At 45.3% G+C, this 70,642-nt stretch overlaps 8 protein-coding genes across 8 annotated transcripts in view; 5 read left to right on the forward strand and 3 right to left on the reverse strand.

The window, feature by feature from the left end:
- Positions 1–11,507: 11,507 nt before the first annotated feature.
- LOC311193093 (histone H2A-like) lies at positions 11,508–12,014 on the forward strand (the record flags this gene model as incomplete). Its single annotated transcript, XM_084265820.1, has 1 exon — positions 11,508–12,014. The coding sequence occupies one exon, from the start codon at positions 11,508–11,510 to the stop codon at positions 12,012–12,014; it is 507 nt and encodes a 168-aa protein (XP_084121946.1).
- Positions 12,015–14,598: 2,584 nt separating this feature from the next.
- Positions 14,599–15,105, forward strand: LOC311193197 (uncharacterized protein; the record flags this gene model as incomplete). The annotated part of the gene is made up of 1 exon (XM_084265932.1): positions 14,599–15,105. One exon carries the CDS (start codon positions 14,599–14,601, stop codon positions 15,103–15,105), a length of 507 nt encoding a protein of 168 aa, XP_084122058.1.
- A 4,620-nt stretch (positions 15,106–19,725) lies between these two features.
- LOC311193284 (olfactory receptor 10R2-like) lies at positions 19,726–20,655 on the reverse strand (the record flags this gene model as incomplete). The annotated part of the gene is made up of 1 exon (XM_084266057.1): positions 19,726–20,655. One exon carries the CDS (start codon positions 20,653–20,655, stop codon positions 19,726–19,728), a length of 930 nt encoding a protein of 309 aa, XP_084122183.1.
- A 5,222-nt stretch (positions 20,656–25,877) lies between these two features.
- Positions 25,878–26,807, forward strand: LOC311193370 (olfactory receptor 10R2-like; the record flags this gene model as incomplete). Its single annotated transcript, XM_084266174.1, has 1 exon — positions 25,878–26,807. The coding sequence occupies one exon, from the start codon at positions 25,878–25,880 to the stop codon at positions 26,805–26,807; it is 930 nt and encodes a 309-aa protein (XP_084122300.1).
- Positions 26,808–31,447: 4,640 nt separating this feature from the next.
- On the reverse strand, positions 31,448–31,954 carry LOC311193461 (histone H2A-like; the record flags this gene model as incomplete). Its single annotated transcript, XM_084266291.1, has 1 exon — positions 31,448–31,954. The coding sequence occupies one exon, from the start codon at positions 31,952–31,954 to the stop codon at positions 31,448–31,450; it is 507 nt and encodes a 168-aa protein (XP_084122417.1).
- Positions 31,955–35,895: 3,941 nt separating this feature from the next.
- LOC311204551 (C-type lectin domain family 12 member B-like) lies at positions 35,896–44,119 on the forward strand (the record flags this gene model as incomplete). Its single annotated transcript, XM_084279077.1, has 7 exons — positions 35,896–35,986; positions 38,960–39,058; positions 39,728–39,871; positions 41,006–41,160; positions 42,627–42,742; positions 43,525–43,719; positions 43,830–44,119. 6 exons carry the CDS (start codon positions 35,896–35,898, stop codon positions 43,688–43,690), a joined length of 771 nt encoding a protein of 256 aa, XP_084135203.1. The 3' UTR covers positions 43,691–43,719; positions 43,830–44,119.
- Positions 44,120–47,688: 3,569 nt separating this feature from the next.
- On the forward strand, positions 47,689–55,755 carry LOC311193555 (natural killer cells antigen CD94-like; the record flags this gene model as incomplete). The annotated part of the gene is made up of 6 exons (XM_084266411.1): positions 47,689–47,815; positions 50,179–50,277; positions 51,593–51,679; positions 53,003–53,157; positions 55,169–55,281; positions 55,635–55,755. 6 exons carry the CDS (start codon positions 47,689–47,691, stop codon positions 55,753–55,755), a joined length of 702 nt encoding a protein of 233 aa, XP_084122537.1.
- A 13,257-nt stretch (positions 55,756–69,012) lies between these two features.
- LOC311191684 (C-type lectin domain family 7 member A-like) overlaps positions 69,013–70,642 on the reverse strand; it is a gene marked incomplete at both ends in the record, with an annotated part of 5,163 nt that continues 3,533 nt past the window's right edge. Inside the window, 3 exons of the mRNA XM_084263927.1 lie at positions 69,013–69,175; positions 69,442–69,560; positions 70,458–70,609. Coding sequence (XP_084120053.1) covers positions 69,013–69,175; positions 69,442–69,560; positions 70,458–70,609 — 434 coding nt within the window. The remainder of the gene's footprint in view (positions 69,176–69,441; positions 69,561–70,457; positions 70,610–70,642) is intronic.

A 70,642-nucleotide genomic window follows, 5' to 3' on the forward strand; every position in this document is an offset into this window, starting at 1 on the left:
ATCTTTCTTTTTCCCTAGAGCTACTCTCTACTATACAAGATTAATTAGAAGACCAGGGTTTTTTTACAAAATTTCAGTGTAAGACATTTCACATGTCCGCTTAGCCAATAGCACAAATTGCCATCAGTTTCTCACACAATGGCAAAACAGAATTGTAGAGTCATTTTGGTTGGAAAAGACCTTTAAGATCAAGTCCAACTGTTAACCTATCTCTGTCAAGTGCAACCACTAAACCATGCCCCTGAGTGTAACATCTACATATCTTTTAAATACCTCCAGGGGTGGTGAGTCATTCACTTATCTGGGCAGCCTGTTCCAATGATTGATATTCCTTTCAGTGAATAATTCTTTCCTAATACCCAATCTAAAAGTCCCCTTGTTACCTGGGACAAGGGAGAATAGACTGACATCGACCTGTCTACAACCTCCTTTCAGGTGGTTGTAGACAGTGATAAGGTCTCCTTTCAGCCTCTAAATCTAACTGGACAAGGAAGAACATAACAAGGTTGGAGAGGTGAGGGACTATTTGTCTGTTACAACTAGAAACATCAGCTAAACCCCATCTTTTTCTTGTGCTCAACCTTCAGGATGATCTGCCTCTTCCTATTCCAGAGCCAAGTCCCTGTCAGAACAATAAGGGGAATTGCAGAAGCAGCATGTGCCACGTACGTTTTGAGATCAGACTACTGGAGCTGTGGTTTTGATACTAAGTAAATAAAGAAGTTCATTAATACTGGTGGGGTTTCTTTTGTCTATTATTACTGATCTTCTCCCTTCCTCCACTACCCCAAAGACAGAAGGAAATTATTTTCCAACTTTTCCAAGCTCTGGGTATTCTGATTGAAAATCAGACCATTAATTTAAAGAGAAAAATAAGCATATATGTGGAAATAATCTAGCAAAAAAACAAGCATCTCTTCCAGTTTTTAGATTCTGGCAGACTTTTAACAACAAAATTTGTGAGTGATATGGATTTCTTTGTAATTGAAGTCAGTCTCAGTCATTTCAGCCCAGCTTTCTGAATGTAACTGTGAAAGTTGTGGCATGTACTTCCCCTATCTGAAGCAACTGTTCTCAGGAAATATTAAGGCAGAGCTGTACTTGTCCTGCCCTAGATTCTTCCAAGGCCTTTATTGGCAGACAAACCCTGAGCGCTGCCAATGATGTAGGTTGGGTTTCAGTCTGGGCTGAACTGGAAGGAGTACAGGTATCAGGGACACTTGAGTGCTGAAGACAAGTCAAACAGACCTATCTTAGCCCTAATATTACCGGGGGCTGAGGACCAAGTTATCTTGCTCCTGAATTTTGGAGGCTGATTCTGGGCTTTAATGTTGCTCTCTTTATTTTGCTGAGACACACACATTTTTGCCAGCTAGTTCAGCTGAAAAAAGCCAAATCTTTGCTAGTAGGTGTGGTGGGTTGACCCAGGTTGGAGGCCAGGTGCCCACCAAAAGCCACTCTATCACTACCTCTCCTCAACTGGACAGGGCAGAGAAAGTGTAACAAAAGGTTTTTGGGTTGAGATAAGGACAAGGAGAGATCATTCATCAATTACCATCACAGGAAAAACAGATTCAACATTAAAAAAAAAACCCACCCTAATTTATTACCAAGAAAAACAGAGTAATGAGGAATAAACCCAAATCTTAAGACATCTTCTCCCCACCCCTCCTCTCTTCCCAGTAGTAACTTCATTCCCAAATTCTCTACTTCCTCCCCACCAGGTGTGCAGGGGGATGGGAAATTGGGGTTGTGGCCAGTTCATCACACATTGTCTCTGCCACTTCTTCCTCCTCAGGGGAACTCCTCACACTCTTCCACAGCTCCAACGTTGGTCCCTCCCACAGGAGACAGTCGTCCACAAAATTCTTCAGCATGAGTTCTTCCCATGGGGGCTTCAGTTCTTCACAGATTGCTCCAGTGCGGGTCCCTTCCATGGGGTACAGACCTTCAGGAACAGACTGCTCCAGTGTGGGTCCTCCACAGGGCCACAGCTCCTGCCAGCAGCCTGCTCCAGCACAGGTTGCCTGTGGGTCACAGCCTCCTTTGGGCACCTACCTACTCTGGAACAAGGTCCTCTTCAGGCTGCAGGTGGATGTCTGCTCCACCATCATTGTCCATGGGCTGCATGGGGACACAGCCTGTCTCATCATGGGCTTCAACATGGGCTGCAGGGGGATCTCTGCTCTGGTGCCTGGAGCACCTCCTCTCTCTCCTGCTTCACTTCTGGGTGTCTCACATCTTCTCATTCCTCTCTCTGGTTGCAAAATCTACTTTTCTTAAGTGTGTTATGACAGATGTGGTACCACCCTCACTGATGGGCTTGGCCTTCGCAAGTGGTGGATCTATCATGATATTGGCTCTATCAGACACGGGAGAAGATTAGAAGATTCTCACATAAGCCACCCCTGTAGGGTCCCTGGACATCTAAAACTTGCCACACAAACCTGATACAGCATGAATGTGCATACATGTGTGTGAGAGTACCTGTTTTGTACCAACAAGGATTTGCTGGGATCATGGTTTTTAAAAAAAGCAGTAAAGGTTAAATGCTAACAGTTTTTAACCTTTTTTTTTCAGAGGTGGAAAACGTTCATTTGAACTTGATGCAAAAATCCCTTTCTATTGCAAGTATTCAACTCTCACTGTGCCTGTGCAAGAACATAGGCATGTGCTCTCTAATGGTCTTTTTGGCCTTAACGGAGACACTGAAAAACCAAAAGATTAATGAACTTTCTTACTTCAGTGCCCAAATCCATGTGCTTTCTGGGATCAGCAATAGCGTTGTGCCATCTGCAATTCAGAATTTTCTGTAAGAGCATTCCACATACACACAACACTCAGTACTGAAGCAGAAGGCAAACACAGACAGCAGGTAGATCTGGAAGGGAAGGAAAAGATGTCAGCCCAACGGGAATAATGCTTTCTTATTTATTGAGTATTCTTACTGGTTTTTTTGAAAACCTGAATAAACACTTCCAAGTGTGCATCCATGTGTGCTCAGCGGTTTCTTTTCTAATGCCACGTTGTTCTTCTACGGATACTTGTTCCATCTATGTTTGGACAGCTAAATATTTGTTGTGCCCCGGGCTTACATTTCTCTTCTATCACACTATTGTAGCCTTCAAGAATCAAAGTGTTTCCAGTGAAGTGAAGCCAAGGGTAGCAAGTTACACGGAGTTCCTGTGAGCACTGTGGCCGGAACTGTCCCCATGTGCCAGCATGTGTGTTTGCATATGCCCTGCCGTTAGCCAAACAGACCCACCTGGGGTAGAATGAAGTCTTGTTCTACTTCTGGGCTGGGTCAGTTCACCTGGACAGCACCCAGTTTGTTTTGTAGCTTTGTAAATGTTTGTGGTGGCACACAAAGGGCAGCGGCGACTGCTTCCAGTGGCTTAAACTGGTCATGGAATGGCAGCCTTCAGGGGTGAGTCCCCAGTGGAAATTTGGTTGTTGAGATTAAGCACATTTTTATATGTGTGTCCACTTTCCAACTCTTGACTCCTGGGTTATGCAGTGGGAAGATTTTTCCAGAACAGATGACTTAATAGGTCTTGTTTTGAAGAAGTCTGTTGAACGTAACACCCAGATCCAGGTGACTTGATATTTTGGTCCACAGAACTACAAGATGGACATCAACCTGTTGGAGCATGTCCAGAGGAGGGCCATAAAAATGATCAGAGGGCTGGATCACCTCTCCTATGAAGAAAGGCTGAAAGAGTTGGGCTTGTTCATCTTGGAGAAGAGAAGGCTCTGGGGGGACCTTCTAGTGGACTTCCAGTACCTGAAAGGTGCCTATGAGGAAGCTGGGAAAGAATATAAGGGCATGTAGCAATAGCACGAGGGGTAGTGGGTTTAAACTTGAAAAAGGGAGATTTTGGTTTGATATTGGGAAAAAGTTCTTCAATATGAGGGTGGTACATCACTGGAACAGGTTGTGCAGAGAGGCAGTGAAGGCCCCATCCCTGGAGATATTCAAGGTCAGGCTTGATGGGGCTAGTTGATATCTAGTGAAGATATCCCTGCTTTTTGCAGGGGGGTAGGACTAGATGACCTTTTAAGGTCCCTTCCAACCCTACACATTCTATGATGCTATGATTAGACACATCAGCTGCACAACTCTATGTAGGATGAAGGCAACACACAGTCTGAAGTCATGTTTTCTCTCAGACAAAAGAAATTATAGAAAGTGACAATGAAATACAGAGTATTATCTTGTGACCTTCCCTTTCTTCCCCCATAGCTGCAATAGACATGGGAATTTATTTTCTTACAGTTTTCAATACTTTGCTGCGCTTTTAAGGGTGGGTCTTACACTGTTGTCACATAGAAGACAATCGGATAGTCAAGCAAACCTGCTTTCTGTTATTTACATTTGTGTTTCCATGACTTTGTATCTTTCTGATCCTTTCTGGTATATGGAGTTTTGGGCACTGAGGCACAGTGTCATGAGGAGAAAGTAGGTAAAAAGAAGGAAGCCAAGACGGAAGGAATAAGCTATTGTCAGTTCTCTTCCAGAAAATAATCAATTTTATTTCATAAACATTCATAATGAGGAATAGCTTTTTAAAAATTAAAATCTTTGTAGTGATGTAGGATAAAGTGGAAAAAGAAAACAGGAGAAAATGATGGGATAGGAGTTGTGCTTCAAATTTTTATGCTAGTTTTCTAGACACGGGAAAAAAATACTAAGTTCCCTATACCGGTTTTTGTAGAAAAGTTCAATGTGAAGCCTTCTGGAAAGGGAAGGTGATTTTTATTTTGAACAAAACTGCTTTTATTCATGCTCCTTCTGCCATGGATTTGACTTACTCATTCTGTCATATTCACAAATGCCAAGACATGTGTGTCCAAATAATATGTGAAAGAATAGCAGTAACACAGGGCAGAGGTGTCAGTGGCTGCTGAGTCCTCATCATGTCTCTAGAGGTTCTTCTTGATTAGCATAATTATGTATAATTATTAACTGAACTTTTTTTCTGCCTTTTGTATCTTACAAGAGTAGACATTTACTTAGGTCTTTTCCCTGACTTTCTCTTGCCCTTTCCTAAAATTGCTATTCTACTTGTTCTTTCTTTTTTTACTTGAGTGTTTTATGGCTTCAAGATTGCTTTTTCTGCTCTTTGTCACCTTATCTTTATGGCTTCAAATTGCTGCTGTTCCTGTTCTCTGGTTATTTGAATGACAAAGTTCTGCACTAATTAAAGCATCCTGTGTCTTTATCTCCTGTTCTGCTCTATTTTCAGATGACTCTTCATACATGTTTCCCTTCAAAGGTCTATTCCAACCCAAATGGATTCTGTGATTCCCCGATTCCATGACCAGAAGGTGGCAGCAGATCGCTCCATTTCCTTTACGAGACTGCCAAGCTTTACCAATGCCTGTGCTACAGGCAGTTATAGGCAGGACGCAGGGATAAATGAAATGTTAATCTTAAAGATTCAATTCCCATTTCATCTTTCATTCACTCTTTGTCTTATCTAAGCAAGGATTTTTCCCTGATTATGGAGTAATGTACATTGTTTTAAATGGTCAGCACATGAGATTTCATGCTGCAGTCAGTTTATGATTGGTAACATTCCAGTAAAAACTTCAGTATCCTAAACTTACTATATTATTATACTATACTGTAACCTAGTTTTAAAATAAAGATGAATTACTAAGCATAGGATGCCCTTTTAAATACAAAACCCTTCTGGTTTAATTGCTATGCCACAGAAAGTGCAGCAAACACTGTATTACAAGTGTGCTGCACATTTCCTGGTTGAACATCTACATATGAGCTTTCTCTAGTTGGCATCCACAGGAATGAAAAGCTGTCCCTGTGTGCCTTATGTATTTTTCTGTGGCAAATACTGCATTAAACTGCAGGGCATTGTAACAGAAGCCTTGAGTTTGGAAACATGAAGGGAAACATGTATGAAGGGAAACGAAATCAAATGGAACTGATTCACTTTAAAAATTAGCTCAAGTTAACTCTTTTGATGCCGAGAGAGTAAAGGATTATTTGTGGAGCTGAGTACAATTCTTGGTTATACGCATTCCTATGAAATAAGATCACTGTTATAGGTATGCCTCTTAAACTCTAACAAGTTCAGGCAGAAATGCAAGCAAGAAAAAACAGGACACATTTAAAACTAGTGTAACTTTTCTGATGGCAAAAAAGCTAACAAAGGCCCCTTGGGCACACAAAAAAAGCATCTCCTGTTCTATCTAATTATCAAGAACAAATCATAAACGTTTTATAGATGCTATACTACCTTTGTCCTTGGTATCTTCGGGCTCTGTGATATTACCCAGCTCATAGCCGTTTTCAAATTTCAGGTTGGCATATGTTACTTCTTCTGTCATCACAGCTGGTAAAAAGAAAGGCGTCAGAAGAGAAAGGGAAAGAAAGACCTAGCGCTTGCAGCTAGCAAGCCGGGAAGGAAATCTGCCCCTTTGCAGGGTTTCCTTATACTGGCAGACAGAATGAAGCAGCAGACATCAAGATACGTCTGGGCTTCCTCAATCACAGTGGTGCAACGACCACGTTCCCCTCTCAAACGCTGCTATATTATTCTCTTTCTTCCTCTTTACCTCACTTCTACCCTCCTTGACTAGCAGATATTATTACAGAGGAAGACACAGCCACTTCTGCAGAACTCTTATCTCTTCATTAGAGCTTTTCTTCTTCTGGAAACACAACCTTGTACTCCCGATTTCATCATGTTCAGGCTGGACACACAAAATCAAAACTAGCCTGTTTTACAGCCTTGACGCTGTCCTTTAGTTTGGGCAGCTGGGAGAGAGCAAATTAGAAGGACCAAAGTCACAAAACTTAGGGGTGGGCATGTTGACAAAGGACATATCTCAGAAGACACTTTCTTCCACTCAGTGTTCCGGCGTTAATGTTTTATTTCGGGTTCCGGAGTCACTTCTGTTATCCTTCATCTCTTCTCCAGGTCTCGCGGTGTGAGGAAAAGCACAGACCAACACCCAGGTACTGACACTGCCCTGCCACTGTTTTCCCCCCTTCTCCCGTGAGTCTATCTGCATTCCTCAGGAGAACGACAATTCTTTGTTATCCTGGTATCCCATAACTGAGACCATGACACAGCATCTTCTGGAACAAGAGGGAAATATTCAGCTGATGCCAAAAGCTCAGAGATTCTACCTGGAGTACAAAGGCAAGTGGACACACCCCTTAATCTAAATGGGAGCAGAAGAAGAGATTATTGGAGGAGTGTGAAGTGCATTGTCATGATGTTTTTTAGTACTTCCCACAGTTGCAAAACCTTACATGTGTATGACAAAAGCAGAATGTCTGGAGTTTCTGGTACCATTTTTGCAATTTAGCAGAAATGATGAATGGAACAGAAATAGATTGCCACCTGAGTGATTAGCCTGAGGCTTACATACACTATCCTACCCTGTGCTAGGAGTGGCAAGTCTTCTAAAAATGAGCAGCAGTACACACTGATCTTCCCTTGTACTCCTGGATCTGCACAACCAAGACTTAGGCTTTCATTTCCTGCATTAATGAGAAAAATTACCACACAATATTCCTTCTATCAATGCTAAAATCAAAATGACTAAACTATCAAAAGAAATTTAGATCATTAGGATACTGGATCCACTATCTAGATGTCGAGACAAGGAAAAATTAAGAAAATCCATACATAAAATCAAGAAAGAGAAGGGTCTAACAGAAAACCTGCAGAATCATCTTGCTGTAGCATGACTACTTGTCAGCTGAGAAAGTCTGTCTCTTCTCCATTTCTTAACTGACCCTTATGCAGGGAGAGAAAACTTCTGGCTGGTTGAAGCTGCTGTGGTTTACGAGTTTGCCAGTTTGCAGCACTGAAGGAAACTGGAGAAAGATTTCATGACTAAATCCACGACATAGACTGTTTCTGCTTTGCTATAAGCAAACGCAGCTATGGTGTTTCCTCCTGAGAACCTTAAGGATTGGAAAAATTAAAATGGGGTGAAATTCAGTTATGCAAATGGAAAGACCACATAGATGGGAATCAGCAGACAGAGATTTATGAATTAGAAAGGATGGAAACAGAGAAGGACCCAAGTACAGTAATATTTCCTGTCAGTTTGCGTAGGAACTAGGAATATGCTGTGTTGTTGATACCTCATCCCAGTTGCGTGAGAAGCAGCATCTAGTGCAGAGGCAGGGAAATATAAGTGCTGGTACATAAAGCAGTAGTGACACTGCATCCAGAATACTCTCTGACATTGTTCTGATTGCCAAACATTAAGAAGGATGCGGTCTCTTTGGAAGAGGTGAAGAGAAGGGCTGTGTGTCACAACATTCAGATAGAGTTTCTGTCAGAGCTCAGGAAACTCAATGATCTTGTATTGCTTACCCTTGCTAGTTAAAGACAATAAGATTATTGTGGGAGAGTGTTGAAGAATGTCTTGCCAAGAGTAAAGGATTATAGCCTTGTTTATGAATACTTAAAAGCTGTAGATTAGAAGAAAAATGCCTTATACAGGTTAAGTGAACTTCTGTAATTGCTTTCAGATGGGAGTATCCATTAGAATTCAACCTTCCATGTAAGCTAATCCTACACTTTTATCTTCTCATTTGGAAAAATAGGCCTTCCCTAAAACACATGCAGGTTGATGATAGTCATACATAAGGTTCATGAATTGCTATTGTACTCGTAAATACTGACCCCAAGTCAGAGAGCATGAGAAGGATCCATTCAAGTGTAAGGAACTTAAACCCCTAAGCCACAAAATTACTATTACAAAAGTAAAAACAAGTCAACAAGGGAATCAAACAAATCCTCAAACCTAAAAATGCTGTAACAGAATGTGCTGTACCCCCAAATTTCAGAGTCACGTGTCTAGGCATGCAATAGCCCACAGAACTGAGGCAACGTGTGCCATCTTAAGGGCTAGGGAAGTGGACTAAATGTACCAGACCTGCTGGAATATGTGCAGGCCAGCAAGCTACAGTGAAGATGATGAGGTAGCTGACAGTGAATAAGCAGTTCTCCTAAAACTCAATGGAACAGAGAAATTCATTGGCATGAAATAGGCAGCCACAGTCTCAGAAGACAAATAGATACAATGACTGCTTGGATCAGCAAATTCATCTGCTGGAAATGACTGTGTAAGCTGGTCACAGGATGTATATGGTCTGTTTGCATCCTGTGAGCATGATAAACTTTGGGAAATGTGTTTTTCACAGACAAGCTGGTGCTCAGGCTATGCTTCATCTGGAATCGCATTGTGGTTAAAGCATTTCTGGCCAGAGAAGACAAACAGAGAACTTGAGGGCAGAAAGGGCTGTGCCGGTGATGGGAATGTGACGTCTGTCTCGCAGGAGAAAGGCTGAAAATCTTGTCTCATTTAGTTTGGCAGGATGCCATCTAGAAAGGGAAAAGGCCTCTTAGAGGTAAAGAGGAGATAGGCATTGTGAGTTAAGAGTCTTTCAGAGCTGTGGCCTGACATCTGCAAAGGCAGGGACTGCCGATGGAGATGATGCCCTTGGCTCTTCTGCTTCCCACTGTCCATAGGGCACCACAGTGCAGCATGGACAGATTATTAGAGTAAATAGAAGAGCCATTATTCCTGGCTTATTCTATTCCATGGTAAAGAACCTGTAGTAGAAAGGGCATTTCAGTGCTTCCAGCTAAGGCTGGCCCTGTATTTCTGAACAATGCTGAAGAGCAAGAAATGCTTCCTGCTGCTCTTCAGGTCAAGCAGACAGTTCAGCTAGCGTCCAGCACTGGTGTAGTCTAAAATAAACCTGTCGCAAATTACCAAAGAACATTATGACTTTCCAAGGTTCTAAAAGCTTGGAGCCACAGCTCTAATGAGGCCTCAGCCTGAGAAACCAACACTTATAATCAAAGCTGGCTCAATGGTTAGAAAGAGTGTGGACTTCCCACTCTAATGCAGTTGGTGAACTAGTTGAGTGGACATTTCCTCTTGTACATCTTCTCCATTAGATGCTGCTGGCCGATTGCTTAGTTCTTTTTTCCTCCTTCCCCCAGCTTTTTTTGGGGGTATTAATGGGTTTGCCTCTTTGTAGTCTGGAATTCTGCTTCCCTTTGACATCTCAAGACTTGTTATTACGCCAAACAAGTTACCACACCTCCCAGTGCACAGGTAATTACAGTGTGTCATGTGTTGTTGGAAACTTATGATATTCAGTTCAAGGAACAAAATAACAACGGGAGAGGTTTTGATGGATGTTCAGAGCAACAGGATAGGACAAATTTCTGGTTCTCTGAGCACTGAGTTGCTTAAGTGAAGAAATTGGTTGAGGATGTTAGACTTCTCAGAGGAACAATGAGTTCCTGCAGGACCCAGCAGTTCTTTGCAAATTCATTTCCTCTGCTGTAAGGTCCTTTCCCTCACATTTGAAATGAAAAACATTTTAAAGTTTTACAGCCAAAGGTCACAGCCAGCATGATTTAGAACACCTTCTGTTAATAAACAGTTACTACTGGAAGAGCCAAGTGGTTATTACTAGAAGCAGATGGCTATTCACAGGACACATCCTCTTGCTCCCCTCATGCAGTTCGCACGCTCTCTCACAGCTACCCAGTTGGAGTGGCAGCAGCAGTGAGGCAAAGTGCAGCATGGTTTCCCAATGCAAGTGATGCAATAAAAAGATGAGCTGCCTCCTGTGCTTGGGTAATGACAGCTGTGGCTTCCCATTGATTCCAATGCACCCCCGTCAGAAGGGACATCCAGTTCCGTATCTAAAGACAGACTCAATCACAAAAGAAGCCTCCATGGTGCACGAGCTGCTTACATCTCTTTTACGAGGCTGGGGCAGAAGTAAGCAATTCATAAGTAGGTATGAGAGAGGCGACTGAGCTTGCCTCTAGAAAGAAAAATGAGAAAATCAATCACACCAGAAACAAAAGTCAGGAAAGAGAAAAACCAGAAAGAACTGCCAGTGCAAGCTAAAGGAGGAATGATTACAGACCACTGTCTTGAAAAATGCCTGAGCAGGAGACAGCACATGAAACCACATTTGCAGGCCATTTGGGAGGGAAGGAAGTGAAGGCCAAAATGGGCTGTTCCTCCCGAACCAGGCTGGCCATCTGAGCGAGCCATTCATTCAGGCTCCAGACTGATTATAGCATCTCTGGTAGGACACTTCTGTGGATATAGGCCCTAAACGGCAGGACCCAAGAGCCAAGACACAAGAGAGGAGAGGCGATGCGGAAGGGACAGCTGGTACAGGGCTGGGGAGGAGAGTGCGGAGGAGAGTGCTTGGCCTCCTAGCAAATTCCCCCATGCCAAGCGCTGGGAAAGCTGCTGCCGTGGAAGACAGGAGCAGAGCTGGGGAGCAGAGCAGCGTCCTGAGCTCAGCCACAATTGGCCGGCAAGGATGATGTCACAAGCGGGGAGGTGAGGTGACAGAGGAAGCCCATTACCATTGGTCCCCCCAGCCTAGGAGAGCCATTGCTGCTGCTGCCCAGGCACACACGGCACAAGAAGGCTCAGTGCGGAGACACCTGCCGGAGCAAGCGGCCGCGAGCAGCATGTCTGGAGACGAGGAGGTCTGCGTGGTGCCGGAGCAGGAGCGGGAGCCCGAAGCCACAGGTTCTGGGCAACCCTCCGAAGTCAGCAAAGCAAAGGCCAAAAAGAGCCGCACCTCCCGCACCTCCCGGGCCGGGCTGCTCTTCTCCATCAGCCGTGTGGACAGGCAGCTGCGCAGGGGACACTTCGCCGAGCGCGTTGGAGCCAAGGCCCCCATCTTCCTGGCCGCGGTGCTGCAGTGGGTGACCCAAGAGACCCTGGACGCGGCCGGCAAGATTGCCAAGAAGAGCAAGCGGCACTGCATTTCCCCAGCGCACCTGCAGTCGGCCATGCAAAGGAGCTCGGTGCTCAGGCACCTCCTGGGAGGCCACGTGCCGAGGTGCGTCAGCAACGATGGCACCCAACGCCAGCGCGCGGCCTCACGCTCCAAAAAGAAGATGACCAAGAGTAAGAAGAGATGCCCCACGCAAAGACGTCCACCTGCCCGCTCGGCTGCTGCTACCTACTGAGCCAAAAGAAGCAGCTCTTGCCCCACACCGGCAAGGCACGGCAAGGGTTGTCTGGGCTGCGTGGCTCTTGACAATCCCAGCTCCACGGTGGGAGTTGACATTAAAAGTTGTGGCCGTGCCATGTGGGACTGTTGTGCTGTGTGTTGGGGAGAAATTCAGTTATGCAAATGGAAAAGCCACATAGATGGGAATCAGCTGACAGATATTTATGAATTAGAAAAAGAGAAGGACCTGAGTACAATAATATTTCCTGTCAGTTTGTGTAGGAACTAGGAATATGCTGTGCTGATGATACCTCATCCCAGTTGCATGAGAAGAAGCATCTAGTGCGGCTTCCCATTGGTTCCAATGCGCCCCCATCAAAAGGGACATTTCGTCCCTTATTTAAAGACAGACTCAATCAGAAAAGAAGCCTCCATGGTGCACGAGCTGCTTACATCTCTTTTACAAGGCTGGGGCAGATGTAAGAAATTCACAAGCAGGTACGAGCACCAGCTAGAGGGGGGACTGAGCTTGCCTCTAGAAAGAAAAATGTTTGATCAAATCAATCACACCAGAAACAAAAGTCAGGAAAGAGAAAAACCAGAAAGAACTGCCAGGGCAAGCTAAAGGAGGAATGATTAGAGACCACCGTCTTGAAAAATGCCTGAGCAGGAGACAGCACATGAAACCACATTTGCAGGCCATTTGGGAGGGAAGGAAGCGAGGGTCAAAATAGGCTGTTCCTCCAGGACCAGGCTGGCCATCTGTGTGAGCAACAAAGGCAGGCAGCTGTGCGAAGGGAAACAGGCAGCGTGCGTGGGGCTGGAGCCCCTGTACGCCCGGTTCCTGTGCGCCAGAGCTTGACAGACGACTGTAGGCAAGGCCGAGGATATTGCCGAGCACAGGGAAACAGCCACTTCTCCATGGCGTGTTCTCCAGACCGCTGACAGATACTCTGAACGTAGGGACCTCCTGGGGCACAACCCCATCTGCAAGGCAGAGGCACACTGAAGAAAGAAGTCCATTGCCTCACCTCTCAAGAAGAGGACTATTAAAGAAGCCCAGCTACAGCCCATGAAAAGCAGCTTCCATGGGCCTCCTTGGTCAGGCAGGAGGAGGGAAGGCAGGATGGGACATGTGGATGGGAAAGATCCTCCTATACCAAAGATCAGTGTCCTCCTCTTGAGGCAGTCAAGCTTGGAAGCACCCCCTGGGCCCTGGCTAGAATGTGCTGTACGGAATCAATGACATCTTATTGCTGTGGCCGGGACAGGAGTTCTTTGGCGCTGCGTGTTGGACTTTCATGTCTGGGCAAGGACAGAGAGCTGGACATGGGGATAAAGCTCTGCAGAGGGAGGCTGTAGGGCTGCCCACGATGAGAAGGAGGGCAGGAACCTGCCAGGAGGGCAACTGGCCCTGACAGGCAGCACGTGGTTTGTACATGGTCTGGAAGCAGCTGAGAGGGGAGGAGGGGATCTGACCCAGAGAGGGCAGGTGCAGGTTGGGAGGGGTGGTGGGGGCAATGGTTTCTGGAAGAGCAAAGGGCTCTTCGTGTCCTTCTTTCACAGTCCCAAAGGGGCACGTGACACCATAACTGAAAGAAAATTACTTTTGCTAATGTTACATGGAAGCTGGCTGGCCCTGGTAGCCATTACCATACAGGTACTGGAATAAGGGCAAGGCAAGTGGGAGCAACTTCGAAAGAGTTAGCTCAAAGCAGGCTCTCAAGAAACTTTTGAGGCTCCTTGAACAAAGGAGAAGTAGTAAGAAGTAGTTCTGGGATACCTGAAGAACACAGAGAGCACCATGGGAGGCACTGTTTCAGAGCTGTGAGGAGAAGCCAACTTCAGGCCCAGGGAAGTACAGGGAGAAAGGGAGAGAAGAATTGTCCTGTCTCTACTATACAGACATTTGTGGAGAGAGCAGACAGGAAAATACCAAAGCCAGCAGAATTTGCCAATGGCCTGATGAAACATGACTCCCAGCGGACTCCCTGCTCTCCTCTCTCACATGCCTAAAGCAAACACTGGGTATTTTTTCCAGCTAAAGGGCAAGGCTGGTATGGAGGAGGGAACAATGGATGCTGTCAAGGAAACATTCAGGCTCCGGACTGATTGTAACATCTCTGGTAGGATACTTCTGGGCTGATAGGCCCTGAATGGCAGGACCCAAGGAGCCCCTTGTCTGGGCAGCCTGTGTCTCGTGGCATGGGGAAGGCAAGGAGAAGGAGGTCTTCTCCCAGGAGTGCAGTGTGGGTTTGCACAGAGAGGCGAGGCGATGCGGAAGGAAGATCTGGTACAGGGCTGGGGAGTAGAATGCAGAGGAGAGTGCTTGGCCTTCTAGCAAGTCCCCCATGCCAAGTGCTGGGACAGCTGCTGCCATGGAAGACAGGAGCAGAGCTGGGGAGCAGAGCAGCGTCCTGAGCTCAGCCACAATTGGCCGGCAAGGATGATGTCACAAGCGGGGAGGTGAGGTGACAGAGGAAGCCCATTACCATTGGTCCCCCCAGCCTAGGAGAGTCATTGCTGCTGCTGCCCAGGCACACACGGCACAAGAAGGCTCAGTGCGGAGACACCTGCCGGAGCAAGCGGCCGCGAGCAGCATGTCTGGAGACGAGGAGGTCTGCGTGGTGCTGGAGCAGGAGCGGGAGCCCGAAGCCACAGGTTCTGGGCAACTCTCCGAAGCCAGCGAAGCAAAGGCCAAAAAGAGCCGCACCTCCCGCACCTCCCGGGCCGGGCTGCTCTTCTCCATCAGCCGTGTGGACAGGCAGCTGCGCAGGGGACACTTCACCGAGCGCGTTGGAGCCAAGGCCCCCATCTTCCTGGCCGCGGTGCTGCAGTGGGTGACCCAAGAGACCCTGGACGCGGCCGGCAAGATTGCCAAGAAGAGCAAGCGGCACTGCATTTCCCCAGCGCACCTGCAGTCGGCCATGCAAAAGAGCTCGGTGCTCAGGCACCTCCTGGGAGGCAATGTGCCGAGGTGCGTCAGCAGCGACGGCACCCAACGCCAGCGTGCGGCCTCACGCTCCAAAAAGAAGATGACCAAGAGTAAGAAGAGATGCCCCACGCAAAGACGTCCACCTGCCCGCTCGGCTGCTGCTACCTACTGAGCAAAAAGGAGCAGCTCTTGCCCCACACCGGCAAGGCACGGCAAGGGTTGTCTGGGCTGCGTGGCTCTTGACAATCCCAGCTCCACGGTGGGAGTTGACATTAAAAGTTGTGGCCGTGCCATGTGGGACTGTTGTGCTGTGTGTTGGACAAGCGTCTCCTGTCTGGACAAGGGCAGGCAGCTGCCCGTGGGGATAAAGCTCTGCAGAGGGAGGGTATAGGGCTCCTTCTCCTGCTGATATGGTCCTGACAGGCAGCACTTGCTTCCAGGCCAGGTTTGTACTTGGTCTGAAAGCAGCTAAGAGGGGAAGAGGGGATCTACACCTCAGAGTGTGAGCACAGGTTGCAAGGTATGGTGAGGACAAAGGTTTCTGGAAGAGCACGGGTTCCTGGATGTTCCCCTTGTGCCATCACACAGGGGAATTGTGGGAGAACCGACAAGTGCCTCATAGTCCAGATGGGCTTACCCTCCTTGGTCAGTGAGGGCAGAAAGGCACTTGGGCTCACTGCAGTCACTGCCCAGAGTCCCACAGCTGCTTGCCATGCAGAGCCTGAGGGCCAGTCTCTTCCACACCTGTCTCCCCATGGCTCTCAGAGAGACCCCAGCTTCTGGATCCAGGCTGAGCTCACCCGCCTTTCTTCCAGGTAGAGCATGAAGCATGAAGCGCTTTAGCTCAAGGGATGGTTGAAACACCCTTCTTTCCCTCTTGTCTATTAACACACAGCAGAAGTGGTTTCCAGTGGAGACAAGGGGAGAGATACATCCATCTCTTGTTGTCTTTAAGCCTCAGAGGCAATATGTAACACATAAACACACCTCTAAGACACCTGGGAAATTACCTTCGTCGCACCACAAACTTCTTGTTACTGATGTAAATGATCCTGATACAAATACTGATACCATGGGGAATTTATACAAGAAAACAGGTATTGCTGACTAACAGCCAGGGCTCCAATGGCCGTGGCCACCTGCAGCTGTTACAGGAGATTTCAAACTCCCTGCTTGGTGTTGAGGAGTTTGGCACAAAATAACCTGCCATGAGAAAGAGGGGCTGGAGTGCATGTTCCTGAGTTTGACCTACCCTGAGGCGTGTGAACTATCTGCACCTGAATGTCAGCCTGTAAAAGGAGCCATATTCTGCATTCATGCCATCGCCCCGTGTTTTATCTGGCTACGGGGCAGGACTGGAGTGGAGGAGGGGTGAACAGATGCCGTTCCTGAATCTTTCCAAGGTCACTGCTGACAAGGTTGCAGCTGATGGCCCCGATCGCTCAGTGGCTTCCAGTCCCCTCCACAAGTTTGTCCCCGTTCCACGTGACAGGGAAAGAAGAGCAGTGTCTCTCAGTCACGGGGGTGAGGGGAGCGGGCAGGCATCGCCAAGCCAGTGGGGCTTTTTCCACTGCCTGGGGCACTGCTGGGGAGCCCACAACAGTGGGGCTGAGAAGTGAATGGGGCACCTGGGCAGGGCCAAGCTTTGGCAGAGCAGAGGGACTCAGAGGGAACACATGCAGACCTGCTGTAAATGGCAGCAGGCATTTTCACAGCCTTCAAGGCATGTGACAGGTGAGCAAATAGATGCAAAAAGAAGAAAGGAAAGGGAGTGCAGAGGGGAACAGGGCTCTACACACAGCTGCAGAGTCAGTGTTTTGGATGAAGGGGGAATCCTGGAACTGATGCCTTGAAAAGCCAATATCAAAACTCAATAACCTTGGTGACTGTTAAGCAGGTATTCTTTATTGCAGCACTGGGCACACATGGGATCGCTTCTCCAAATGTCTGCGCCGATTAAAGCCAAATTCCTCATGTTTATACAGATTAACTCTACATATTCATTATAATTCCTACAAAAAGACAGGGTTGTGCAAAATATTTCCAGGAAGTCATGTACATTAACTCCTCCCAGATAGAGCATGTTCAGTGACACTCAGGGGGTCTTCCGGTGGTCTTCAGGGATGAAGGCTGAACATCTTCCTCTCTCAGCACATGCTCTTTACGCTTTTCTCCATAGATACCAAAACACATTCCTGAGCTCAAAAACACATTCCTGCACAAACTAGTTAGGAACCCCTTTTAGCTGAAAACAAGATAGACGCTGTCTCTTAACTGGTCATTGGTCTCATTATTTATGTCTCCCCTATCTTCAGTTTCTTTATCATCAAGGCTGTTCCACTGTCATGGCTAAATTTTGTACCCGCTTTCAGAGACTGCTTACAGGGGTGCAGCCATATTCTACTAAAATCTAAAACAAATAGATTCTTAAAACATGAAAATTCTTATATTAAAGTGATATTGTTTCTTAAGCTACATCTGCATCAATCTATTCAGCATTATTACGTTTCACTGAATCAGAACTGTAGCGAGAATGACCATGGGCAGTGATCATGGGAAAGCGGGAGAGGACAAAGTCCCAGAGTTGCTGGGGCACAAGGTAACAAGAGCTAGAGGTAGTGCCCAGGAAGGGCCCTCTGCCTTAAACAGTTCATGCATAAAGAAATGAAATGAGGCACATTTGGCCTTTCCAAGAAGGTGACCCTTGTTTCTTGATCCTGATCACAGGTTAGCATTCCCAAGTTACCACCTGTCCGATGGAGCACAACACCAGCAGGAGCTGAGCTTTTACTCCTGACCAGCTGCCCCTGAAAGAAACGAGAAGCCACATTTGTGTCTTCTGTATTTTTATGGACATGAGGGTGGACAAGGCAAGAGATAAGGTGTGTTCCCCCTGTGCACGGGCAGTATGAGACTGAGGAGGGTCCCAGGGTAGGTGGGCAAGTGGGAGTCACTGCAAGAGCTGGGAGCATTCTTCCCCACTGCATCTGCCGAGCCTGTGTTCCCTGCACCAGTGCCTGCAGTGGCTGTGCCAAGAGTCCCGGGGCTGTGGCAGAAGGGGAGAGCTGCAGACCCGGTGGTGCTGGTTGCCATGGCCAAGGAAGCAGAGGTCATCATCTGCCCTTGTTTTGGCAGAGGAACTGTCCCTTGAAGCATTGACTTTGCTCACAACCCCAGGGGCTTCACCAGGAGTTGTCTGGTGTCCCTGTGCAGCCAGCCCAGAGCATCATTGCCAACAGAAGATATGTAAATGCTTTCAGAGCAAGAAGACTTAACTTCTAACAGCCCCCACTGTGGCCATAGTTAGAGCACATCAAGAGCACTGGGAATCACCCATGCTGCTTGCAGAAGTCCCCCCAGACCTGCTATCAAAACACTGACTCCTTAATGAAGACTCCTGCGCTTCTCCTCCGGGTGCCATGGGACTCTCCCTGTGCCATTTGGGTAAGCAGAGCCTCAGCCCCCTGGCTCCGTGGAGGGGTAGGGGTAGTGACCCGGGCTGAACACTCTATGCCTCCAGCTGCTGTTGCACAGCAGCTATTACCATCTCTTAACTATGTTATCTCAGAGGTGCTACCGCTGATGCCGAGGGGCTCAGCCTTGGCCAGCAGTGGGTCTGTCTTGGAGCCATCTGCATTGGCTCTACAGGACACGGGGGAAGCTTCCAGCAGCTTCTCACATGTCACCCCTGTAGTCATCCCACAATGCCAAAACCTTGCTATTCAAACCCACTACACACCTGCATGCTTGGCTCTTGAGCCACTGTCATCTGCTCCTCCCTTCCCTGCAGTGCTCTTCAGCTCTGCTTCCCTTGCCATCTTAGGGATGAAGTGACTGTTGTCAGGATACCCACTGTGAAATCCACCCCAAAACCCAACCCCCTGAGGCTGTCCCTCAAGGGTAAAAGAAGCAGGGATGGTGCTGAGAACTGCTCCTGCAGTCCTGGCCTGTGATGGCAATCCTGCCCTGGGATTTGAAGGAAGGTTTGGAAAGAAAGGCACCCACCTCTTGTGCCCTTGGTGGTCAGCCACAGGCAGTCCAGTGGAACATAACAGCAAGATGGAGCATAGGCTCACATTTTGTGGCCAAAGGGAGACATCCTGTCAAGGGCATCAGCTCAGGAGGGCTTAAGCTGACACATCATTTCAAAAGCAAGACATGGTAAAGAAGGAATGGGCAGAATCTTGCAGGATGCTTGGAGTTGGCAAGGTTCAGTGCTCTGAGCAAGTTGTTCTAAAGCATTGTGTGGTGTGTTTGGAAAGAAGGAGATTTTAGCAGGCCATAGATTGGGTGTGTGCAGGAAGGGAGAACCTGAGATGCAAACCACACCACTCTCAGATGGGAAAGAGGTACTCACATGGGCACCGAGAGACCTGCTCTTTGCTTCCAGCCTTGCTGAATCTGACCTGGGTGGAAGAACCTGAGGGAGATAACTGGAAATAAGGCTGAAGAATGAGCAGAAAAAGCCCACGCCCCTGAGGAGCAAGGTGTTGGATCCCTGGTTTGGAGATATATAGTGCTCCCTCAAACTCTACTAGGGCTGTGCACAGGCTGCCCAGCCATGAGGTAGGGCGAGGTTTGGCTCTGTGGCATAACTAGGGCAGACGTCTTCTGATAGAGGAGAATCAGATCAGCTCCCTGGACAGACTTTCTGCTGTTATGCATTATCAGAGGATTATCTGGGTGGACATTGCAAATTGGATTGTGCCCTCCCCATTTTCCGTGCCAAAGTACAAAACAAGGCTATGGGCAGAGCCCATTCACACCAGACATTCAAGGAGCTCCCTTCACCTCATCCAGTGCACAACTTTCTTCTCAGGCCTTTGCGCAGGGCCAAGTGCACATCCTTGTTCCTCAGGCTATAAACCACAGGGTTCAGCAAGGGAGTCACCACAGTGTAAGTGACAGAAATCAGAGTGTCCTCCTCCAGGGAATAGGTGGATTTGGGCCTTAAATAGATGATGGAGGCACACCCAAAGTGCACCACAACCACAATGAGATGGGAGGCACAGGTGGAAAAGGCTTTACGTTTCCCCTCAGTAGAGGGGATCTTGAGGATGGTGCTAAAGATCAAAACATATGAGAGAAGAATCAAGAAGAATGAGCCAAGCACTACCACCACACAAAAAATAAAGATTACTACCTCAATTCCATTATTTTCCGTGCAAGCTGCCCGAATGACAGGACCCATGTCACAGAAGTAGTGATTAATTTCCTTCTCTCCACAGAAGGGCAATGTGAATATAAGGTAGATCTCTATCAGGGATATGGCAAAGCAAATCACCGTTACAAAGGCCACTATCTGGCCACACACCCTGTCGTTCATGAGGACTCTGTAATGCAAAGGTTTACATATAGCCACACATCGGTCATACCCCATTGCTGTTAGAAGCATACAGTTAATGCCTCCAAAGCCAATGAAGACAAACATCTGCAGAGCACATCCAGTGAAAGAAATGGACTTCTTTTCTGTTATTAGGTTTGCCAGCATCTTGGGGATGACAGCAAGTGTATAGGTAATTTCTGAAAAAGAGAGAACGGAAAGGAAGAAATACATGGGGATGTGAAGGTGACGATGAAGCCTGATGATTGTCATGAGCAGGATGTTTCCAGTGAGGGTGACCAGGTATGTCAGGAAGAAAAAGACAAATAAGGGGATCCGCAGCTCTGGAAAGCGTGAAAATCCAATCAAGACAAACCCCATCACGTTGGTTTCATTCATCGTGAAGTTTCCGACCTAGAAAGAGGCAGTTGGCAAAACGAAATCTGACGTGAATGGTGAGGAAATTAACAAAACCACTTCCCCTGAATGATCCCCAAAGCAGAATGCAACTGCAGGGAACAGTCCTCCAAGACAAACGGACAGTATTTCTGTGCTGAAGCCATCGTAGTGGTGAGCAAGAGCACTTTGTTTCCTTTTACGTTCCCCGCTCCTTTCCAAACTCTCCTTTCGGTCTAGGAATGTGATTAAACGTAGTAGTGTAAAACCCTTCATCACTGGCACTGGTCGCACTGCCCTACAAATCACTGGGAACTCTGCAGTTTTCAGGACCCCTCAGCCCAGCTCACCTACACAAGCAATGCCAGAAACCCAGCGTGGACTTGCCAAAGCCGCTGGCACCTCTCACCCAAAGAAACATACCTCTGATGACCACGCTAAAATCACAGATTGATGCAAACTTTGCTCAGTCTTGCCAATCATTTCATTCCTGAGATGTCAGTAGCAGTCTTTCCTCTCCTCTGGCATGAACTGGGAAGGAAAGGGGATAGACATCATAACTACCATTTGATTAGGAGAAAAAACAGCTGTTAGAAATGCAGGGCACAGAGCAAGTCTTCTGAACGCCCGCAATTCATACAAGTCACATTTTATACATCCTGTGAGACCTCTGGGGCATAGTCTTTGTGGTTAATCAAAACCCTGGACTAATTGGCAGCAGTATCATCAGTGGGGCATAATAAAATACTGCTAATGTCACAGTGTGAATTCATAAATGGAAAAAGAAGGGCAATGAAAGAAAGCATCATTGCAATTAGAATTAAAAGCTGTTCTCTCAAAAAAGGGAAAAGTTGTGTTCAAAACGATCAGAAGTGGTTTTTTTTAATATTATGGCTGGAAAACGGTTTTGCTTTCAAGTGGGGGCTGGGGAAGATTCCTTCCACACAGTCTAACGCTTTGGAATTGTTTGTAAATAACAAGGTACATTAAGATGGGAAATTCTTGTTAGCGCAATTGGAGTAACGAGTCACAAGACCAACTTTTGGGCCAGGAAATCAATGAGTCAACCAAATGCAATATGTCATTACGACATAAACCGGAAACCTGGGAGTTAACTCTGTCGGAATTGTCCCTGAAGAGTTCAGAATAGAAAGAAACACCATCTCTCAGACCGTGTTACTTAGTTTTGATGGCAATTATTTTTTCCTTTGCAAGCTTTTCTGTCCAGCTGTGAGCTCAAGAAACTATAATACAGCTAAGGTTGTTAGGAAATCCAGTTTTGCCATAGGCTTAGTAAGTTTAGGCTTTAAGAGAACCACGAGTATCAGATGACTTTCAAGAGAAAACCAGCACTCACACCAATGGTATCACCACAGGAGTTATGGTACTGAGGTCTGAGGCACTATTAATCCCCACCTGTCTCAGGGCTTCTTCTGAATTATCCAAGTTAGGGCTAGAAACCAGTCAAAGAGAAAGATATACACCTTTTCCAGCTTAGTCTCCAGCCTTGGCTCCAGGCACTTGGAAACCCTTCCAAGGAAGACCAGTCTGTTTCACCATACAAGCTCTTGAGGCTGCACTAAATATCAAGGAACCTTGGACAATCTTTGACCATAACAGGATGCATTCTAGATACAGCCATTGAATATGCCAGCAGTTCATACTGTAACTTAGACAGCCTCATCTCCAGTTGTAGTTGTTCAGCCCCAGACAGCAGCTGAGCACCACAGGCCACTCACTGACTCCCATAGGAGAGACAGAGACTCCCTGGGCCAGGATAAGGACAGCTCACTGACAAAAATCACTGTGAATGTAGAACAGTAACAGCCAGTTACACTCACTCCCAGTGCTAACACAGAGTACCTTACTGACCCAACAACTACAGAGTTCTGCCTGATGGCAAGGACAGACAGACCAACACTCTAACCACACTCAGACTACCCTAGAGACAACCAACCCCTACTCTTTCCCAACCAGCTGCTTTTATGGGGAAGCTATATCAGGTAGTGTGGAAAATAGCCCGGGCTGACTCAGCTCACCTGTGTTGGCTGCTTGGGGAGGTTAACTCTGGCCTGGACAGAAACAGGACACCATCACAGCTACTGTTCCAGCACTGAATTAGTGCCTGTGTAACAGCAAGAAATATGGATTTCCAGATCTTATCCCAAGGTTGGCTTTCAGTTTCTGGTTTTTATTGAGCAACCAACAATATTAGCCCCCACTTGACTACTTCTCTCACTCTCTCTTACACACACACACACGCACGAACTGATGAGGTTCAGCACATTCACAGTTCTACAACCCAGAGATTGCAACATCCCTTCCAATCAGGGAGGTTACTGCAGGTCCAGGAAGGTCAGTTAGAAATTCATATCTGTTTGTGTTGTGCAGCTTTCACTGATACCAGTTTCAGAGGCTGCTGGTAAAGGTCCCTGCACACCCCCTGACATTGATATCCACCCAGCTCTGTGGTCTCCAAGATTTTCATCCACTTCCAGGATATTTCTTCCAGCCAGGATCTCCACCTTTTTTTTTTTTTTTTTCTTTCTGCTGGAGAATTCTGATCTCTAGAGCAGAATGCTGATACTAGCTCACTGCAACGAGTATGGGCTTACTGCATTTTGCGATGCTCTCTGCAGGGTAGTGGAGAGAAGGTTGGATTTCAAAACTCAGGCCAGCTCGCACAGTTATTATGGTGATGCCACAAGCAGGAGAGAGATATTCCAGAGAGTCATGTTGGAGACAACAAGACATCACCAGTTCATCATGCAGAGGTGAAGATCAAGGTTAGACTGATGGAAATCTATCTTTCTTGCTGTTACACGGGCACTAATTCAGTGCTGGAAAAGTACCTGTGATGGAGATGATGCTGTCTAAGTTACAGTATGAATTGCTGGTATATTTAGTCCCATTCTGTCCTACTTCAGACTGCTACAGCGTTCCCTTAAGACAATTGAACTAAGTTTTTGAAGTATCCTGGCCTTACCCCACCCTGCAATCAGATAGTGACCCTACAAACAAAGACTCACATGCAAAGCTTTACCTCTCCTCTACCCCCATGCATGCAATGTCACCTGAGACTTCTGCTGACTCTCACTTACGACACAGACTCCCACTGAACTGCTTAACTCTCCCTGAACCATACCATGGGTGCAACCTATTCAGTGTAACTCAGAGTAGAAGGGTTTCCAAGTGCCTGGAGCCAAGGCTGGAGACTGGTTTCTAGTCCTAACTTGGATAATTCAGAAGAAGCCCTGAGACAGGTGGGGATTAATAGTGCCTCAGACCTCAGTACCGTAACTCCTGTGGTGATACCATTGGTGTGAGTGCTGGTTTTCTCTTGAAAGTCATCTGATACTCGTGGTTCTCTTAAAGCCTAAACTTACTAAGCCTATGGCAAAACTGGATTTCCTAACAACCTTAGCTGTATTATAGTTTCTTGAGCTCACAGCTGGACAGAAAAGCTTGCAAAGGAAAAAATAATTGCCATCAAAACTAAGTAACACGGTCTGAGAGATGGTGTTTCTTTCTATTCTGAACTCTTCAGGGACAATTCCGACAGAGTTAACTCCCAGGTTTCCGGTTTATGTCATAATGACATATTGCATTTGGTTGACTCATTGATTTCCTGGCCCAAAAGTTGGTCTTGTGACTCGTTACTCCAATTGCGCTAACAAGAATTTCCCATCTTAATGTACCTTGTTATTTACAAACAATTCCAAAGCGTTAGACTGTGTGGAAGGAATCTTCCCCAGCCCCACTTGAAAGCAAAACCGTTTTCCAGCCATAATATTAAAAAACCCACTTCTGATCGTTTTGAACACAACTTTTCCCTTTTTTGAGAGAACAGCTTTTAATTCTAATTGCAATGATGCTTTCTTTCATTGCCCTTCTTTTTCCATTTATGAATTCACACTGTGACATTAGCAGTATTTTATTATGCCCCACTGATGATACTGCTGCCAATTAGTCCAGGGTTTTGATTAACCACAAAGACTATGCCCCAGAGGTCTCACAGGATGTATAAAATGTGACTTGTATGAATTGCGGGCGTTCAGAAGACTTGCTCTGTGCCCTGCATTTCTAACAGCTGGTTTTTCTCCTAATCGAATGGTAGTTATGATGTCTATCCCCTTTCCTTCCCAGTTCATGCCAGGGGAAAGACTGCTACTGACATCTCAGGAATGAAATGATTGGTGAGACTGAGCAAAGTTTGCATCAATCTGTGATTTTAGCGTGGTCATCAGAGGTATGTTTCTTTGGGTGAGAGGTGCCAGCGGCTTTGGCAAGTCCACGCTGGGTTTCTGGCATTGCTTGTGTAGGTGAGCTGGGTAGAGGGGTCCTGAAAACTGCAGAGTTCCCAGTGATTTCTAGGGCAGTGCGACCAGTGCCAGCATTGAAGGTTTTTACCCCATTTCTTTGAGTTTTTGCAGCGCTGCTGGTGTGAGGCAAGCTCTTCCCTAGTTTTGCCTTTCCTCTCTCACTTCACGCTGCATTGTGATGAAGCTGTTAGTTATGGTGCTTGATTTTAGGTAAGACTTTGACATGTATTTAAGCAGCACTCATACAGAAACTGCACGAACCAGCAGTCTGGTTTGTCTGACAAGACTGGCTTCTGAGGATTGAACAGTAGAAAGAAATGGCTTGTCTTGATTGGATTTAGCAACACCAGAAGAACTGTGATGGTTCTGTTGAAGCATAATCCCATCTTCCCCTTCCCCTGTGTTCCACCGGTCTGGGTTTGGATACAGTTGCAGTCGAAGACAACCTGGTCCCAGAATACCAGATTTTATTGTGCAGTGAGATAAAAGCCAGTGGGGTCCAGGCTGCAAAAAGCCTCGAGCGATTTCTACCCTGCATGTTCAGTGCTGTTGGACTTAACAGCTCCTCTGACCTTGGAGCCAGGTAGCGCACCTGGCTTTCTTACCATTTTACTTCATACTGAAGCAACAGCACAGCAATGTTTTACACTACTAGGTTTAGTCACATTCCTAGACCGAAAGGAGAGTTTGGAAAGGAGTGGAGAACGTAAAAGGAAACAAAGTTCTCTTGCTCACCACTACGATGGCTTCAGCACAGAAATACTGTCCGTTTGTCTTGGAGGACTGTTCCCTGTTCCCTGCAGTTGCATTCTGCTTTGGGGATCATTCAGGGGAAGTGGTTTTGTTACTTTCATGTAAGATTTCTTTTTGCCAACTGCCTCTTTCTAGGTCGGAAACTTCACGATGAATGAAACCAACGTGATGGGGTTTGTCTTGATTGGATTTTCACGCTTTCCAGAGCTGCGGATCCCCTTATTTGTCCTTTTCTTCCTGACATACCTGGTCACCCTCACTGGAAACATCCTGCTCATGACAATCATCAGGCTTCATCGTCACCTTCACATCCCCATGTATTTCTTCCTTTCCGTTCTCTCTTTTTCAGAAACCTGCTATACCTTTGCTGTCATCCCCAAGATGTTGGCAAACCTAATAACAGAAGAGAAGTCCATTTCATTCACTGGATGTGCTCTGCAGATGTTTGTCTTCATTGGCTTTGGAGGCACTAACTGTATGCTTCTAACAGCAATGGGGTATGACCGATGTGTGGCTATATGTAAACCTTTGCATTACAGAGTCCTCATGAACGGCAGGGTATGTGGCCAGATAGTGGCCTTTGTAACGATGACTGGCTTTACGTTGTCACTGATAGACACTTACTTTATATTCACATTGCCGTTCTGTGGAGAGAAGGAAATTAATCACTTCTTCTGTGACATGGGTCCTGTCATTCAGGCAGCTTGCACAAAAAATAATGGAATTGAGGTAGTAATCTTTATTTTTTGTGTGGTGGTAGTGCTTGGCTCATTCTTGTTGATTCTTCTCTCGTACGTTTTGATCTTTAGCACCATCCTCAAGATCCCCTCTACTGAGGGGAAACGTAAAGCCTTTTCCACCTGTGCCTCCCATCTCATTGTGGTTGTGGTGCACTTTGGGTGTGCCTCCATCATCTACTTAAGGCCCAAATCCACCTATTCCCTGGAGGAGGACACTCTCATTTCTGTCACTTACACTGTGGTGACTCCCTTGCTGAACCCTGTGGTTTATAGCCTGAGGAACAAGGATGTGCACTTGGCCCTGTGCAAAAGCCTGAGAAGAAAGTTGTGCACTGGATGAGGTGAAGGGAGCTCCTTGAATGTCTGGTGTGAATGGGCTCTGCCCATAGCCTTGTTTTCTACATTGCCACTGATAATGGGGAGGGTACAATCCAATTTGGAATGTCCACCCAGATAATCCTCTGATAATGCATAACAGCAGAAGGTCTGTCCAGGGAGCTGATCTGATTCTCCTCTATCAGAAGATGTCTGCCCTAGTTATGCCACAGAGCCAAACCTCGCCCTACCTCATGGCTGGGCAGCCTGTGCACAGCCCTAGTAGAGTTTGAGGGAGCACTATATATCTCCAAACCAGGGATCCAACACCTTGCTCCTCAGGGTCGTGGGCTTTTTCTGCTTATTCTTCAGCCTTATTTCCAGTTATCTCCCTCAAGTTCTTCCACCCAGGTCAGATTCAGCAAGGCTGGAAGCAAAGAGCAGGTCTCTCGGTGCCCATGTGAGTACCTCTTTCCCATCTGAGAACTGTGTGGTTTGCATCTCAGGTTCTCCCTTCCTGCACACACCCAATCTATGGCCTGCTAAAATCTCCTTCTTTCCAAAGACACCACACAATGCTTTAGAACAACTTGCTCAGAGCACTGAACCTGGCTAACTCCAAGCATCCTGCAAGATTCTGCCCATTCCTTCTTTACCATGTCTTGCTTTTGAAATGATGTGTCAGCTTAAGCCCTCCTGAGCTGATGCCCTTGACAGGATGTCTCCCTTTGGCCACAAAATGTGAGCCTATGCTCCATCTCGCTGTTATGTTCCACTGGACTGCCTGTAGCTGACCACCAAGGGCACAAGAGGTGGGTGCCTTTCTTTCCAAACCTTCCTTCAAATCCCAGGGCAGGATTGCCATCACAGGCCAGGACTGCAGGAGCAGTTCTCAGCACCATCCCTGCTTCTTTTACCCTTGAGGGACAGCCTCAGGGGGTTGGGTTTTGGGGTGGATTTCACAGTGGGTATCCTGACAACAGTCACTTCATCCCTAAGATGGCAAGGGAAGCAGAGCTGAAGAGCACTGCAGGGAAGGGAGGAGCAGATGACAGTGGCTCAAGAGCCAAGCATGCAGGTGTGTAGTGGGTTTGAATAGCAAGGTTTTGGCAGTGGGGGATGACTACAGGGGTGACATGTGAGAAGCTGCTGGAAGCTTCCCCCGTGTCCTGTGGAGCCAATGCAGATGGCTCCAAGACAGACCCACCGCTGGCCAAGGCTGAGCCCCTCGGCATCAGCGGTAGCACCTCTGAGATAACATAGTTAAGAGATGGTAATAGCTGCTGTGCAACAGCAGCTGGAGGCATAGAGTGTCCAGCCCGGGTCATTACCCCTACCCCCCCCCCCGGAGCCAGGGGGCTGAGGCTCTGCTTACCCAAATGGCACAGGGAGAGTCCCATGGCACCTGGAGGAGAAGCTCCGGAGTCTTCATTAAGGAGTCAGTGTTTTCATAGCAAGTCTGAGGGGACTTCTGCAAGCAGCATGGGTGATTCCCAGTGCTCTTGATGTGCTCTAACTGGGGCCACAGTGGGGGCTGTTAGAAGTTAAGTCTTCTTGCTCTGAAAGTATTTACATATCTGCTGCTGGCAATGATGCTCCGGGCTGGCTGCACAGGGACACCAGACAACTCCTCATGAAGCCCCTGGGGTTGTGAGCAGAGGCAATGCTACATGGGACAGTTCATCTGCCAAAACAAGGGCAGATGATGACCTCTGCTTCTCCACCTTCCTTGGCCATGGCAACCAGCACCACCAGGTCTGCAGCTCTCCCCTTCTGCCACAGCCCCGGGACTCTTGGCACAGCCACTGCAGGCACTGGTGCAGGGAACTCTGGCTCAGCAGATGCAGTGGGGAAGAATGCTCCCAGCTCTTGCAGTGACTCCCACTTGCCCACCTACCCTGGGACCCTCCTCAGTCTCGTACTGCCCGTGCACAGGGGGCACACACCTTATCTCTTACTTTGTCCACCCCCATGTCCATAAAAATACAGAAGATACAAATGTGGCTTCTCGTTTCTTTCAGTGGCAGCTGGTCAGGAGTAAAAGCTCAGCTCCTGCTGGTGTTGTGCTCCATCGGACAGGTGGTAACTTGGGAATGTTAACCTGTGATCAGGATCAAGAAACAAGGGTCGCCCTCTTGGAAAGGCCAAATGTGCCTCATTTCATTTCTTTATGCATGAACTGTTTAAGGCAGAGGGCTCTTCCTGGGCACTACCTATAGCTCTTGTTACCTTGTGCCCCAGCAGCTCTGGGACTTTGTCCTCTCCCATTTTCCCATGATCACTGCCCATGATCGTTCTCGCTATAGTTCTGATTGTGTGGAATGTAATAATGCTGAATAGATTGATGAAGATGTAGCTTAAGAGACAATATCACTTTAATATAAGAATTTTCATGTTTTAAGAACCTATTTGTTTTAGATTTTAGTAGAATATGGCTGCACCCCTGTAAGCAGTCTCTGAAAGCGGGTACAAAATTTAGCCATGACAGTGGAACAGCCTTGATGATGAAGAAACTGAAGATAGGGGAGACATAAATAATGAGACCAATGACCAGTTAAGAGACAGGGTCTATCTTGTTTTCAGCTAAAAGGGGTTCCTAGCTAGTTTGTGCAGGAATGCGTTTTTGAGCTCAGGAATGTGTTTTGGTAACTATGGAGAAAAACGTAAAGAGCATGTGCTGAGAGAGGAAGATGTTCAGCCTTCATCCCTGAAGACCACCAGAAGACCCCCTGAGTGTCACTGAACATACTCTATCTGGGAGGAGTTAATGTACATGACTTCCTGGAAATATTTTGCATAACCCTGTCTTTTTGTAGGAATTATAATGAATATGTAGAGTTAATCTGTATAAACATGAAGAATTTGGCTTTAATCGGCGCAGACATTTGGAGACGCGATCCCATGTGTGCCCAGTGCTGCAATAAAGAATACCTGCTTAACAGTCACCAAGATTATTGAGTTTTGATATTGGCTTTTCAAGGCATCAGTTCCAGGATCCCCCCTTCATCCAAAACACTGACTCTGCAGCTGTGTGTAGAGCCCTGTTCCCCTCTGCACTCCTTTCCTTTCTTCTTTTTGCATCTATTTGCTCACCTGTCACATGCCTTGAAGGCTGTGAAAATGCCTGCTGCCATTTACAGCAGGTCTGCATGTGTTCCCTCTGAGTCCCTCTGCTCTGCCAAAGCTTGGCCCTGCCCAGGTGCCCCATTCACTTCTCAGCCCCACTGTTGTGGGCTCCCCAGCAGTGCCCCAGGCAGTGGAAAAAGCCCCACTGGCTTGGCGATGCCTGCCCGCTCCCCTCACCCCCGTGACTGAGAGACACTGCTCTTCTTTCCCTGTCACGTGGAGCGGGGACAAACTTGTGGAGGGGACTGGAAGCCACTGAGCGATCGGGGCCATCAGCTGCAACCTTGTCAGCAGTGACAAGGCCAGGCCTTGGAAAGATTCAGGAACGGCATCTGTTCACCCCTCCTCCACTCCAGTCCTGCCCCGTAGCCAGAAAAAACACGGGGCAATGGCATGAATACAGAATATGGCTCCTTTTACAGGCTGACATTCAGGTGCAGATACTTAACATGCCTCAGGGTAGGTCAAACTCAGGAACATGCACTCCAGCACCTCTTTCTCATGGCAGGTTATTTTGTGCCAAACCCCTCAACACCAAGCAGGGTGTTTGAAACCACCTGCAAGAGCTGCAGGTGGCCACGGCCATTGGAGCCCTGGCTGTTAGTCAGCAATACCTGTTTTCTTGTATAAATTCCCCATGGTATCAGTATTTGTATCAGGATCATTTACATCAGTAACAAGAAGTTTGTGGTGTGACGAAGGTAATTTCCCAGGTGTCTTAGAGGTGTGTTTATGTGTTACATATTGCCTCTGAGGCTTAAAGACAACAAGAGATGGATGTATCTCTCCCCTTGTCTCCACTGGAAACCACTTCTGCTGTGTGTTAATAGACAAGAGGGAAAGAAGAGTGTTTCAACCATCCCTTGAGCTAAAGCGCTTCATGCTTCATGCTCTACCTGGAAGAAAGGCGGGTGAGCTCAGCCTGGATCCAGAAGCTGGGGTCTCTCTGAGAGCCATGGGGAGACAGGTGTGGAAGAGACTGGCCCTCAGGCTCTGCATGGCAAGCAGCTGTGGGACTCTGGGCAGTGACTGCATTGAGCCCAAGTGCCTTTCTGCCCTCACTGACCAAGGAGGGTAAGCCCATCTGGACTATGCGGCACTTGCTGGTTCTACCAGAATTCCCCCGTGTGATGGCACAAGGGGAACATCCAGGAACCTGTGCTCTTCCAGAAACCTTTGTCCTCACCATACCTTGCAACCTGTGCTCACACTCTGAGGTGTAGATCCCCTCTTCCCCTCTTAGCTGCTTTCAGACCAAGTACAAACCTGGCCTGGAAGCAAGTGCTGCCTGTCAGGGCCATTTCAGCAGGAGAAGGAGCCCTACACCCTCCCTCTGCAGAGCTTTTTACCCACGGGCAGCTGCCTGCCCTTGTCCAGACAGGAGACGCTTGTCCAACACACAGCACAACAGTCCCACATGGCACGGCCACAACTTTTAATGTCAACTCCCACCGTGGAGCTGGGATTGTCAAGAGCCACGCAGCCCAGACAACCCTTGCCATGCCTTGCCGGTGTGGGGCAAGAGCTGCTCCTTTTTGCTCAGTAGGTAGCAGCAGCCGAGCGGGCAGGTGGACGTCTTTGCGTGGGGCATCTCTTCTTACTCTTGGTCATCTTCTTTTTGGAGCGTGAGGCCGCGCGCTGGCGTTGGGTGCTGTCGTTGCTGACGCACCTCGGCACGTGGCCTCCCAGGAGGTGCCTGAGCACCGAGCTCTTTTGCATGGCCGACTGCAGGTGCGCTGGGGAAATGCAGTGCCGCTTGCTCTTCTTGGCAATCTTGCCGGCCGCGTCCAGGGTCTCTTGGGTCACCCACTGCAGCACCGCGGCCAGGAAGATGGGGGCCTTGGCTCCAACGCGCTCGGCGAAGTGTCCCCTGCGCAGCTGCCTGTCCACACGGCTGATGGAGAAGAGCAGCCCAGCCCGGGAGGTGCGGGAGGTGCGGCTCTTTTTGGCCTTTGCTTTGCTGACTTCGGAGGGTTGCCCAGAACCTGTGGCTTCGGGCTCCCGCTCCTGCTCCGGCACCACGCAGACCTCCTCGTCTCCAGACATGCTGCTCGCGGCCGCTTGCTCCGGCAGGTGTCTCCGCACTGAGCCTTCTTGTGCCGTGTGTGCCTGGGCAGCAGCAGCAATGGCTCTCCTAGGCTGGGGGGACCAATGGTAATGGGCTTCCTCTGACACCTCACCTCTCCGCTTGTGACATCATCCTTGCCGGCCAATTGTGGCTGAGCTCAGGACGCTGCTCTGCTCCCCAGCTCTGCTCCTGTCTTCCATGGCAGCAGCTGTCCCAGCGCTTGGCATGGGGGAACTTGCTAGAAGGCCAAGCACTCTCCTCCCCACTCTCGTCCCCAGCCCTGCACCAGCTCTTCCTTCCGTATCGCCTCTCCTCTCTGTGCAAACCCACACTGCACTCCTAGGAGAAGACCTCCTTCTCCTTGCCTTCCCCATGCCATGAGACACAGGCTGCCCAGACAAGGGGCTCCTTGGGTCCTGCCATTTAGGGCTTATCAGCCCAGAAGTATCCTACCAGAGATGTTACTATCAGCCTGGAGCCTGAATGTTTCCTTGACAGCATCCATTGTTCCCTCCTCCATACCAGCCTTGCCCTTTTGCTGGAAAAAATACCCAGTGTTTGCTTTAGTCATGTGAGAGAGGATTGCAGGGAGTCCCCTGGGAGTCATGTTTCATCAGGCCATTGGCAAATTCTGCTGGCTTTGGTGTTTTCCTGTCTGCTCTCTCCACAAATGTCTGTACAGTAGAGACAGGACAATTCTTCTCTCCCTTTCTCCCTGTACTTCCCTGGGCCTGAAGTTGGCTTCTCCTCACAGCTCTGAAACAATGCCTCCCATGGTGCTCTCTGTGTTCTTCAGGTATCCCAGAACTACTTCTTATTACTTCAGCTTTGTTCAAGGAGCCTTAAAAGTTTCTTGAGAGCCTGCTTTGAGCTAACTCTTTCGAAGTTGCTCCCACTTGCCTTGCCCTTATTCCAGTACCTGTATGGTAATGGCTACCAGGGCCAGCCAGCTTCCATGTAACATTAGGAAAAGTAATTTTCTTTCAGTTATGGTGTCACGTGTCCCTTTGACACTGTGAAAGAAGGACACGAAGAGCCCTTTGCTCCTCCAGAAACCATTGCCCCCACCACCCCTCACAACCTGCACCTTCCCTCTCTGGGTCAGATCCCCTCCTCCCCTCTCAGCTGCTTCCAGACCATGTACAAACCACGTGCTGCATGTCAGGGCCAGTTGCCCTCCTGGCAGGTTCCAGCCCTCCTTCTCATCATGGGCAACCCTACAGCCTCCCTCTGCAGAGCTTTATCCCCATGTCCAGCCCTCTGCCCTTGCCCAGACATGAAACCTAAGTCCAACACGCAGCGCCAAAACCTCATGTACTGGCCACAGCAATAAGATGTCATTGACTCCTTACAGCACACTCTAGCCAGGGCCCAGGGGGTGCTTCCAAGCTTGACTGCCTCAAGAGGAGGACACTGCTATTTGCTATAGGAGGATCTTTCCCATCCACGTGTCCCATCCTGCCTTCCCTCCTCCTGCCTGACCAAGGAGGCCCAGGGAAGCTGCTTGTCATGGGCTGTAGCTGGGCTTCTTTAATATGCCTTTTCTTGAGAGGTGAGGCAACGGACTCCTTTCTTCAGTGTGCCTCTGCCTTGCAGATGGGGTTGTGCCCCAGGAGGTCCCTACGTTCAGAGTATCCATCAGCGGTCTGGAGAACACGCCATGGAGAAGTGGCTGTTTCCCTGTGCTCGGCAATATCCTCGGCCTTGCCTACAGTCGTCTGTCAAGCTCTGGCGCACAGGAACCGGGCGTACACACGCTGCCTGTTTCCCTTCGCACAGCTGCCTGCCTTTGTTGCTCACACAGATGGCCAGCCTGGTCCTGGAGGAACAGCCTATTTTGACCCTCGCTTCCTTCCCTCCCAAATGGGCTGCAAATGCGGTTTCATGTGCTGTCTCCTGCTCAGGCAGTTTTCAAGACGGTGGTCTCTAATCATTCCTCCTTTAGCTTGCCCTGGCAGTTCTTTCTGGTTTTTCTCTTTCCTGACTTTTGTTTCTGGTGTGATTGATTTGATCAAACATTTTTCTTTCTACAGGTGAACTCAGTCCCCCCTCTAGCTGGTGCTCGTACCTGCTTGTGAATTGCTTACTTCTGCCCCAGCCTCGTAAAAGAGATGTAAGCAGCTCGTGCACCATGGAGGCTTCTTTTGTGATTGAGTCTGTCTTTAAATACGGAACTAGATGTCCCTTTTGACGGGGCTGCATTGGAACCAATGGGAAGCCGCACTAGATGCTGCTTCTTATGCAACTGGGATGAGATATCAACAGCACAGCATATTCCTAGTTCCTACACAAACTGACAGGAAATATTATTGTACCCAGGTCCTTCTCTTTTTCTAATTCATAAATATCTGTCAGCTGGTTCCCATCTATGTGGCTTTGCCATTTGCGTAACTGAATTTCACCCCATTATAATAGTTCCATTCCTTAAGAATCTTGGCAGACAAGACTATAGCTGGATTTGCTTACATCAAAGCAGAAACAGTCTATGTCGTGGATGTAGTCAAGAACTTTTTCTCTAGTTTCCTTCAGCGCTTCTAAGTTTACCTTGGCAACGTGGTAAACCACAGCAATTTCAAAGAGCCAGAGGTTTTCTCTCTCTGTGTAAGGGTCAGTTAAAAAATGGAGAAGCGACAGCTTTTCTCAGCTGACAAGTAGTCATGCTACAGCAAGATGATTCTGCAGGTTTCTTTTGATAGTTTAGTCATTTTGATTTTAGCATTGATAGAAGGAATATTGTGTGGTAATTTTTCTCATTAATGCAGGAAATGAAAGCCTAAGTCTTGCTTGTGCAGATCCAGGAGTACAAGGGTAGCTCAGTGCGTACTGCTGCTCATTTTTAGAAGACTTGCCACTCCTAGCACAGGGTAGGATAGTGTATGTAAGCCTCAGGCTAATCACTCAGGTGGCAATCTATTTCTGTTCCATTCATCATTTCTGCTAAATTGCAAAAATGGTACCAGAAACTCCAGACATTCTGCTTTTGTCATACACATGTAAGGTTTTGCAACTGTGGGAAGTACTAAAAAACATCATGACAATGCACTTCACACTCCTCCAATAATCTCTTCTTCTGCTCCCATTTAGATTAAGGGGTGTGTCCACTTGCCTTTGTACTCCAGGTAGAATCTCTGAGCTTTTGGCATCAGCTGATTATTTCCCTCTTGTTCCAGAAGATGCTGTGTCATGGTCTCAGTTATGGGATACCAGGATAACAAAGAATTGTCGTTCTCCTGAGGAATGCAGATAGACTCATGGGAGAAGGGGGGAAAACAGTGGCAGGGCAGTGTCAGTACCTGGGTGTTGGTCTATGCTTTTCCTCACACCGTGAGATCTGGAGATGAAGGATAACAGAAGTGACTCCGGAACCCGAAATAAAACATTAACGCGAGAACACTGAGTGGAAGAAAGTGTCTTCTGAGATATGTCCTTTGTCAACACATCCACCCCTAAGTTTTGTGACTTTGGTCCTTCTAATTTGCTCTCTCCCAGCTGCCCAAACTGAAGGACAGTCTCAAAGCTGTAAAACAGGCTAGTTTTGATTTTGTGTGTCCAGCCTGAACATGATGAAATCGGGAGTAAAATGTTGTGTTTCCAGAAGAAGAAAAGCCCTAATGAAGAGATAAGAGTTCTGCAGAAGTGGATGTGTCTTCCTCTGTAATAATATCTGCTAGTCAGGGAGGGTAGAAGTGAGGTAAAGAGGAAGAAAGAGAATAATATAGCAGCGTTTGAGAGGGGAACGTGGTCATTGCACCACTGTGATTGAGGAAGCCCAGACGTATCTTGATGTCTGCTGCTTCATTCTGTCTGCCAGTATAAGGAAACCCTGCAAAGGGGCAGATTTCCTTCCCAGTTTGGTAGCTGCAAGCGCTAGGTCTTTCTTTCCCTTTCTCTTCTGACGCCTTTCTTTTTACCAGCTGTGATGACAGAAGAAGTAACATATGCCAACCTGAAATTTGAAAACAGCTATGAGCTGGGTAATATCACAGAGCCCGAAGATACCAAGGACAAAGGTAGTATAGCATCTATAAAATGTTTATGATTTGTTCTTGATAATTAGATGGAACAGGAGATGCTTTTTTTGTGTGCCCAAGGGGCCTTTGTTAGCTTTGTTGCCATCAGAAAAGTTACACTAGTTTTAAATGTGTCCTGTTTTTTCTTGCTTGCATTTCTGCCTGAACTGATGTTCTAGCCTGAATTAAGGTACTGATCTTTGAAATGGCTGCATACATTAAAGGGCTGGTGCATTTAAATACTATTTTTAAACTGTTTCTGCATAATTTGGATTACATTGTTTAAGGATACCTGTTTAGATAAGCTCTAGATTTGAGTGGTGTATGTCATAGGAACAAAGTAGTGCTAGCTATTTGTTCTCAGACTCTGGAGCAGAATTTTACAAGCAAGAGGACAACTTGCTTGTGATTCAGAAGGAAGAGCAGTAGTTTTGAATGCTTTAATGTGGTTTGAATAGATGTCTCTTTTTCTTAAAAAACATATTATGATTTTTGAACCTTTTTTTTCATCATTGTTAAATTATGGTTTTGATCATTGCCAAAGTATAACTGAGGCACTCAAAAACCCATCCAACCAAACAACAAAAAAACCCCAAACTAAACATCTGGACTTTTGATTAAACTCTGGGCCTCTGGGACTCTTCCTTTAACATCCAAACCCACCAGTATCCTTATACAACTTGAGATGTCCTGCATTGTAAGACAAGACATAGTTTGTGATAAGGAAGCACCGTTCTTATTCTGAGGGGGCACAGCAACGTTTGTGCATTATTTCATAAACATCAAACTGAAAAAACTCCAAAAAAAAAAATAAAATCCATTCTAGGACCATGGAGGTACTGTGCTGGAAGGAGAACTCATCCCAAGGCCCCTTCAGCGGTGCCAGATGCAGCAGAAGCAGTGTGCAGCTGCAAAGTACAGTAACCACTGTACAGTTACAGTACAGGGAACCACCACTTAAGGAATCTCATGAGGAAATACATTAAATAAAACAGCCAAAGCTTAAAACTATTGCTTGGTCTTGATTCATATTGCTGCCCAGAAAATATTTTGTATTTCTTTATGAAATCTCACTTTTGAAGCACAAAACCTTTGTCTCATCTCATCTAAAAGCTCCAGGAAACAGGGACTGTAATGCTTTCAATCTTCAGCTTGGGGCTGTGCCTGTGTAGGTGTAGGAACAATTGGTTTTTTGCCCTTTAGCTCCAATTCATATAAGTCTACTTAGCAGCCTGCCTTAGGGAGCCAAATTTCTTTTGCTGAAGTTCTCCAGGCACCTAATATACACCTCCAGTGCACGTGCATAAGCACTTTGACCTTAAAACTTGTCCAGTGCGTTCTTAAGTCTTGTTAGGATCCATAAAATACATGACTCTCCTGTGCAGGCTTTATCTCTGAGTACATCTGTTGTACGCCTGTGAGATCAAATTTTGGAAAATAAGGCAGAAAGGAGATCTTTGTGAAGGGTCTGGGTATTTCTCTTTTATGCAGTACCAAGCAGTTAGAGCACTTCCTTAGACTAGGGTTGCATCCTGTGTTGAAATGCAGGTGCAGGGAGAGTGGAAGATGTAATATATATTTAGCAAGGCTTTTGTCAGTGTCTCTTACAGCATTGTCATTTCAAAGCTGAGAAAATTATGGCCTGTTTGGTGGGATGAAAACTGGCTGGACCACCAGGCTCCTGTCTCAATACCTGGTTAGCATCAGTGTCCCTCAGAGGGTGGTGCTGAGCCTATATCATTTAATATCTTTATCAAGAACTAAAAAAATTATGCAGATTGTGTCTTTAGCAAATTTATAATGATATGAAACCAGGGGTGGCTTCTGATGTTATCAAGTGGTAGAGATTCAATACAGAGGAACTTGGGAGGATTGGGTGAGCAGAAACCCCATGAAGATTCACAAGTTATTGTGCCCTGAGGCTGGACTAATCCCAGGTAGTCTTGCAGACTGTGGAGGTCTCTGCTGGAAAGGACCTGGGGTTTATGGTGAACCAGTAAGTGGTAAGACTGCAGTGAGTTATGCCCCAGTTCAGGACAACATCTATTGCTCATGCTTCTATCACCTGTTAGCATCCATCAGTTCCAGTTTCTATGGAGTGAGGTCTTGTGCAATGTGGCACCCAGAACTGCTTCGCCACAGAACCTGACCACAGGTATTTGTAGGAGAGATAAACTGCACAGTTATCATTCTTGTTCCTTCAGCTTAATACATTAAATTTCAGTTCCTACTCCTTTAGAAATTAACTTCTCAATTTTAAATACCACTTTTCCTTTTCTAAGCTGGTAATTTTCTCTCCATATTCTCATGCTACTGTCTTTATTGGATTAAGTCAAGCTGGTTGTAGCTCTCCACAAAGCCCAAATAGTGGCAATCTGCCTTAGATTTAGTGCTTCCCTGACAAACTGAATTACTTTTCCCCTCCTTCTGTGTATTTTAACCCACAAAATCTCCAAGCTCTTATAAGAAAGGTCTCTTGGATAACCCACATGATTAAAATTTCCTTTGCTCAGGGAAAGACTGTGCCTTTTTCTCCTCACTGAATGCTTAATTCTGTGTCTAGGCTGTAACCCTTATTACAGGAAAATTCTCTGTGGATTTCTAACTGGAATGTCAAACTACCATAAAGTACCAAAGGAGTTTGCCATAGTGTTAGAATTAACCAGATTGCCACAGATACATGTTTCACATCACAAATTATCACAACCATACTGTTTATACTTGTTTTCAACTTCCAGCAATCAACATTCTAGAATTTGCTTCATCTTGCCACCTTGGCCTTTGAAAGGACCAAGACTGTCCACATTCTCCACTGAGTTGCTATGGTCTCTCACTCTTTTACTTTGGGCATTGCTGTGTGCAGCAACTCTACAGCAGGAATATACAACCATAAAGTACAAGCAATTACTTACTGAAATGTGCTCACATTTCCCTTAGTATCACATCACCATTTCATGATTTAACTCCTCCCAGGGCGTCCCACTTTGATCCACTCTTGCTGGCCAGTAGTCCTGATTTTAAGCATCTTGTGCCTGGCATTGCTGATGGCGCTGGTGACCATGGCAGTTTTATGTAAGTACTAGTGTATTTCTCTTCACCAGGGGGCTCCAGTTACTGAATAGCATCAGACTGACATCTCCTTCAAGTGTAATATCTGGTCCAGTTGAGAACAGGCAAACCAGATATTTTCCTTTGCCACAGCAAATCTGTCCTCTTTGCAACATGATGAGGCTAGAAATGAGCAACTTGGAGAGAAGCTGGAGAAGGATGGAGTAAGAGACCATTCTATGGTCTCTTACAAACTGTATGCACAACCCCTCTGTATTGACTAAGGATGGAGTGAATTCCCCTTTGACAGTACTGGATCTGAAGGGAAGGGAGAACCTTTGTGTCCCAGTAACTAAGTTGTGCCCATTACCTCCTGCCTGTCACAATTCCACTGTGATCCAGAGCTAGTTCTTTTTCTTTTTTTTTTAGGAAAGAAGCACAGCCTGGAAACTAAATATAAGAGAAATATGCACAATGGAAATACATGAAAAATTATGTTGTTTGCCCATAGTCAAATAATAAGAAATCCACTATGCAAATGTTCTCCTCAGCAGCCCTTGCATGCAAGTATTCAGGGAGGAGTAACATCCCAAATAGTTTATTTATCCCTAACGATCTGTTAAGTCATTCCCTCTCTGCATCCCACCCATTATGAAGGGACAGCACTGGAAAAAGTCTTATTGTGAATTTCAGTTTTCCAGATTCGCGAGGGCTACAGGACACAACTTAGAGACCTCAACACGACAAAGAATGAGCTGCATGGAAATTTCTCAAATATGCTGCAAGCAATAGGAAATCAGCTGTGCTTGGAAGGGGGAAAAAACTTTAAAAATAATGGTAAATTAACAAGTTTTTATGAGGGTTTATCTTTCAATATGTCAGGGAAGGAAATGAGATGTGTCTTCTATGTCTACTCAGGTCTGACTCCTCAGTTAAGCCTTTGCCTTCCCAGATGTAACCACCTCAAAAGTAGGCAACGGACACGTCTGCCTCTTGCAGAGCCTGGAGAGAGGCACCCAGTCCGGCTGTATGTGCCTGCCAGTGCTACCAGGGTCTCAGGATTTAGTTTGCATAAGAGAAGGGTTCTGTGGGGATACCTTCTGGACACACCAGTTCCCCTCAGCACTAGCTTAGGCATCTCTGCAACATGCTTCCCTCTATCAGACAGACAATTTTACAGCAGTGTCTGAGAATTAAACAACTTGGTGCATGCTATGGGAACAGCAGTCCCCACACAGGATAGTGTGCTAGTACCAAACCCAGGTACTCAGTAAATACCAAAAATAATGTTTGGTGAAGTGTAGCTATACCAACCTGAGAGTTTACTCCTTCTCTTCTGACTGTGTCCAGTTTCTGAAATCAGGTTGCCAGAGCTCAATTAAGTGACATCTGACAATGAGCTGGGTAGAGAACTAGTTCCCTTCAGAAATGATACTCTGAGGAGTAGGGACAACAGGCAAAGGGATCCTACTGTGACCGTTGGGAAAGGGGATTTTATTTGTCCAGGTATGGTTCCACAGACAAGCTGTGTAGGACTCCCTTTCAGTCAATAAAGATCAATTGCAATACAAGGATACAGTCTGTTTCCTCCCAAAAAAAGACACCTGGAATGACAGAAAAAGCATGTGAGACACACCTACTTTTGTCCGTTGACAAAAATGGGAATCCAGATAGCTTGACTTATGTCATCTTTGTAGATTCTCAAAATAAGCAAAGTATAACTCATCTGCAGCACCCAACCTTCCCCCTGTCTCCCTCCAAATGATATAGGAATGGGACCAATAGGACAGGGTGGGGGGCTGTGATTCATCTCTTCCATTACCTAAGCCTTCTGAGACCACAGTGGGATTCTGACTGAGTGAAGAATAAAATCTCTTTGGTGCCTATGGATCTTGTCATCACAGGCCAACAGTGATGTTCTGTGAGGGACATCATGGGAACAGAAATTAGGTGATGGTTTTCCTTTTCCAGGCCAGAACTGTGTGCTTTGCCCTGCAAACTGGAATTGGGAAGGTGGCCATATGTGTTACTACATCTCCAAGGAAAAGAAATCATGGGAAGAGAGTCACCAGTTTTGTTCCTCCCAAAACGCTACTCTTCTTCTGATCAAAAGGGAAGAAAAGTTGGTATGGAATGGTTTCTTACTGTTTAGCATGGAGGAAGTTCATGAACCCTATTAGCTACTCACTTCACACATGATCCTCTTAAATGGCACTGTCAGCAGGAGAACTTGTTGTCTTGTGTAGCACGTAAGCATAGAACTGGCAGTGGCCACACAAAGCACTCCCTGCTTTGCATCTGGCAGTCAGAGACAGTGCACCCTGCCACGGCTTTCTGTGGCTGGCTATTTACTGGGATGACTGGTGAAAATGGTTTCACGGCTGTCTTCTTGTGGGTAGTGAATTCAATAATTTAACAAGTATTATGGATCCACAGAAAGATTTGGTAAGACTTCAGTGCGAGAGCCTCTTTTAACCTAGGTCTCCCCATAGGTGAACCATAGTCCTCCCCATTTTGTGGCAGTGCTCTCCACAAATGTTGATTTCAACTTTTCAATCAAAATTAAAACACTTGGCACTTGCTGAAATCTGGCCTAATTTTTCTGTAAATGAAACCAAACTGAGGTATGAAGAGAAAATGCCCAGTGTAGAGGGAAATACTGCTTTTGCTTCTGGATGCCAGCAGACGTATTGGAAGACTGAAGGCAGAAAAGGTGTCTAGACCTAGATGCCAAGAGCCTTCTCTCCAGCACCTGAGAAACATTGGTTCTCCTCACCCTGAGCTGCATGCCATAATGCTTCTCCCAGAAGTAAAGGGGAGGAGCTTTATTGTCACCCTCCCAAACTGGTGACAGCAAAGATTGTACCGTGCAGCCTGCTCTAGATAGCTTAATGACAGCATAGAGTGGTATGAGGAAAAAAGAGAAGATGGAGAAGTGCACTGGGAGTTGCAAAGATAACTGGAGGAAGGAGGGAGAACAACAGAAAAATTTAATTACATTCTTCAGAGATTTCTCCCAAGCAGCAGTGAGAAAGTCAACATTACTTAAGTTTACATTATTGTCTGTTCTGCTCAGAGCATTTTTTAAGAACAGACTACAGCTAAATGCTGAAGACCTCCTCTACTTGTCATGGTCCAGGTACTGAGACTAAGTAAACGATGCTAGGGCCAAGGGTTGTGAAGTTTCAACCAACCAAACCAAACCAAACACATCCCCGCAGAGGCTTCTGTTTCACTGTTGACAAATGCTAAGGGCAGAGTAAAGGGGGAGGAATGATTCATGACTAAACCAGGGAGGAACAATCCAGTGTTTCACCCTCAGGGTTTAAATCAGACTGATGAGGGTAACATTGCTCTTCAGAGCTATAAACGTATCTTCTCTCCAATTAAAAACAGTTCTACTAACATTCCACCTTTGAATACTAGGCTTTTTCTATAAATGCAGAACTTGTCCTGACAGGTTAACAGTTTGTGGTATTTATGTTCGTGAAGAAATTTCCATTCATGCTTTCAACTTCTAAGCCTAAATTATTTTCTTTTTCTTTCAATTATCTTCCTGGATATCTGTTTTGAATTGTCCTTATCTGCACAGGAATCAGTAAAAAAAATTCCTGCAAACTTATACTGGCTTGGATTGTTTTTTCGAGCTCAACAGCAAAAATGGTATTGGACAGACAACACAACTCTTACAGAACAACAGCAGCCTTGGTAAGTGGGCAGCTTTCCTGTAATACGTAAAGTTGGTCCTCACCCCCGCACAACTCCCAGTTTCTCTGAAACAAAGGGAATATTGAACAGCCAACTCTGTATTCTGGATCTCACTATTCCATTTCAGATTTTTCTAGTCCTCACCTAGGACTGCTTGTAGTGTGATCTATTATTGGGTAACAAAAGTCCCTTAACAGTTTATTTCCACAATTTAGCTTCAGACTGACCATAAATACCCTATGTGACTCTTGTATTTGACATCTTGTTTCAGTGAGTACACATGGAAGCAACTCCAATGAAAAAGTGTTTCATTTCATTTTATACTTTTTAAATTTTATACAAGACATTATTTAATCTGTAGAATAGTTTCATTAAGGTTTAACATGCTTTTTTCAGAAATACAGTAATTTTTTTTTTTCTTCCTTTCAAACCTTGCCTGTTAATTTCCTGTTTCATTATTGGGCAGTATCCTCTTAGCATTTCTGTTGAAACAGCCCCTGACACCCTCCACTCAGTACACAGGAGTTAGCGTTTCTGACTGTCAGCTACAGGAAATGGTTTAGGATCCACCCTTAAGAGTCTGCTGGGTGACGTGTTCAGGACAGAGCCAGTCTCCTGTGAGTTGGTGCACCATGTCACTAAGCCCTGTATTTCTTTGCTGTGTGTATATGTTCTTCACGAAAGCCATGCAAGTAATTTCCAAAGAGGTCTCTTTTTGGAAGGGTTGAGCATGCACCGTCCGAATGATGTGAAACGTAACAATAAAGGTTCTTCTTTCCTAGGACAAAGAACATAAGGTTCAGCCAACCCTGTGCATATATTTATTATGGCACCATATATAGCAATTCATGTCTAGAAAACCTTCACTATATCTGTGAAAAGCCCGCCATCCAGTTGCAGCGAGGTAACAGCCGTTGGCAGGAGGACTGGTTTGTCAGACCAAAATGATTCTGAGCAGTTAACAGACATTCTGCAAGGTTGGATTTTATTTATTTATTTATATATTTTGAGTTTCAGAACTATCACATGAGAATTTAAACAGGTTGGATTGGACCTAATATATCTCCCTGTTTTCATTATCTTTCAGACATATGTAAAAATACCCTCATACTAAGGAAACCGACATGGTGACCGGCTCCAGGAGCAACCCACGTTTGTCGTTCCAGACCCAAAACGGCAGGATGATTACCCAGTTTTAACCAACACAAGTGATGGACAAAATGGCCAAAAGTGACACCCAAGAAGAAATGCTCAGTGGCAGGGCAAGCACATAAATACACTGCTCCACTCCTGGCATCCACTGATACAGTCTTAGTACCACTTGTCAGTTAATATTAGTCATACATCTGTAACGTAACACAAGTGATAAGGATTAAACACTTCCATCCAGGAGATGCTTCTGATGTCTTGTTGATCTGACTGCTTTAATACACTAGTAGGTGAATTAATACACTGTAGTATACAATACACAAACACTGTTGTCTTTAGAAGGTGGTCCCAGGTGTCCCCAAACTGTAATAATAGTCGTATCTTCTCTGGAACATGGGGATTCTCAGTCCTCATACAGACTTGTGCATGTGTCGCAGGAGAGGACATGAATGTCTTGCTCTCTTCCATGCTCTGAACATCTTCCTCCTTAGCTAGTTCTTGTTTTTCTTTTTGTCTTCCTAGTAATAACTCTACTCTTCTATAATAATTCTACTTTTCTAATTTTCTAAATTTTTTATCTAGTGCAGGAGTTACGCTAGGGTTCAGTCAGAAGCATGAACAGAACCTCATTTTACGTCTCTATAGGATATTTTCTGGAATGCCTACTGACTTAATGTGCTGAGCAAGCCTCTACAAACGAAGCCACAGTGAAAATACCCCAAGCAATGTTAATGAACTCCCTCCACATTTCCACTGAACAAGGACAGGTTGAAATGAGACATCTCAATCCCATCACACTGTTTTGATTTGAGCTGAAAGTCCACAAACTCCTACCTTGAACCCCTCTGTAGACTTGTGTATTTCTTGCAGATTGCAGTGTGGATTATTTACTGTGAGTCATTTACTGCTGGTGTAGCAGGTGGGCTGCTAGAGCATTAGTCATTCCCTTCAAGGGGCTGTTGTGGTGTCTCACTGATCTCAGCGCTACACTACGCAGCAGTTTATGATCACCAACATGAACATTTTGGGTGTTATTTTCAAATACCAATTTCACGCTCCAGAAACTTTAGTAGTTATCCCTTCCTCTCTATTTACACTCATCCCTTGTACCTCTAACTCGTACCCTCTCCTAGCTGCCTCTCTCAGTTCCTACTCCTAGCTGTTCCTGTCTGTGGGTGTGAAAATGCAGAGTGCTTCTGTCTTGCAGTGCAGTCACAGCCCTGGTGACTGACCAGAGTGTCTGTTGGCATTCATACCAGCTACACTGAAATAAGAAATTCAAGGTGAAAGGTATCCTGAACTGTATTCATGGCATGTCCTTTCTTGATAATGAAGGGCTTTCTGTAATGTGCCAGAAAAATTATATATATATATATATATATAAAGGTCTGATTTTCTTTCCTCTTACATTAGAGTGAATGTGAAGAAACAGGAAAGATGTTTCTAGGATGTTTCTTCATTAATGAGGCACACCTAAGGGCAGATGGGAGAATCCTAGGTGTTTCTGCAGTTTGCTGAAAACAAACGTGAGCTGACTGACATCTCCACATGCTGACAGGCAGCCGCAGGGCTGCCCCTTATCTGGCTATGGCCTTGATCTTTTGGGTCAATTTACTGCTAGCCCAAAATCAGTGTCTGGTGCAGCAACCGTGCTTGTAACTGTAAAGGCTGGCAGAGTTAAGAGTTTCACAGTGTGCCACACCACTGAAACAGAAGGAGCTAGCGGCTCCTCCTTTATAGGAACAAAACTGCAAAAAGAAAGAGGGAATGAAAGAAAGAAGAATTCACCCCAGAGAAGAAAGAAAGGAGGCAGGCAATGTCCTACCATTCACTGCAGGCATTTGGAGCCCTGCAGCAACCAACCTCATGCATCAAGGTTGAAACTGGCAATGCCACCCTGGTGGCATTGTAACCAGGTAAGGCTTAAAGGTGTCACATCTGACTGTATGTATCCCTTTTTCCATTGAAAGGAGGTTTTCTTTACAGAGGAAGAGACGTCGAGATTTTTGTGCTGTTTGTGTACTGGCTGAGATGGTGTTTCTGCATCACAGTTCCATACAACACTGTGTTTCTTATGGCTAACTCCTCCCTCATCTACCCAGCCATGAATTCTAGTCAATGCAATGTGGAAGATCCCATTCTGGTTAATAAGCACAGCCGTTTTGTCCAGCCTGCTGACAACATACATGCACAGCTGTGTTCAAACGCAGACACAAACCTCCAGCCTTAGTTTACCTTTCTTTTCATTTTATTCTGAAAGAAAAACAAGAAATATTGCCTGCCCCGGGTCCTTACAAGAACAGAGTGTGATGCTGAAGCCCCAGCTTAATGTTTTTATTACTTCCAATCCTGCAGCAGGATCTATTTTTAAAGGTGACTAAAAAAACCCAACCAAGCAAAAAAAAAAAAAACCCCAAAAAAAAAACCCCACCCCAAATTAATAATTGTTATTGAATTCAGAGATAGAAAACTCATAGAAAATAATTTTCAATAGAAATTGATTTTACCTCCTGCTTTCTCTCCAGAAGTTAAATCAGGCTGGAGAAAAGTGTCCCCAAAGGAGATTCATTACAGGCTAAGACTGAAGAGGTAACTGCCATGAAAACAAGCAGGAAAATTCAGTAGCAGAGACATGCTTGTCTCCCAGTTCTCTGCAGAAAAGCCCTTCTTACACTAAGGTGCCGACATACAGTTTTCAGATCCAACAGAGACTTTCACACCATATTTAGCATGAGGTTTTTGTGATGCACCATGAACACATACTGAATGCTACTCCTTGTGAGCTTGTCTATGTAACAAAACTGTAAGCACCCTGTACTCCCAACGCTTCCCTCATGCCTTCTCTTTGCATACAAGTAAAAATATAATGCAAGAAACACATGCAGCCAGGGACATTTCTGAGATACTATTTAGCAAGTGGGAGACTCTGAGCTCTACACAGACGAACAAGAACAGCTACCACAGAAATTTCTCTCCTGCAATTTCCTTCTGACTCACTGTGTCACCACAGCATGACTCATCAGGTCTGGGCAAATGTTCTGCTAAAGACAAGTCGGTCGCTGAAGATGTTTTAAGAACTAGAGCAGAGCACTGGGTCAAGGCCTGACAAAAAGCAGGAGATGGAGAGTGAGGATTGAAAAGCCACTTCTGCAGGAACCTCTGTGTACAGTGCAACAACAGAGAGGTCCTCAGCATCATCTGGGCTTTCTCTGATGCAGGCTGAGCAGTCGTGTGAATCCTGCCGAACTCCCTGCACCACCATCCTTCCAGCTCAGCTTTTTCCATTCTGCCATTTGTTTTTGTAAAATAATTTCATATTTAATTTATCTCATAAGTGTATAGAAATACAGTCTAATTGCTTTCAATGCAGCTGGTGTGTTGTATTTGTGCCCTGACACAGGTACATTAAGATCTTTCACATCTTAACCCAAAACAGCAATCTAGAGCACCTGGTTTTAAGGAGGTAGAATAGACTGATTGCTGTATTTACAGGGTCAGATCAAGGCAGACAGTCAAATGAAGCAGTCTTAGGTTCCAGCCAGGACCCAGGACTCCCAATCTTCACATTCAGGAAGCAAACACCCATCCTCGATACGCTGCTTTAAGTCCTTAACAAGCTTTCAATGCACTGCACTTTCACTGTGCCACAGTAATCAGACCAGAGCCGGCTTCCTCTGTGCTTTCACTGCAAAGGCTGGGACACCAGCCATTCCTACCGCCTCAGCGCTGGTCTCGCTGCACTGTGCCCCTACTCCCAAGGTACCGCTGCTGCAGGGAAGAAGTGTGACAAGCTGGGGATGGAGGATGAGGAGGGCTACACTGCTTTAAATTTAAGACCCTCAGCTTCAGTTATTACTCCCAGATATTCAAAGAGCAACGAACGTTCTGCATTTAAGGCTCCCGCCAGTGGTGCTGCAGCAGACAGTAAGTACAGATGGAAATTAGCTTTCCTATCTAACTCAGGGCACAACTTAAATTTGCATGTTCACGTTGATGGCTTTAAAGTCTTTCTAAACTTTGCAGTATATTGCTAGATAAATGTTCATAGAAACAGCAGAAAAATAGTCATAATGGAGTCTCACATGCTATTGTTTAAGATCACAGATGATATTTTTCAGAAGCCTGTCTTTGCTCCAATTGTTTTTTCCATTTACTTCAACACAGAAGACAAATTCTACCTGTCTATGGGTTTATTGGTTTGGGGTTTTTTTTCCAGTTTGGTGGGACTCATTTATTGCAGCAGGGCACTACAAGAGAGGAAGGTGCTACATGAAGGTGCTATATTTTTATCAGATAACACAGGGCCTTCCAAACAGAAACATTTTCCTCAGCTACGGGGAATAGAAAGTTGCTCTGTTTATCAGTCTTAACAATAATGTATATATATATAAAATTTTATACTGCCACATTTTCTATAAACATGCTGAATGCTTAACTAAGGTAGTGGATTGTGCCCGTGAAATGCCTGAAACCATAAAATGATGACCTGAGTACTGTTGCTGCTGCTCATAAATTCACCATGTGGCTATGTGCGAAGTAAATATCATCACTGCTATTTGCAGGTTGGGTAGAGTAGAAAAGAGAGAGCTCTGGTGCTGCCTGGAAAAGATCTAGAGCCATCCGTTTAGAACGACAAGGAGTATGGAGGAGTAGCTGTGGAGATGCAGCAGCCAGAAAACCCAAGGATAATATATTAAGACAGAGCTTCCCAGAAAGAAACATTTCATAAAACTCTTAAAATGGCCTTCTCATTTTCTCAGAGATCATATGGTCAAATTAGGTTGGGAGGGACTTCTGTAGTTCATCTTTTCCAATCTTTTGCCCAAAAGGGCTAGCTCTAAAGTCTGATCAAGCTGCTCAGGGCCTTGTCCACTTGAGTTTTGGAAACCTCCCAGCCTCTCTGGGCATCTGTACCAGTTCTTTTTCGACGCATCTAATCAGAAGTTTCCCTGATGTAACTTGTGCTGTTGTAGCATGTCCTTTCACTGTGCCTCTCTGAGAAGAATCTGGCTCCGTCTATAAAGCTCTTTTAGGTAGTGGAGGACTGAAATTAGGTCCTCCCTTAGCCTCTTCTTCTCCAGGCTAAACAAGCCTAGGTCCTTCAGGCACTTTGTAGGTCCCTGACCAACTCAGTCTTCCACTGCTGGACTCTGCAGTTAGCTGACATCTCACTTGAACTGGGAAGCTCAGCACTGGGCACAGTGCCTCAGATGTGGCTTCATGACTGTCAAGCTGAGTGGAATAAGGACTTTTTTTGACCTGGTGGCTGCAGTCTTGCCAATGCAGCCCAGTGCTGGTCAGCTTTTGCTGCCACAAGGGCACACTTGAGGACTCACATTCAACTTGTCAACAGGAACCATGAAGCATAGCTGCTTCCTAGCCAGTCAGTCCCCTTTAAAGGGAATTCCTATCCTCAGATTTATCAATCACCACCCTAATGTGGTATTAGCTGCAGTCTCTTCAAATTACCTTAACTGGTGAGGATTAGGGTTCCCTCACTTAACTTTGGCTATCTAAGTTTCAGTTCCCAAGTCTTATCTGGACTTCTGGGACCTCCAAGGGGTGATTCTTCCCATACAACAAAAGGTTGGTTCCCTGGAGGTGTTTGCTCTGGTGCACTGGACTCAAGTAAAATATTTCATCTGTGTAATAATTTGTAACTAACCTGAATACTCTAAATAGATATGAAAGCATATTACAAAAAATTGCAGATCACTGCTTCCCAAAAAGGAAAAAAATGCATAGGTAAAAAAAGAAAATATTTTAATCAGGTAATAGTCAGCTGTGAAATTCTGGAGAACTAAATTCCTGATTAGACCTTGAAGCACAATGGAAGTTTGGAGAAAGTGCCTGAAGAAAGATGCAATGTTAACATTGCGGTCATTTAGAAGTCACCATCACAAGTTCCAAAAGTAATTATCCAAAACTAAATGGTATTTTTTCCCTTTCAAAGAGGAGAAGTCTTAGAGATTGCTTTATAATTTCCAGGAGTGAAAAGCAAAACCTAACATGTTTATCTGTCTCATGATTAGAGGTATTACCCTAAAAAACTAGAGTCTTATTTAATAAATATTCACAGTTGATAAATATATATTATTTTTTTTTTCAAAATGACTCAAGGAAATTCCCAAAACTGGTAAAAAAAACTACATGAAGAAAAAGAAAAAAAAAAAGAGGCTCTGCAGAGGGACAAATGTGAACTGGTGCTGTTAGAGAGGAGGTAATTCAACTGCCTTGTGAGGAGACCTGCTGTTTTTGTTACTGAATGGGGGTTTTGTTTTCCCCAGGAGCCTCTGCCTCATCTCCTATATGGCGGCCAGTGGCCTTTGCCTCTCTCGCTTTGTGCCTGGTGCTGCTGACAGGGCTGGTCGTCCTACTGGCCCAGTGTAAGTACCCTGGGAGTACACTGCTGCTGTGGGAGGGAATTCCAGCTGTGTGAATGCTGCTTTTCCCCCTGCAGTCTGTCCCTGGTGTCCCTGTTCCCCCAACAGATACAATACAGCAAGAAGGGCAACAGTACAGCTCTCCCACTGAAGTTCCCCCACAACTGAATGCCAGTGCAGGTCACTCGGGATCAATAATATCTGTGCACATACTTACATTACCCCTGAGCACTACACTAATCCTAATATAAAACCTAAACCTAAAATAATCCTAACCCTAGCCCTAAACGTAACCCTTAAACTTAACACTAACCCTAAACATAAACCCCTAACCTGAACCCTAATCTTAATGACCCCAATGCTAACGCTAAAACTAATCCCTAACCCTGTCCCCATCCCAAAGCATAAACTTAACCCCTAAACCTAACCCCAACTCTAGCCCTAATCCTAAACTATAGCCCTAAACTCTAACCATAACATAACACATAGCCCTAACCCTAATCATAATGTTCCTGAACCTTCATCCTAACCCCAGCTCTAACCTATATCCCTAACCATAATGCTAACCCGTACCCTAAAACCTAACCCTAGCCCTGAGCCCTACTAACTAAGCCTAACTCTAAACCCTAAACCATTTCTGACAGGCTTTGTTCTCACAGCTAGAAGCTTATCTCGTTGGCCACACTACCTGGATAATGGTGCCCCCCTGTGACAGTTACCGGGATATTTCACACTTGGAGTTGTTTTCTCTTTGGATTGGAAGCTTTTTGCAGGGAGGGCAATCCTGGCATCGAAGCACCGTGTCTGGCGCTCTTGCCCAACGATTACAGTAGATTTTCCATAGGAACATTTTAATATACAACCAAAGACGGCTCCACATTACATTTAGAAGCAAAAACAGGGAGTACACAGCTTCTTTTTTTGGCAGGAGGGCAGCAGTTGCAAATGTCTATGATGAACACTCACGGTGGTCCACGGCATCAGAAATGTTAGCTCCAAGGAAACTCTTCAGGTTTCTAGTCTGGACACCCATTTACTCCCCTCACTACCCCTTCCTCCCCACCATTCAAAAGTACTATTACCAAGTCTAGATAAATCCTTCCATAGATTTATCCAAATGACTTTTGAAAACCTTAATGGGTTCCCAGGTGACTTCTGCCAGTGTTGCACAACCCTCCTGGTGAAGAAAAAGCAGATGATGTACACACCATGGTGGATATACAAATGAAGTAAAAAAACAAACCAGGAATGCTAAAAGTTACAAATTAAAGTTGTTTTATAAAAAATAAACTTTGACAAGCACTTTCATGCCTTTCAGTTTTTCAGGTTTCCAAGGATCCTGAGGAAGGAAAGGAGCTGCAGGAACTGAGGGAAGCATTGTGTTTTGAAGGGAAGGAGAAAAAGGGTAAATGTGGTTGTTATGTAAATAAACACAAATCACCCCCTTTTCAGACTGGGAGACTATAAAATGGCAGGGAAAAGATCTGGTGGCTTAGTGCCTCTTTTTAGCTGTAGTAGTATTGGAGATGTGGAGATGTGTAGGCTAACTGTGGTGGTTTGACCCTGGCTGGAGGCCAGATGCCCACCAAAGCCACTCTGTCACTCCCCTTTTCATCTGGACAGGGGAGAAAATATATATTGAGAGGCTCAGGAGTCGAGATAAGGACAGGGAGAGATCATTCCGCAATCAGTGTCATGGGCACAACAGACTCAATGCAAAATAAAGGAAAGAAACTCTCTAATTTATTACACTACACACACGGTGAGACCAGAGTTGGATAATGAGAAGTGCAACCAGATCTTAAAGCACCCTCCCTTCTTAGCAGACTTTAGTCATGATTTCGCTCCCTTCTTCCCCCCCAGCTGTGGCACAGGAAGGGGCAGGGAATGAGAGAATGGTGGCTTCGGTCTGTTCCTCACGAGCTGTTTTCCTTCTTAGCCAGGGGGGATTCCTCACACCCTTCCACTGCTGCATCATTTCCCATGGGGCTTCAGCTCTTCACCAGCTGCCCCAGCGTGGGTCACTTCTATGGGGTGCAGTCATAAATCAGAGAATGTCTCTCAGTCTCTCAGGCCCAGACTGCTCTCACAAGCCTCCCCCAAGCAAACCTGCTCCATCGTGGATCTCTCTCTCATCTCTGTGTCTCTCTCTCTCTCTATGGGCTGCAAGTGCTGGCAGGGGCTTGCTCCAACGCGGGTCACAGCATCTTCTCTATGTCTCCACCTGCTCCAGCATGGGGCCTGGAGGTGGGGTCTCCACGGGCTGCAGGGGCATCTTTCTCTCCAGCACCTGGGGTGCCTCCTCCCCTCCCTTCCCTGGCCTTGGTGCCTGCACAGCTCCTTACATCTTCTCACTCCCTTCTCTGGTGGCAAAAAGCAGCTGCTTGCGTTCTTTTTTCTCCTAAATGTGATTCCCAGAGGCGCTGTGACCATGGCTGATGGGCTCAGCCTTGGTCAACAATGACTCTGGCCTTGAGCCGGCTGGTGTTTGCTCTGTCAGGCCTACAGAGAGCTTCTGGCTGCTTCTTGCAGAAGCCACCGCTGCAGCCTCTCTTCTCCACCAGAACCCAGCCACGCAAAACTATGACACTAACACACAAAACAACTTGTCGTTGCCCCTCAAGAGCTCGGCTGATCCAAGGCTACCCTTACTCTCTTCTCAGTGAAGCCAGTAGCTGAAGCGCCTGTATTCCTCTCGGGTTTGCGTAATACTCTGTCTGATTTCTAGAAGCAAAATGCGCTCTCTGTCCAGCAAGCTGGCAAAACAGTGCAGCCGACAACTGCTTCTACATTTCAAAGCGGAAGAAAACATGGAAGCAAAGCCAGGAGTTCTGTTCCTCAAGAAATTCCACTCTTCTTGTGCTAAAAGACAGAGCAAAGATGGTACAGTTTTAACTTCATGCATTCGTTTATGTCACATGTTTTAACTTCCAGCAATCTTGCAGAAAGGACATAGTTTGGCTGTTTTATAGTGCATATATTTCATTTTCCCTGGGTCAAGTAGCCTTCCTGCAGGTCACTCATGACTTGCAACACTTTCTAAATAGTTTTCTCTAAGAAATAGCGAAATTATGTATTATATGAAAAAGAAAACAACCCACCATTGTATAAAATACCTTAATTAGGTGATATGTAGATTTTCACAGAGAAAATAAAAAGTATATTATCAGCATGACGTATTATCAGCATGAGGGGAGATCCAGCATACACAATGCTTTCATTATCTCTACCCACAAGTTTTGTTACTGAGGGGTCCCAGCATCAAACCCTCACCTACAGGAAATTTGGAGTGGCCAGTTCATGATGGTACTGTCATTTGCACGCTGCAGTGCAAAGTGACTGTAAGAGGTTGGTTTCTGACCGTGTGTTGTATCCTCACAGAGTGGTATTAATGACTGCACAGAGGCTAGACAGGAGAGGATGATATTACGATGGTTTAAAGAATCAATAATTTTACATAGTTTTACTAATTTGGGCGGGGGGGTGTGGCTTGCTGACTAATCAAAAATCTGTAAATTGCTGCCAAGACCATATTTTCCCTTCTCATACACACATATTTTTGAACCTCTTTTTTAACAGCTATTGCATTTATACAAAGCCCAAATTCTTTATTTTGTTTTTGCTACATAAGACTTTTAAAAGGAAAGCAGCTTCTCTGGAAATCTCTCTCCTTTTCCATATGGAGTTAGTTTCAGATGGGGGTTCTCTACTCTTATTTTAAAGCATAAAGGATGGCCTTTTGGAAATTTTTTTTTTTTTTTTTGAGTGAAAATCAAATGGGTAGAGACAAGATAAAAAGAGGAGAAATGGTTTATTATTGGTTTTAGCAGTATCCTGAGATCATAATCATGGTGCACACTATTGGGAGACACCTGAACACCACACCTTCAGTGCTGAATGCAAGACATGATTTTACTATGCTATGTAAACCCCTGGATAGTTCGACTCCAGATATCTGGGTGCTTTCTATTTCTTCTCTGTTCGGTATATGCAGCTCCAGCCAGACTGAAACCAGAGTGGCTTAAGCCAGCTGTGGATTTTTGATTTTGGATCAGTTCTTCAACATGCTACTAAGCAGCAGTAGAGTATCTGGAGGATCTGAACAGGCTGAGATGTTAAGAGATCTCTTAGTTAGCAATGAGACACCTACAGAATGATTCAGGTACCTAAGCATAAGTTTCTAGAGCAATCTGGGAGGTCGAGGGGTGTTTTGACTTCCAAATAATGCCTCAGCAAAACAAAGTTCTCGCATAGGTTCTGGGTCTTGTCTGTCAGCCATACGCGAAGACCTCAGAAGGGCTGGAGAGCCTCAAAAAGCGCTGGTGGCCTGTATTTAGGCAACAGGATCTTCCATCTGGGCTGGGATTCATCTTGCCTGACTTCAGGCATCTACAGTGTAAGCAGTCTGCAGCTTCAGAGCTGCTTCCTCAGGCTCTGCTACAGCCCATACAGTCGCTATTCAGTAGCACTCCCACTAGGTGAGAAGAATCACTTCTCAGGCTCCAGTGAATCTGTTGGCCAGACCTCTGCTGACTTTAACTGGGGCTTACACAGCGTGCCCATATCTATATCTAACCTGCAGATATCTAAAAGCAGTGTGGTTACCGAAAGGCAGACCAGATAAAGCTGCTTTTCTTTCTTTGTTTAAGCTAGCAGTGTTTCTACAGACCCAGGCTACATTTGTCTTGCAGCAGTCCAATAAACAATGGTATTGGAATGATCCTATAACCAGACCAGTCAGTGCTGCCCCATGGAAAATAAGCACGAACAACAGGTTACTCTCCTACTGAGTAAGAGTTACCTCCTTTAGTTGCACAGCCTTCAAAGCTGGAAGATACAGGAACCTGTGTCTTATTCTTGAAACACTTTTGTGACAACTTTCTCACACCTACAGGTTTCTCTGCCACAAGATTCACAGTTTTACTGGGTTGGACTATCATACATATCCGAGAGTAGTGGCTGGTACTGGGAGGATGGAACACCTTTTTCAAAAGAAGAGACAAATTGGTAAGCCTTCCTAATTTAGGACCAGTGTGTTTCAATCCAATGGACCCCAGTAAATCACACAAGACTTGTACTTCCTCTTGCTTTCCCATGTTTGTCACACGTGGAATGATGAAGGAGCATGGAGACCATAGTATCTGCTATGAAGCTCTGATTTTGTGTCCTGGGTAAGGAACAATGGGTGGCAAAGTACAGCTGTGTCCCACGCACTACCACCTGTCACAAATAAAACAACTCCAAGGGGGAAATAACTCTACATTCCAGCAGCAAATCAGTATGATTACAAACGGTCCAAATAAATAGAGATCACACGATGTCACCAGGACAGCGTTAAGCCCTATCTTCTCATTTCCTAGGGTTGTGTTATATGACAGGATCTTCTGTGCTGCCGTATATGGACGGATTATTTACGCCAGCCAGTCCTGTTCGACAGAGCAATTCTGGATCTGCGAGAAAGTGGCTGTTTATTTCCCCTGAAGAAACACTGCAAGAAGGGATGTGGGATCTGACGCTGTGAAATACCAGCTATGGGAACCTGAAGCTTTAAATATATTTTCTTTGGCTGTTTGGTTATCATGTAGTTTTCTCCAAAGGGTGATCCAAATGGACAGACCATTAGAAATTAAATCTTCTGCTTTGTCTATGTTTTCCCTCTCAGGCTCACAAATGAGAGGGAGAATTAAAAAAAATCTACAAAGCTAAAAAGTACAAGGCTAGGAAGCAATTTGAAAGAATTAGCGACAGTCAAGCAGTGGTTCTTGCATGACTCTCCAGAGATTGGTTGACAACCAGAGATTCCAGTAGATTTTATTATTTCTTGGGCTTCGTTCAAGCATTTCACACTCACACCTGCCAGTCTTAAACCAGTCCAATTGCAACCTTGATGATTTTGCTCACCGAATTACTTACTGCAACACTAACTACTGTCCATCTTCTAGAGCAATTTGCTGAGGAATGCCTTTTTTCCTAAGTCTCTTTGCCCAGCTTCTTCCCCTGTTTGACGTACCGAGGATGCAGAAAGAACACAAGTCTCTATTTATACATAAAATTGTTTTTATAAAGGCATTAATATTTATATAAGCAAAAGGCCATTTGTGAGAAGGCTACAGGGAATCCCCAGAAGCAATCTCAGTGAAAAGTGGAGTCAAATGTCATGGTTGGATTAAAACAGTACCTGGATAGCTTCAGTGCTATCATAACATTAATTGCTAGCAAGACTAGCTAGCAGCGAGGATACTAATGATGATGTGTGCCATTCAGAGATACACACAGTCAGTACTCAAACCGATGCAGAATCCGTTGCTATAGACAGAATCTCAGAATCACAAGGTTGGAAAAGACCTCTAAGATCATTAAGTCAAACCATTCCTGTCTTATGCTAAACCATATCCCTAAGTACCTCATCTACCCTTTTTTTAAACACATCCAGGGTCAGTGTCTCAACCACCTCCCTGGGCAGCTTGTGCCAGGCCCTGACAACCCGACCTTACTTAAGACCTTGTATTATATTCACACTGCTTGGGATCTCTGGAGCCCAGGGGACACACTATGCATCATGTGTTATTAAAGCATTTGTCATATTTCTTGAAAGGAAATGATGCCTCCACTTTTCTGGGTGGAGCTTCATCACATCAGTTATTTGAAGCTTTGTATGTCAGCAACTTTTTTGTATTATATATGCATATATTCCTTGCATACATAGGCCTTCTATCTATGTGTATATGCCTTAGTATTCAGAGACTTTCCTTAAAATAAATATTAGAATAATAATATGGTTTTAATATTCAATATTTCCTTGGAAAACATTCCCAAGGACTGAAGCAGCTACTTGATAAAAGAAAAATGAACGCCTTTTCCTCATGTGACAAAAGATGTTCATGAACTGAATAAATTCACTATACTCAGTAGAGCCAAGCTGTAATTGATGGGCATAGCTACCAGCTGAACTATCCAGAATCCTGTCCGATTGCAGTAGTAAGCACAAAGTACAATGCAAATAAGGTACAATCACCAAACAATTCAACTTGAAAAAAATAAAAAGGATGTACAACAGGCATTTTACCCGTGTGGCACATGCCACATTTTACCCCTTTTTCTTCCTATAAACTAAACATTTGGATCTTTTTTCTAGCAGTCTGCTGTGTGCCTTTGTTTGAGGGTTGCTTTGTGAAAACCAATGTTAGCCACTGAGTTTCCTGCTGACCACTTATATGATTTTTAGGGAGCATTCACTTTTACTCCAGGAAGGTCAGGTCAGTGGTGGTAACTGGCAGGGTACATTTCTCTTGTTTCTACGGCTGCATGATCTTTATAAACTATTTCCATATGTTCATATAGTAAACTCCATTTGGTGTCAGAACAAAATTTGGCCATGGCAGCTTGGAAAGGGCTTTACCTTGTTAACAGTGTTGTATTTCAGAAGGAAGATTTTATAGTATATAGTAAATTAAATTCAAGCAAATCCATTACTTCATCCAGAGGCTAAGTTCTCCTAGTGCTGTTGTGGTGGGTTGACCTGGGCTGGACACCATGTGCCCACCAAAGCTGCTCTATCCCTGCCATCCTCAGCTGGGCAGGGGAGAGAAAATATAACAAAAAGCTCATGGGTTGAGATATGGACAGGGAGAGATCACTCACCAATTACCATCACGAGCAAAACAGACTCGACTTAAAGAAAATAATTTAATTTATTACCAATCACAATCAGAGCAGGATAATGAGGAATAAACCCTAAATTTTTAAACACCTCCCCCTACCCGTCCCTTCTCCCCACCAGCGGTGCAGGGGGGTTATGGTCAGTTCATCACACCTTGCCTCTGCCGCTCCTTCCTCCTCAGGGGGAGGACTCCTCACACTTGTCCCCTGCTCCAGCGTGGGGACCCTCTCAGGGGAGACAGTCCTCCATGAGCTTCTCCAATGAAAGTCCTTCCCACAGGCTGCAGTTCTTCACAAACTGCTCCAGCGCAGGTCCCTTCCATGGGTGTAGACCTTCAGGATCAGACTGCTCCAGTGCAGTCACCTACAGGTCATGAGTCCTGCCAGCAAACCTGCTCCAGTGTGGGCCTCTCTCTCCATGGGCTGCAGGTCCTGCCAGGAGCTTGCTCCAGCACAAGCTTCCCACAGGGCACAGTGGTCTTTAAGTGCCTCCACCTGCTCTACTGTGGGGTCCTCCACAGACTGCAGGGGGATAATCTGCCTTATCACAGTCGTCTCCACCTCCGCTGCTGTACCTGGAGCACCTCCTCCACCTCCTTCTTCACTGACCTTGGTGTCTGCAGAGCTGTTCCTCTCACATATTCTCCTTTCTTCCTGTTGCTGTTGTGCAGCAGGTTTTTACCATTTCTTAAATATCACAGAGGTGCTATCATCATCGCTGATGGGCTTGGCCTTGTTCAGCAGTGGGTCTGTCGGAGCCAGCTGGTATAGCCAGCTCTGTTGAACATAGGGGAAGCTTCTAGCAGCTTCTCACAGAAGCCACCCCTGTACCTCCTCCTTCCCCCTAAAAAAACTTTGCATAAAACCCCAGTATGATTGTATATTAAGTGTGAGAGTAAAGCCCTTCCAACAACAAGGTGACCAAGCCACTGAAATGAGAGGAGCCAGAGTCAGCTGCTGGGTAGGAAAAAAGCTGAGTTCATGGATGTTGAGAAGGCAGGTTCAGAAATAAAAGAGTTGAACCTCATGCCCCAGCTGTGCAGTGCCTCTTCACATCCTCCACTACACTCTCTGCTCCAGGCCCTGCACTGAGTGCATCCTCTCTCATTCCCAGTGGCCTCCATCACCCTTGTTACGAGCATACCCACTGTCTCGGAAGGGGTTCAGACTTGCCAGGAGATGCCAGTGCTTGCAGGCTGAAACCCGCTGTCAGCAAGACAAATAATATGGTGTCAATCTGTATTCACAGGCACTGTCAGTCAAAAACAACAAAGAAAAACACCCCTACACTGTGAAGGTCAGCCAGTTTACCAAAGAATGGGTTGCTTATCTATCCCTGGATCTTCTTTCTCTGTTCATTCTTTCTATTTCAAAACAGAGTATTTAAACATTACAGAATATTTAAACATTTAACCTTTATAGAACCTTTTACTGATACACTTTTAAATCAGCAAAAGGTAAGTAAAAGACTACAGGAAGGTTCCCAGGAGCATAGCTACAATGGCAAACATGGGACCTTCTCTTTATCAGCAAGTGCTTCTTTGGAGCCCTATATCCCCATATTCATACTTAGGTCTGCCAGGGCTGATTGAAGCACTGTTAGGGGCAACTAACAGAAACTGCAGTAAGGAAAATCACAATTAGACACAAGGAGAACATTCTTCACAGTAGGAGTGGCCAAACTCAGAAACAGGTATCCAGAGAGGCTGAGAGATCTCCACCCTGCATGAACTTGACATGTTCTTGAGCAACTTCATCAGAGTTGCTACCCCAGCTCTGAACAGAAGGCTGAACCACATGATTTCCAGATGTTCCTTTCAAACAGTGACACTTAAGAAGTCTTAAGACACCATGGTTCTAACACTCATCTTTTCTTGGGGGCTGCCCAGACTCCTTGACACAGGCTCATGCATCTCTAATGACAGGTTTCCAGCTACACACTCTCATTATCATGCTATAGATTCACATTACTCTAAACCTGCAAGGTATTTCCCACAGTATCTTCTGTCCTTAACAGGATATTTCAACTGGTATAATTTTGTCCATGGAGCATGGTCCTTCAGTCTCTCTCCTGCCTTCACTTGGTCAGTTTTTGTATTTGTTTTGTGTTAAGTTTAAAAAGCCTCCACTCATCTGAAACATCTGAGGCAGCAGGTGAGGTGCAAACCTTTCAGAACCTTCTACTTTAACACATCCTACATTACTCTGGTAGGGGAACTTCCAGAAGAAAAAGGAAAGAGTACAGAGCACTGTGCAGAAGGGCCAGCAAGCTGTGAACCAAGCATTGTGGAGAGAACAATGGGGTCCTACTATAGTTGGGTGGTGTGTAGAATTTGAGTTACTAAAGAAAGTAGTATGCAATATGTGTCTCATTTTCTACTTTTTTACCTCCAAATTACAGGAAGAGGGAGTAGATGATGCTATTTCAGGTGGGGTATTGTTATTCTTTTGGGCATTCTTTCCTAAAAATTGCAGTGAGTCTTCCCTTCATGCTCATAGATCACGGAGGCATTCTGAGCCATTGCTACCAAAAGCCAGCATCTAAATACCATTGAGGAAAACACATAAAAACACCCTCCACAATTCCTTCAGAGAAGTTTTACAGACTTTAAGAATAAAAGGGTTTTTTTCAACTTGGAGTATGTTTAGAATTTTAGGGTTTTTTCACAGGCTTAGAAAATTTCCTTTAAGATCCACATGATGGTCCTTCCTAAGCATACATTTTTTTGCATTATTTTACTCTTTTATTAGTTATCAAGTGGGCTGCAATGGCACTGCAGTGATTAAACTGCCCTTAAAATTTGGAAACCTCTTTATCCATCTTTTTCTCCTCTGCTATTTTCCTTACACTATGTGACACCGTAGCATCAGAGTTGCATGTGAACACTCATTCTCTTCTTGACTGGGTAGAGTAGATGAATTTTAGATATGTTCAAATTTTATTTCCAGATAATGATGCTTTTCCTTTATTTGCAATAATGTAATTTTCCAAGAACACCCAGAAGTCAGGGTTAAACGAGTTTTTATGAACACCATGCTATTATCATAATCGCTGTTGCAGTTATGCAGAGAGAATGGGAATAATGATGGGATTTTTCCAAGAACACTACTTGAGAGCTGTTAGTCTTCAGCTAACATAGAATATGCCCATCTTTTTACCTAATGCATCTCACCACATGAAAGGATGGATATGTGGCATGAATGGCTGTGCATTGAATGAACACAGCATGGGTGGTTGCACTGCAATCTGGAATGCTGTGATGGTATTCAAAATAATATTGATTGTTGAACGGGGAAAATATATTTACCAATGTATTGGAAGCCACATTTTTGGTATTATATATATTATTTAGGTTTTTGGACTGATTGATTTTTTAAATCTACATAACTTTATCTTGTTCAGGTTATTAAAGGGAGGAAGACCAGTAAAAGGCAAGTTCACAACCCTGGACTTCAGGAAAGCAGACTTGGGCCTCCTCAGAGATCTGCTTAGAAGAGTTTCATGGGCCCTGGAGGGAAGAAGGGCCCAAGGAAGTTGTTTAATATTCAATTGCCTCCTCCAAGGCCAAGAACAGTCTGTCCCAGCAAGTGGGAAGACAGCCAGGAATGCCAGGAGGCCTGTGTGGATGACCAAGCTGATCTTGGCAAAACTCAAACACAAATAGGAAGCATAAAGAGGGTGGAAGCACAGACATATAACCTGGAAGCAACAACAGAGACACTGCCTGAGCATGCTGGGATGGCATTAGGAAAGCCAAAGCCCCAGAGGAATTAAAGAGTGAGAGGTGTCATAGGCAACAAGGAGGGTTGATACAAGTACACAGATGATAAAAATGATGACTCAGGAAAATGTGGGCCCACTGCTGGGGATAGCAGTGGGGACAGTAGATAGGGGACCCAGTGACACAGGACATGTAAAGACTTAGGTACTAAATCCGCCTTTTCCTTGGTCTTTACAAGCAAGACCAGCCTTCAGGAATCCCAGGTCTCAGAGAACAGTGAGAAAGGCTTGAGCAAGCAAGATGTACCCTTGGTGAAAGAAGATCAGGTCAGAGAATGCTTAGACAAACTGGACATGTGTAAGTCCATGGGCCCTGATGGGGCTGAGGGAGCTGGCAGGTGTCATTGCATGGCAACTCTAGATACTCTTTGCGTGATCATGGTAACTGGGAGAACTCAAATATCACTCCTATATTCAGTAAGAGCTGGAATGAGGCCTCATAGAACCATAGGTCAACCAGCCTCACCTTGATCTGTGGGAAGCTATGATGGAGCAACTAATCCTGGTAACCATTTCCAGGCACCTGAAGGACAAGGTGGTGATTTGGAGTAACCAGGATGGATTCACCAAGGGAAAGACATTCTTGAACAACCTGATAACATTTTATGATGAGATGATTGGCTTGGTAGACAAGGAGAAAAGAGTGAATACTGTCTACCTAGACTTCAATAAGGATTTCAACACTTTCTCCCATAAGATCCTCATAACGAAGCCGTTGATGTGCAGACTGGATAAGTCAGTGAGGTGGACTGAAAACTGGCTGAATGGCTGGATCCAGAAGGTGGTGATTCATGGCATGAAGTCTACAGCTGGAGGCCAGTCATTAGTGGCATAACACAGTGGCCAACACTGGATCTGACCTGGTTCAACATCTTCATTAATGGTCTGGATAATAGGGCAGCTTGCTAATGAAACAAAACTTGGAGAAGTGGGTGATACACCAGAGGATTGTGCTGCCATTCAGAGACACCTTAAGGGGCTGGAGAAATGGGCTGGCAGGAACTCAAATTTAATAAGGAGAAGTACAAAAACCTGCTACTGTAAAGGAAGAACTGGGGCTCTGGGGGACATCAAATTGACCATGAGCCAACAGTATGCCCTTATGGCAAAGAAGGCTAGTGGTATCCTGGGCTGCATTAGGAGTGTTGCCAGCAGGTGGAGGGAGGTGATCCTTTCCCTCTGGTCAGCACTGGTGATGTCACATCTGGAGTGCTAGTCCAGTTCTTGGGTCCCCAGTACGAGAGATATGGACATACTGGAGAGAGTCAGTGAAGGGCCACAAAGATGATGAAAGGTCTTAACCATCTCTCCTACAAGAAAAGGCTGAGACAACTGGACAAGAGAAGGTTTGGAGGGGAACTTAATGTATATGAAGGGAGGGTACAAAGAGGATGGAGCCAGGCTCTTTTCAGTGGTGCCCAGCTAAAATACCAGAGACAATGTGCAGAAACTGAAACACAGGAGGTACCCCTTGAACATCAGAAACCACTTTTTTACTGTGAGGGTGACCAAGCACTGGCGTGGGTTGTCCAGAGAGGTTGTGAAGTCTGCCTTTACAGTGGACATTCCAAAATGATCTGGAAAAACTCCTGGACAACTTGTTCTGGGTGGCCCTGCTTGAGCACAGAGAGTTGGAGCAGATGACCTCTGGAAGCCATAGAATCAAAGAATGATTGGGTTGGAAGGGATCTTTAAAGATCATCTAGTCCAACCACCCTGGCCTGAGCAGGGACACCTTTCAATAGACCAGGTTTCTCAAAGCTCAATCCAACCTGGCCTTGAACACTTCCAGGGTTGGAATATCTGTAACTTCTCTGGGCTACCTATTACAGTGTCTTGCCAACCCCATCATAAAAAAAATTCTTTCTAATCTAAATCTAGCCTCTTTTAATTTAATACCATTGAATCTTGTCCTGTCACTACAGGTCTCAGCAAAGTCTCTTTCTGTCTTTCTTAAAAGCCCACCTTAACATACTGAAAGTATCCCCCAAGCACTCTCTGGAAAACCCTAACTGCCCCAGCCTGTCTTCATAGAAGTGTTCCATCCCTCTGATCTGATGTCCCTGCCAACCTCAACCAGTCAGTGATTCTGGGTTTTTCTCAGGAGCTCAAGTTTTAGACACTAGTGAATAAAGTCTCTGTGTGACACCAACGTTGTTCAAACGAGGTGCTCAGCTTAATAGTGCTTGCTATTAAAGCAGGAGCACTGAGTATAAAATTCCCCTTGTTGTTGTTCCAGGTTTGAAAGTTGGAAAATTGAGCAGACAAATTGGGAAATGTATTCTGGTGTATTTTTGTGGCACTTAATACATTATGTCCACTATAAATTTGATGCATATTTTTTATACACATTTACATAGGCACGCAACTGGAACCACTACATCCAACAGTGATACATCTTGGTCTATGAATATGTGATATTCATGGTATACAGGCTGATTTACAGAGCAGAAGGAACTGCTCCCCTTCCTTGGGTTGCAATACTGTGCTTTAAAATACAGGTTTATTTTTTTAAAGCATAAGACCTTTGCCATCAGAACGTGGGTAGGTTGATGTTAATTATTTCTTTGCTTTTCCCTACAAAATAGGGCTTTTCAGCCACACAATTCTTATTAAAATTCTGCACCATGATCTGCACTGTGACAAGCCTTTGGCTTAATTTGACATTATAAATAGAAGTGAATATGACTTCAGGGTGGTCATTTGACTGTCCATCTCCAGGAAATGTTTTACCCGCAAAGGCCACCTGCACATCTTGTGCTTTCAAGCGTGTTCCAACAATTCCATATGTCACTTGAGTCTGTTTCTTTCAGGTACCCACTGTTACTAGCTATGTTCTTCTGGGGGAAAAAACAAAACAAAACCAAATCCAAAACAAACCAATAAATCTAAAGAATGAGAGGGGAATAAAATACAAGAAACGCTGATGAAGGGACGAAATACTGGCTTTGTTTGTTGATGGCTTAATCAGACCCATGTGGCCTTTTTTCCACTAAAAAATATTTCACAACTCTTGAATATTTTTGTATCAAATCAGAACAAAAGGGCAACCCTTTTACAGAATGAGCAAGCTTTTCTTCCTGCTTAGTTTCCTGGTGGGCCACCAGAGTGGTGAGGAGCAGAGAGGGTAGGTAAGTTTTCAGGATAGCAGGTATATGTGTGATTACAAACCACTGACTCTACATTTCTGAAACTAACATAGAAATAGGCTTCTCTGGAAGCATTTAGACAAGCTTTGCATTTTAATTTTCAAATGTTAAATCACAAGTTTCTTCTTTTTGCTAAATTTACGGGATGGAAATCTTAATTTAGCAAGAGGAGAAATCCCCACATGACTCTAACCAGAGAACTGGAAGATGAGTAACGTTTCCTTTTTTACTTCTTGTTTAAGCATTAAAACTAGTTCTTTTACCCAAGAGGATGAGAGATGAGATAGTGGTGGAAAGATAATTAAATATTAGAGAGAGGGCAAAAGATTAGACTAAACAAGCTTGAATGTGTAAGTTTAAATGCAGGTTCCCAAAATACTGGCTGCCTGAAGAATTCCAAGTGCACAGAAAAACCTCTCTTTGACTATCCCTCATGGCTTTAACTTTGATTTTAGGTCTAGGACATTAACACATTTTTTGAAAAACCCTGAAAACCTCAGAACATGTAAACAATTCCCTCAAAGCACCCAATATGCAGCTGCATTTACTGTTGGATATTTGCTAAATCATTGTGCATCTCTCATTGCTTCCTTTTTCTCTCACCAGTTCTTAGCAGAGGTTATTTAGCTGCATTTTCCATGTATCATGTGGCTGTGCAACTTGAAAGTGTATTTTTCTGTCTCCACACGAAATCAGACACATTTATTTTTCTCTGCTAATTACTGGTATTGGGGTCTTGCTGAGATAACATCTTTTCCCCCTTGGATTTAAGTTTTGATGTTGCAAGTGGTTTGCTGTCTGCCACCAAGGCTGCCTAAAAAGGATGGCCATACAGAGAAGAAAACTCATTAAAAAGTAAAGCTGTGACACACTGCTCAAGGTTGCATCTCTGGTCTTTGCTGAGAAATGAGCTGCTTGTGCAGCTGGATGTCAATATGAAGCAACTGAAAGCAGCGTAAGGAAACTAAGCGAGCAGAACAATTTGTCTTTAAAACACACAGGCACTGTGAAGAAAAATGTTGGTGAGCTTGGTAGATCTATTGAGAATACTACTCACATTTGAAGCAGTAGGGAAATTATTTCCCAAGAAGCACTGACAGTGGCTTGTGAGCTGTAGTCTTGTTTTGTAATAGCATAGCATGGGTACAATGCTTATACTTTGATTTTAATAGACATTGTACTGAATTGGAAAGGCTGCTCACAGAATCATGATTTTTTTATCACTGTGAAAAACATAACATCAAGAATACAGAACCAGCTGTGCTAATAAAGCCTTATGGCAACAACAGACCACAACTGGTTACTAATCCAGTGGTGGCTATCAAAAAAAATTTGACAGCCTCCACTAGACCAGGTGGCTCCAAATCCCCATCCAACTTGGCCTTGAACACTGCCAGAGATGGGGACAGCCACCACTTCTCTGGGCAATCTGACCCAGTGCCTCACCACCCTCATAGTGAAGAATTTCTTCCTAATATGTAATCTAAATCTACCATCTTTCAGCTGAAGACCATTACCCTTTGTCCTATCACTACATGTCCTTGCAAACAGCCTCTCTCCAGATTTTTGTAGGCCCCTTTAGGTACTGGAAGGCTGCTATGAAGTCTCCCCAGAGCCTTCTCTTCTACAGGCTGAACAAGCCCAACCCTCTCAGCCTGTCCTCATAGGAGAGGTGCTCCAGCCCTCTTATCTTCATGGCCCTCCTCTGGACTCTCCCCAACAACTCCATGTCCTTCTTATGCTAGGGCCCCAGAGCTGGATGGGTCTCAGGTGGTCCCAGGTGGTGTCTCACAAGAGCAGAGCTGAGTGGGTGCATCACCTCCCTTGACCTGCTGGGCACAAATCTTTTGATGCAGCCCAGGATACAGTTGGCTTCCTGAGCTGCAAGCACACATTGCCAGCTCATCAATCAACATGCCCAAGTCCTTCTCCTCACGGCTGCTCTCAACCCATGTTAATCTTAATCATTTCGATCTCAATCCAGCTCAATCTCAATCATTTTACTTATCTGGCTAAATTTTTCTCTCCTGGTTTAAGCCAAAATGCAAGATTTATACTACATATCAAGGAAAGTCAAGGTTCACTCAAACACTGTAACAGGTTGTATACTGCACATCTGAGGACAATTGCTGGATGCTATGTGCTCTTCTACTCTGTGCAACTTGGCTCATCTCGTAGCCATTATAATTACAAGTCACTGAGGCTTGAAGTTGTGGTATAAAATTAATAAACATCCAGTCAACAGTGAGGACCAGGAAGTAGACCCTTGTTTTATAAATGCCTGATCTTGGGAATATTCAGCAGCCAGTTACAGGGACCCACAGTGCTTCATGCTCCAGACAGGGGGACAAGACAGGCTAATAGATTCTCCTCCCAAACACAGTACAGAACAGTAAACTTCCATTCAACCTTTCCATCCTTTGTTTTCTGCAGCATTTTAGTGTATAGTCCATAATATCAGTGCTTTTTACATCCAACACTTTTCCCTCAGCCCAGCTCCTACAATCAAGCATTACTCCCTCCACTGACCCCATGCCCGTCACACCAGTTCCCTCACATCAGTTTTGCTCCCTGCTTCAGTTCTTCTCTGGCTCTTCCTCATACAACCCCTCAGTGAGGGTTCTCCTGCTTCCTCATGGTGTGATCTTTAAGACTCTGTTGTATTATCAAGGGTTATAAGATGGGGGCATACCACCATGATCTGCACATGTTAGAACAACAGCCCTGTATGGGTTATGCCCCCCATCATTCACATTGTACCTGCAGACCAGTCAGTGCTGGGATCCCAGGGACTATTTCCACAGCTGCTGAGGCCAGAAGATGCAGCATTTCCAGACTATGATAGCTATGTGGCAAGACACTTTCTGCTGTCCCTGTTCCTCTAAATTACTTCTTCATATCCATAATTAAGATAATTACCACATTGCTAAACACTCATTTAGCACACTTGTTGGCTGTCGGTACTGCAGACATCTTATGCACAGCTTTACATCTGAAATAAACATAATTAGAGGCTTGCCTAAATACCTCCACCTTCCCCGACTTACAGTTCAATTTTTGTTGAATGGGTCCAATTAGTACAAAATACACACAAGGACAAAATTCCTAAAGATAAACTTGACTGTTCCTGAGAGATTTAAAAGTTCTCTGTCATTTGCTGGTGTCATAGAAGACAGATGCTCTCTCAGATGCTGCCTTCTCTTTGAGCACCCTCCTGAACAGCAGTGAAGTGGCTGGAGCCTTTGCATCATTAAAGACTCTGGATTTGGTGGTGGTTGAGCTTTCTGTGCACAGTGACTTACTGAAAAGACACAGTATTGAAAAGGTCAGTAGCAGTCATATTTATTCCAGTTGTGAAATTCTGCAACAGAATGGAAAATAGATTGGAGAAGTCAAAGAACTGGATCAGGTGTGACATGGATAATTATCAAGACAGATGTCTAAGAACTATGCCCCTTCTCCCTTAATGCCTGATGCAGTGGAACAATCCACTAGCAGCTGGATGGGCATTCCTGGGCATTAAATATTGCTGACTTTCTTCAATAAAGGTGTCGTGTGTATTTGCTTTCTGTTTCTTGAGCCCAGCAGGTATGCAACCCCATTTGAAAGCTTTTCTCTCTAACTAGAAGAACTAGAAATACTTTTATTTGTCTTTTAATGCAGGCTCTGATTCTGTTGCACTGACAAGTTATCAGCAGGTGGGGAGTGACATCAAATTAAATATTTTGACATTTATTGTAAACTGGGAGCTCACACTTGTGAATTCCCAGTGGATGGATCTTGTGTTGCTCTTAGAAAAGGCCATTGATTCCTGTTTCTGGGAGACAGGCATGATCTTTAAAATAAGATTTCTGGAATCACATACTTAATGTTGTTTAATTTAGAAAGGAGTTTATGAGACGTGGATAGAAGTGATCACAGAAGAATGCAAGGGCTGAAAGAAGAATGAGGGAATGTAGTTGTTGAAGAAAAAGCCCAAGCAGGAGGAGTCTGTGATGCGCATCACCAGAGGGCAAGTTAAGCTTAGATTATCCCTGATGTCACATTATCCTGAGCTCAGACTCATTTTTCCCTGTCGCAAGCCCTGGGGCAGAACTTGCCCCCACACCACCAGGTCCCAGGACAGGGCTCTCTGCAGCGCTCTGCACACTAGTGCCTGTCTGAGTAGCTTGCTTGCTGGACCACCACAGGATCCACCACTTTCTTGCAAACGTAAAATCTGTACTCCCCACAGCGTGCAGTGTCTATGCTTGCACCTTGAAGCCACACACAGTCCAGGAGAGGGCCTGAGCTGTCTTGTGGGATCTGAAATCTGAGAAAAAAAACAACAGAGATGTTTGTTATCCCATGTCACGGACAGATATAACAATTCCCAGCTGCTGCTACCTGTTTGACCCACAGTAGCATACGAGTTCTCTGATGGGGGCTTGTCTGGGTTAAGTGAGTGATGGGTAACCTGTCTGCTGGCAAACAGGCCAGGGGGACAGATGATTACTGAGTGGCAGCTAAAGGTTGCTGCTTCTGGCTCATACAAAATACACATGGGCATGGTCTGCTCCAATCTGTGCAGCGACTTACATATCAGGGGAGAGAGCTGATCCATCCTCCCACAGCCAGGGCCCCTCGGCTTCCACACGAGACAGCCCAATCCAGAACGAGTAAGGACTGTAAGACTCTGCTGATCGCATCACAAAGTCCTGTATGGAAAGAAATGCCAAGTCTGTGAGTCACATCCCTGCTTCCCTCATAACGGCTGATGATTTGGGAAAGAGGAGAGGCACGTGAAAGCCAGCTGCTCACACCTCTGTGCAACACATTTTGTTTCACAAGTTAAGCTGGGCAGCACCTTCTACTCCTGGCAGTCGGTGCTGGTATGGAGATAAGGAAAATGAACCTACTGAGAGCTTTCAGTAGCTCTCAGCTAAAATGACAATTGAGATAACTGAACATTATCTGGATAATGAATACAGGATAATGACTTCCTTCCAGCACTCTGGTTGCCCAAGTAAGGTTGGAAAAGGTCTTCACATTGCTTGCTACCATTGTACATAGGAAATTAAAAATACAGACAATAAAATCACAGAGTTCCAGACATAATACCACTGGCATTAAGGGCCTGGGTAGAAATTCCTTCACAGAAAAGAGCTCTTCTGGCTGTGCTTTATCTGCTGCTTCATCTCCATCACAGGAACCAGAAATGGATTGGATTCTTTTCTGGTTCCAGTGTGAGAAGAGGACAGCCCAACAAGCTTGAAGGCCAGGATTCTGATGACTGCTAAATAGTTTACTCCACCAAGCCAAAAGAAGAGTTGCCATAGAGTACCCAATTATATTTGCCCGGAGGTGGGATGAGGATCTATATGTGGACTCAAGCTGGTGTGTCACAGTTAACTCCCTTCCAGTCAGTAGTGATGGCCCAGAGAGAGTGTAGCCACAGAACAGGTAGAGGGGCTCCAAAGGGCCATAAACAGTATTTGCCACTTGGTCCAGCCTACCCATGACATACTGCATTGGTGGAAGGGCAGAGTGGCTGTTCAGGCTACAGCAAAACGTCAAGTGTATAATTAGAGAGAAAGACAAAAAATAATCTTTACCAGCTCTTCCTTACTCTCTATCTTAAGAAGTCTGGAATCCAGAGCAGAGCATTGTGCCTTGCTTTCTTGCCAAGTTCTCCATTCCTTTGAAAAGTAGTAGCAGTCCTCCCAGTACGGTAACCAGTTCTCAGGACAAGGAATGCATTTATGTCCTGGAAAACAAAGGACACCTGATCAGGTTTGTC

This window comes from Gallinula chloropus (assembly GCF_964237585.1).
Source record: "Gallinula chloropus genome assembly, chromosome: 1".
NCBI classification, from domain to species: Eukaryota; Metazoa; Chordata; class Aves; order Gruiformes; family Rallidae; genus Gallinula; species Gallinula chloropus.